Here is a 72,089-nt window from a genome sequence, read left to right as displayed (position 1 = left end):
TATCAGCCCTATGAACAGTTTCAATGGTCAACTGAAATTTGGTGAAGTATGGGCACTGCACAGATACAAAACAAATAATGCTGCTTCAGCAATCTTCAAACGCAAAGAATATACATGGAATACTTATTATTTCAAAAGACAGACAAGAAATATTACCTTGATTACTGTACGATTGGGCATCCATTGAAGAGAAACCAAAGAGTCAAAAACCTTGTTAGATAAATTTCTCAAGTCTGTTTAACAAATGATATACACAGATAATAACAAGATAAAGACATGGCAAACCTGTTTTGCATCTTGGGTATGCGTTCCAGGCTTCCTCTTGCATGATGAGTGCATCTGCTGGTGCAAAAGTTGTAAGCCAAGTAGGAGCTTTGCTGGAATAAAAGGTTTTTTGAGTAAGATAATGTAACCTTGAGATTCACAACAATTGACAGCATGAAGTGTATTAATCAATGAGCCACTCCAGTAAACAAATGACTAAGCAGTTGTTTCAAAATGTAAATCAATCATTAGTTCACTAACAATAAGGGTTTCTACAAGTTTATTTATTCATTAGCAACCTGTACTTCAATGTTTCACGTACACCTATCACATGATAATTCAGCAGCAACTTAAATCATAAAATCAACTACATTACTATCTGTTTTGGAATTACCTTTGTAGACGATAAACCTTAGAAGTGTATTGACCCTTTCCAAAGACATCATCTTCAAAGGATTTATTCTCTAAAATTTCCACCCCTTCCGTACTATTCGTGTTCTGTTGCTGCATCTTTGTGACCATGTATGCCTGAGCAACTTGATACTGCAATCCAAACACATCATTTAACAAGCACTCCATAAGTTTTTGATAAGTGAAGTTCAACATTGCAATAAAACTAAGGATTCTACAAAATTCAAATCATAAATTCGGAGCTGCATTTTACCTCTTCTAGAGACATGGGCATCACAATACGACTTCACACGCAAGTCCCCAATTGGAGAGTCAGGAGTTAAGGAAATACCTCAATAGAAAACAGAAAACTAATTTCATCTATAATAAGACTTGCACACACACATGGAATAAATGAGTATGCATACACACACACACACACATATGGTATCTATATAGTTCCACATATGAACATGATTAACTAAAACAATAAACACGAGTAATTTGCAAGAGAAAGTATCATGTATATCCGACATTTCACCTAAAGCCACCCTATACAAACTTGAAAGCAGCAATTAAAGTTTTTGCCGTCAGTTTCTTTCGGAATGTAGACGAAAGTAGAAAACTTTAACATCTAAATCTTTCAATGTTTGATCATAGTAGCATAAACAAAGAGGCAAGTAACAGCAAACGTGAAACTAGCATTAGAAGGGCAACAAAATAAAGTAGAACCCTGCCAAACAACCATTAAACACCAGAATAACCCCTAACTTGGTCAATTGGTCTGAACCCAATTCATGCCTCCACAGAACAAAGCCCACACCAAAGCAACAAAAATCAAAACTTTGAACTACTTCAATTTTCTCACCAACCAAAAAAACAGTCGGCGCAAAATTTCAAACCCAGCACCCAGAAACCATGATCAAATTGAAAAAAAAAAAAGCAAAAGCAAACCCAAAAAGGATACAACTCCTTCATCAGAACCATCTCTACCCCAAAGTCTCGACCGTTAGCTTCAAATGTGGCACAGAAAACGAAAAGAGACAGAACCCAGATAGCAAAACAAGGACGAAGAATATCAGACAACGTTGAGGATGTGTTTGCTTAAGCGGGTTGAGAGCTTGTGGGATGAAAAATCTTAAGTACGTGTCTCATTGGTTGGCCTTGTAATAAAGGAAGGGCACGTCACGACTCACGAGTCACAACCCGTAACTCACCAGCGCATTTTAGCCGACGGGGTCAATGATCGTGAAGAGTCACCAGTCCTTTTCTCACTGCCTCGTTTATTTTGACTTTCTGCGATTCTAGACCTAACCGCCGTCCAACGCGTTTTTGAAACCCGTTGCCACCGAGACGGCGTCGTTTCTGTTCAACTTTCCAGAGCAATTTCTAGGTCGGCAACGCTAAAGCTTTTGCCTTTTTTTTTAGTTTTCTATATTCCTTTCAGGTTGACCAGAAGAAAATTCTTTTTTTTTTTTTTGCTTTTATATTTAGAAAGCAACAAAATAGGTGCGGCAGCCAGAACAAGGTATGCTCAAGTTTGTTGTATCTGTTTAGACCACATAATCCGGCTGTCACATGCGATTAAGTGAATTTCCATTTATGAATCTTTTGCTTCTCCAGCTAAGTATAGGGTTCCTAATTATTATGTGTACCAACTAAATTATATTCCTTAATGATGCGTATAGCCGTTATATGTTTCTCTTACTATAATCATCTTTGCTGTTTAAAGAGGTATGATTTGGGTTTGCATTGCCCAAATTTAAGTTCCATGTGACAACATTTATGTGTTGTACTCATTAGAAAATTTTGATTATGATAAGCATTGCAAGTTTAAGACCCATTAGTTACAAAACTATTTATCAAACTTCAAGTTGACTAATGAAGAATGCTCATCTTACGACCGAGCAAACAAGGTTAATCGTGTGGTTGAGCAAATACTGGACATCATAGAAGTAAGCCTATTGAGTGTGCCCAATGCTCATCTTATAGCTAAATTGCTAAAATGTTAATCCTTTGGGTAAAAACTTGAAAACAAACATGAAATCCATTCATCTTGGTTATTAAAAGTCCATATTGCATATTTGCTCACCTAAGGGACAGTTTTAAGGGACCTCTCAACCACATGAATTAAATATAAAAGCAGAAATTATAACAACTTAAAACTGTGCATTTATTTTCAGCCATCAGATTCACTTGTTCCTCACAGTCCCTTAAAAATTGTCCCTTAAGTGAGCAGGTCTTGTCTATATTGGCTTCAATTATTACATTTATATGCACACAGAGACACGCAACACTATCCTGAACGGAAAAAAATCATTAAAGCCAATAGAGAATAGCTAACTTATGTTTGATTGAAAATATATAGGGAATTTTATAAAAAAAAAGTTGTTGGAATTATATGGAAATCTAGGATTGAGGTTCTTTTGACTTGGGTAATATGGGTTGATGAAAGATTGAAGATTTCTTGATTGAATTTGTTATCAAGCTTTATGGATGATTTGAAAGATTTGAGTGTAATTTGTTCCAACACCAAATATCGGTTACGGGAACAAGAATCGAAACCTTAACCAAACTCCATTGGTTCAGTTTTCCTCGATTTCAAATTTAGAAAACGCTCGACTTGAATAGAACCAAATTTGTCAGTTTTGATTCTGAAGAAAAAAAAAATTAAACCCTAACCAATTAGCCCCAGCCTAGGAATACCTTATCTCCCCAATGGGGCCCCATTTAATTTTATTTTCTTACACTCGAACTAGTTAATGCATCTCCTTATTTTGTAATGTTATATGCAAGATAATTAAGTTCAATGTAGAACCAGAAACAAAGTACTCCTCTCATAAGTAACAAAATATCTCCATCATTGTAACACTTGTAGTAAGCTCTTTAGTCAAATATGGATCTGAAGGTACATGAGGAAGAATGACAATAATGTTCTCACAATGAATCACAACAACCCGCAAATGTTAGGTTATAGGTTTATTTAAAAGAATATTATCTAAACCTAATTCCAATCTCATCAACGACTAGAGGCTTTATTAAGGGAGGGGTTAGATCTTAAGCTTCTAAAATGCTGATCTAGAATTTGTTCGCTGTTGCAGCATTCTGGTGCCACCCCACATACTCCAATGTGTGTTATCATGTAGATTTACGACTGATATCCACTCAATCCTTGATCCACTCAATTAATCAACTCTGATATCCTGGTTTTAAACACAAGAGAGATAATCAGAAACTATAATTGAAAATTTGCTAGATATAATACAGATTAGGACCCGTATAAAATATTTGAAGGCATCTAGAAAGCCTTGATTCAACTATAAAGATAATTATCCATGATTGTCATGAACTACAAATAAATAAACTTGCACAAAGATAACCAACTATGAGCTCTTGGGTTCCCTTTCTACAAATTGCATATAAATCAAGAAATTGTTCCACATAATCTAGATGAGAATTCTAAGTGGCTCGAAGTGATACCTCTGATGCAAATAAAGTATCACATTGAAAATAGGGAGCAACATCAGAGTCAATATGGAAATAGCACTGCATTGGAGAATTAGGCAGAAGATACTAAAAATGGCACAAAAAACACTATAGTAACCAGTCATTTGCAAAATCTACTGCACTAAGCATCTAGAGCTTTACATGTCCTCCTATAGAAAAGAGTTTCTACTTTCCCGAACAAGTATGAGAATAACAGAACTGGTGCACGAACTATTCTACAAATACATCAAAATGCAATTAGCATCATTGCATCAGTAAATCAAGCTATAACTATCTTGTGCAATATTAACAAAAGATTATATGGAGGGGGTGGCAAAAAACAACCAAGTAACATTAGAATAAAGATAGTAGAGCTTCTATTGATAACAAAGATTGGTGGGAAAATACCTATTACTTTTTTTTTAGCATCTTTCAAATTAACAAGGCAAGCATACCCTTTTTGCAAACTCAAATACTTCTATAAACAATTACGTTATTGGCAAATATAAGGTCATTACTCATAACAAACCATGCTTTTCCTTTTCAACTGAAAGATTACACATTATCCATAAACATTAAGCTGCACAGCAGAAGCATCTGGCAAAGTGCTTAAAGAAAAAAGGGAGAAGCAAACAGTTCGACAAATGAGAAAGACCTTGATAGAACCTCAACTCAAGCTAATCAAGTCTAGCAAGTAGACACTGCACTTGAAAAAGAAAAAAATGATTCAAACAAGCTAACGTAGTACAATAAAAGTTCTGAACACTTAAAACTGTCAAGCATTGAGATGAAATTTAAATGGGATATTCTCAAAAGCACCATTGCAATCACACAAGACCAAAAAGCTCCTTCGTTCGCTGGAAACCAATGCTTAATACACAAACTTTATGTATGATTCTGAATAATCAACATAAACTATAATTCCGAGTTAGATATGAAAAATTTATACTCAAAAGAGGCTTTACTTTATTACTCTGCAAATTCCTAACAAAAGGCCTCTCTATATCTTCAGAAAGCTGAAAAACCCAAAACCAATAGTCATCAAAATCATACCTATTTCAATTATCTTGCTCAGAGCAGAAACTTGATGAGCTTTCTCGACGATTCCATGGACGTAGTTCTCGCCGAACCAGCGGTGGTCGGCGTCATATACTTGATAGAGGACAACGGCCAGATTCGTCTTGCTCACTGCCACCACTCGGATCTCGTCGGCGCGACGACTGGATTTTTCGGCTTAGATGGACGGGGTAGAAAATTGAGTGGAGCGCGGTAGCTGCGACGCCGTCGACTGCGGCAGAGGCTGATAGTCTTCTCTAGATTGCCGTTCGTATTTTCATCTTCTCGATGAGAGAGATAGGAAAAAAAAAACAAAAAAAGGAAGACGTCGAAATCTCAGCTCTGGAGAGCAGATTTCTGATTGGGTTTGCTATTTATACCGAGGGTCCAAAAATCCTTTACAATCCATCACCTACTATAGAATCCTTCAAAATCGTTGGACCGTTGAATACCACTAGATTTATATTAACTTTTTAAAATCTGAATTGAATACCTCTAGACTTTCCAGAATCCAAAACAATCCAATAGACTCCTAATTGAATACACCCCCCTAAGTATAGGGTTCCTAATTATTATGTGTACCAACTAAATTATATTCCTTAATGATGCGTATAGCCGTTGTATGTTTCTCTTACTATAATCATCTTTGCTGTTTAAAGAGGTAAGATTTGGGTTTGCATTGCCCAAATTTAAGTTCCATGTGACAACATTTATGTGTTGTACTCATTAGAAAATTTTGATTATGATAAGCATTGCAAGTTTAAGACCCATTAGTTACAAAACTATTTATCAAAGAAAAGAAACACAATTTGAAAGAATGAAGCCTCTTGGGCAACCAAAGTTTACAACATCAAAAATTAAGGCTCTAGAAGCCTCACTTGGGACCCTATAACTGTTGTAAAAAATATGAGACGGAATTTCCGTAAAATAAAAAGACAAAATAATATGGTAATATCGTGGTAAATAAAAATAATGATATAGATGAGAAAATAAAATAAAGTAAGAAAATAATATAATATATAGGTTTTATATAGGAAAACTTATCGAGTCGCGGCGTGCAAGCGCACTGTCCTAAGAGAAGATTCGTCCCCTACTGCACAGGGTTGAATGACAAACTTCCCCCAAGATACAACAACTCTTTGAGCTCCGTCGTGCAGCTAAGAAGCCCCATTGAACCTTAATCACCCGTACACTCAAAACGGTGTATAAGTAAAGTATGTATATGTATAGTTTGTAAGAATATCTTTGGTAGAGGTATTTGGCTAGAGTGGTTGCATTATGGTGGATTATACCGTCATGTATACCCTCATTATCCGACAATCTAAACTCCCACACATGTGCATGTTTCATGTCTCACCATATGCCTTCCAACCATAGCCACGTACCCTTATATAAGGTACAGTTACCATACCATCAATAGCCTCATTAACCATATAACGGTCAAATAATAATCATATATTTATAACATAAAACCTTTAAATCATAAATAGAGTAATAAACACAAAATGAAAATAACCTCCAAAATAAATAAAGAAATGAATAAAATATATTTTAATTTTAAATCATAAAATTTCCAACAATCCCCCACTGATTTAAAATTAAAATAAAATCATTTAAAACAAAATAAGTGAGTGCTTTTACTGTGCAATCGGCATAGGTACCTTTCGGGTTTGAACCTAGCTTAGTGTGATAGTCTCCATTTGAGGAACCAAAGTGACACAGTCTTGAACTTTGATACCTTTGACCAAACTTCAACATATCACACACACAGTACAGGTAATTAGACAGGTTCGCGTGTTGGCGCATTTATGGCTGTGCGCGTATCTTGATTCTCATGAGAGTATTAGAGAACAAACCAATTCTCATTGTCGCGGCCTCACGAACAACTCTCACTGAGGTGAGTTCTCCAAGGGTACGTGTGCCCGGACCCCGCGGGAGTTTGCTCGCCTCGAAACTCATTCAGGGTATCATTGTTTTCCCTTCCTAACGTCACATTTAATATAGCACCTAATGCCTTAGGGATGCACAGGATAATATCTCTTTTGGATATATCCTTAAAATTTATGTGTGCTATATTTGAGTCACGCAGTATGGATTGTTTCTACCACATTGTACTTCCTTCATGGGATCTCCAATCACAGAAGTTGGGTTACCTCCCTAGGTGACTCCCTTATAGGCTTAAGCACATCCCCCTTCAGCAATTTTATATATATAGTCTCCTCCTCAAGACTATAAGAGCCTCATCCGGGAGGCATATATGACTTATGTCATATTTTATTTATTTTATTTTTCTTTTGGTCATGTCTTGCTTGTCCCTTTAGCTCGCAAAACCTGCATTTTAATTTATCTGCAAGCCTCAAATAAACCATCAGCCACAATTCTCATAGGAGTGTTTTCCCTCCGTATGAGAATAAGATAATTTATAATTCTACACAATTTATTTAATGATCACGTAAGATAAATCGTTACGAGTGTTACCCCCACATTACCATAGGAAATTTTAAAACACCATTGGAGTAAATATTAAATGGGGAACAAAAATATAAATCATAACCCCCACATTTTCAGATATTAAATGTTCTTAAGACATGTATAATAAATATTAGCAGGAGTTATAACTAGAGCTTACCCCCACATCTCTCCATGACGCTTTCATGAGAGAATGGTAAATGCTAAATATACTCATAAGAAGATCAGTTATGTAAAACCCGCAATAATAAGCATTAAAGAATACTAATGAAATAGTTAAAATTTCAAATAGTAACCCCCACTATTGAAATAAAAAATAACTCCTTAATGATTTATTGAAGCAAAATGAAAACCTTCTCGATCACAATTGAACTTACAAGAATTTTTTGAGCATGCATTTTTGTTTATGACCTGTTGCATTTTTGTACACACAAGCTAATATATAGTAGCATATGTAATTTCATAATGTATATATAAATTAATTTTTAGAGTAGAAGAAAACGTACCATCACTATTTTCTTTCTCTGCAATCACTCAGAAGCTCAATCAATGTTACAGCTAATAACTCAACTAAATTTTAATAATGAGACAAAATTAATAGTATCACCACAATTTGAAGCAACATTATTTTAGATATGAAAGAGAGATAAGTAATCATTAATTATGATATGCAACTTGAATGAAATATATGCTTCTCCTCGAAACAAAAGGCAAAGGTCATTTGTAACTGACCTGATAACATATAAAGCGCTGCAATAGACTTTAAGGTCAATCACATTTATAATATAATTGATATTTTCAATGGTACGCTGTATGCAAAACAATTACTAGTATGTATGTAAATACAATGGAATAACTCATAAAATCAGTAATCAAGTACGTACCTCAAGTAACAACGTTTTATATATTATAGGCAATATCAATTTCATATAACAGTCAACAAATCATAAGAATAGCCAACCTGATCTCATGGTAGATTAATCGTTAGTGAAAGCAAATTTATTTTGCAAATATGACTTGATGGAAAATAAGCTTATATATATAAACTTAACTGTAACATGCACATAGACGTACCTGCTTGTTGGCTACTAACATATATGTATTTTAATCACGATCTTTTAATTTGGTTATGTATGGAAAAGACCTCATATGCATTAAGTATGAATTTATAAGCCAAATAATATAATTGTAACAACAAAATGTTAAGTAATCAATGTGCTTGATTGAGAACGAATGAGACTAAGAATACGTGACTGAACGATCTCATGAATATAATAAAATATAAATATATATTTCTTATAGAATAAAATCTAGTTATTTCATAGAAGTGACTTAGAATTCCTCTGTTGTGTTGGAGGCAACTTAGGCAAGTGCATGCATATTACGTAACTAATTCCTCCATCAACTTTAGCATTTGAGAGATTTTTCCTATCAAGAGTTAGTTGATATTAAATTTTTAATTAGTACATGCAAAGCAAAAAGCAATTAGCATATTCAAGGCCAATATAAACTAATAATTGAAAGAAAAATATTAAGGTATTCATAAGTTGAGAAATAAAGAAGAAGCCAAATGTGTGATATTGATTATGACTCCTCGAACTTCATATTGTCCGTCTTTGTCAGAAATTCCACACAAGTCTTCTCTTAGATTGTTGTAAAAAATATGAGACGGAATTTCTGTAAAATAAAAAGACAAAATAATATGGTAATATCGTGGTAAATAAAAATAATGATATAGATGAGAAAATAAAATAAAGTAAGAAAATAATATAATATATAGGTTTTATATAGGAAAACTTATCGAGTCGCGGCGTGCAAGCGCACTGTCCTAAGAGAAGATTCGTCCCCTACTGCACAGGGTTGAATGAAAAACTTCCCCCAAGATACAACAACTCTTTGAGCTCCGTCGTGCAGCTAAGAAGCCCCATTGAACCTTAATCACCTGTACACTCAAAACGGTGTATAAGTAAAGTATGTATATGTATAGTTTGTAAGAATATCTTTGGTAGAGGTATTTGGCTAGAGTGGTTGCATTATGGTGGATTATACCGTCATGTATACCCTCATTATCCGACAATCTAAACTCCCACACATGTGCATGTTTCATGTCTCACCATATGCCTTCCAACCATAGCCACGTACCCTTATATAAGGTACAGTTACCATACCATCAATAGCCTCATTAACCATATAACGGTCAAATAATAATCATATATTTATAACATAAAACCGTTAAATCATAAATAGAGTAATAAACACAAAATGAAAATAACCCCCAAAATAAATAAAGAAATGAATAAAATATATTTTAATTTTAAATCATAAAATTTCCAACAATAACTCCAAGACATAGGAGAAGCAACATTATGTCCTAAATTTGCAATAGCATAAACTACAAAGTTTGCTTCCCTATAGATATGGTTAAAGGTAATTTGAGAAAAGGTAGTTGCAATGGTTCTAATGTCTTTAATCAATTTGAGTAGCCTCCACGGTGGAATCACTCTTCCTGTAACTGCATCAATAACCAGCTTTGAGTCTCCTTCAACTTCAACTCTTGTAAAACCTTTGTCTTTGGCCACAATTAAACTATCCCTGAGTGCAGTAGCTTCTGCAACAGGAGTAGAAGAGTTGCCAACACATTTGGTTGCAGCAATAACTGGTCTTCCATTATGGTCTCTGATAACGAAACCACTAGTAGCTGAATCTCTTTTAACTGAGCCGTCAAAATTGATTTTAACAAAAGAACTAGGAGGAGCAGACCACTTAATTGTGGTTGAAAGGTTTGAAGTTTTTGCTCCACTAGTACTAGTGTTAAGATCAGCAGAGCTTTTCATTATTGCTTCAACTGACATAACAATTGACATAGGATTGATAGAAGCTGTTCTGAAAATAACATCATTTCTAGTCTTCCAAACCTGCCAACATAAAGTAATTTATCAAACTTCAAGTTGACTAATGAAGAATGCTCATCTTACGATCGAGCAAACGAGGTTAATCGTGTGGTCGAGCAAATATTGGACATCATAGAAATATACCTATTGAGTGTGCCCAATGCTCATCTTATAGCTAAATTGCTAAAATGTTAATCCTTTGGGTGAAAACTTGAAAACAAACATGAAATCCATTCATCTTGGTTATTAAAAGTCTATATTGCATATTTGCTCACCTAAGGGACAGTTTTAAGGGACCTCTCAACCACATGTATTAAATATAAAAGCAGAAATTATAACAACTTAAAACTGTGCATTTATTTTCAGCCATCAGATTCACTTGTTCCTCACAGTTCCTTAAAAACTGTCCCTTAAGTGAGCAGGTCTTGTCTATATTGGCTTCAATTATTACATTTATATGCACACAGAGACACGCAACACTATCCTGAACGGAAAAAAATCATTAAAGCCAATAGAGAATAGCTAACTTATGTTTGATTGAAAATATGTAGGGAATTTTATAAAAAAAAGTTGTTGGAATTATATGGAAATCTAGGATTGAGGTTCTTTTGACTTGGGTAATATGGGTTGATGAGAGATTGAAGATTTCTTGATTGAATTTGTTATCAAGCTTTACGGATGATTTGAAAGATTTGAGTGTAATTTGTTCCAACACCAAATATCGGTTACGGGAACAAGAATTGAAACCTTAACCAAACTCCATTGGTTCGGTTTTCCTCGATTTCAAATTTAGAAAACGCTCAACTTGAATAGAACCAAATTTGTCAGTTCTGATTCTAAAGGAAAAAAATATTAAACCCTAACCAATTAGCCCCAGCCTAGGAATACCTTATCTCCCCAATGGGGCCTCATTTAATTTTATTTTCTTACTAATTTATCTTTTAATATTCGTTCTCATATTCTCTTGGTGTAAGTCAGCGTGCACACACTTTTTTTTTTTTGGGTTTTTGTCCATTTACCCTATTTCTAGATATTTTTTTTTCCACTTAGTCCATTAAGTTTTTTTAATTCCCCCTTACTCAAAACACTCTAAGGAAATCTTCCCTAATACCCCATTAAGTTTTTTTTAAGACTATTTTACCCTCACCTCTTTGCTACTGAGAGAGAGAGAGAGAGAAACCATAGGAGATTTTGCTGGATTCTGGTCACCGGCCGCCGCCCACCGGACTTTTTTGAAAACCTCGCCGGAGGTCCCCAAAGATGTCTATTGCCCCCGATAGACATCTATTGCCCCTCATTGCCCCCCAATAGACGTCTATTGCCCCATAAAAGAACTTTCGGTAGCCAGAATGGGAACTAATATTTCTAAAATTAGACAAATAAAACTTTGATTAAAGAAAAAAACGAAGAGATTATATCAATTTAAAACGTCTATTGCCCTCCAATAGACATTCAAAAAATTATTCCTTTCCTTATGCCCCATTACTTAAGACTAAGTTCATGTCATATTGGTTGTCCTAGAATCTCTACAATCTACATTAAAACCATTGAAGCCAATCATAGTTTATATCATACAATCTACACAAAACTGGTTGTAGCTGCAACAGTTGACAGCAATCTAATATCAAAATAAACTCTAAGTCATGTTTATGTACCTACAGCATATCTCCAGATATTATGAAGAATCCAACACTTGAATCACACAACATACAGCAAGACTAGACTAATCTTCAAAGCTGATTCAGAATCCATGGAAACCAATCTTCTTCTCAGAGTATTTGAAGTTTAGATTGAGATTTGGTGGCCCGAGAAGGTTCGAATCGGCGGTATGTCTCATTGAGGCCGAGCTCGCATTCGAGACTGCAATCGAAATTCTCGAGCAAAATTCGGCGATATCGGACTCGGTCATCGGCGCTCCTGCTTTCTCGAAGGCATCAAAGATTTTCCGGTTGCGGTTTAGGACGAGTAGTGATCCAACAGGAGCTTCGTGAGTCCGGTCGCCGTCACTGACGAAGAGGAGGCTTTGATTGGTGCGCTGAATCTTCAGGCCATCGAACCCAGCCAACGACGGAGAACTGGTCGCAGATGAAGGCTGGGAGGAGAGAGAGACGATTTCTTTGACCTCGTCGCCGGAGCTCTTCGCCGGCACCTTAGATATACACCCAGAGAAAATAGAGAGAGAGAGAGAGAGAGAGAGAGAGAGAGAGATATTGTTAGTGGCATAGACGTAATTTCATAATTAAATTAAACCTAAAAGTGTCTTTTTCTTTCACATTGTGTTAATGGGAACAAAACTTTATTGGTGGGGTAAGTGAGATAATTTTAGTCTATTTTGGTGCTTTGGGTCAAAGACCCCCCTTTTTTTTTTCTTCTGTAGGTGTCAATTGATTTTTTTTCCAAATTAGAGCCATGAATTTTATAACTCTTAGATGACGTCAATGAAACCTTTCTTTCAAACCAAAAGCGACATCAAGTTATGCATCTCATCATAAAGCCATTCCTAATTGATTGAACCAAAATGTATTCTCACCGACCAGCTTTGCTATTGAACTCAACGATAAGGGGAATTGAAACTATTTAGGAAATGTGAAAAGAGTCGATGTCAAGTGTATCAACCTTGAGAACTTTGTAAGATAGCGATGAACCTTTATATTCAACCTTGAGGTGATTTCCATTTGGATGATGCTTTTTCAAGAAAAAGGTTGAGATTAATGGAGTGAGTTATGAGCAATTTTTTATTTTATGTTTTTTTATGCGACTAAGGGCGAGGATTAGGCATGTGCAAACATCGGCTCAAACCGACTAAACTAATTGAAACTGATTGGTAATTCTGGATATATAGGTTCAGTTCTTTATGTCAAAAATTTTAAAATATGGTTTATTAAATATGTCAAAATGCTTGTATCGAATTCAAATTTGAAGGCTAATGTGACAGTGTTATTTATGCTAAACTTCTTCTCCAATGAATGGATCAAATAATAAGAATTTAAAAAAAAAAATTATTTTGTTTACTTGTTTAAGAAAAAAAATTAATTTGTTTTATTTACAAACACCTAACCCTTTATCTCTCCTCAACATCTCCTTCTTATCAACTTCTTTTCTAGTTTTTTTTTAATATCTTTTTTACAAGAACAAACATCAGATGCCCAGGCTTGTAATCAAGATGCCTAGGTTCCAAGATTCAAGCTACCCATGAAAACAATTCTAAAAAAAAAAAAAAAACCAACCCATGATAAATAAAGCAAGAACAGATCCAAACAACATTGCCTATCAAGCCTTCTATTTCATTCTCTTTCTCCAAATCAAGCTTCACCGCCGATCTCGACCATCATCTCAACATCGCAATTGACCACCATGACACTGCTATAGTCTAAGTGGTCGGGGCTTGATCTTATCGGATCTGCTTCAATCTAATTCGTCAGTTTTTCTTTCTAACTCCAACTCTCCAATTCTCTTTATCTCTTTTCGAATCAAAACTGAATCTAAAGATTTGCCATGAATGGTTTTGGTCTGGGTAGGAAGAAAGAGAGAGAAGATAAGGAAAGAGGGAGAATAAGAGAATGATTCATGATAATAAAAAGTGAAAAGAAACAAATTGACAGCTTTCAGAGATCTGTCAAATTTGATAGAGAGAATTGAAATGTAATATCCATGCAAGATTTGACAAATATGCAGGAGCGTTTTCATCTTTCATTTGCTATCGTTGAAGCTCCACGGTGAATTTTGACACCACTGTTGGATCGAGATGCTCTTATCCAATCAAACCAATTTAAGAATTGTAAACTTTGGTTCACGAGTTGCTCAAACTCATTCTAACCAAATCAACCGCTAATTGTACATTGGAAAAAAAAATTATTAGAGAAATTTGCAACTACTCAAGGACCTGGATCAATCCCCAAAACAATCTATAAATATTGTAATATCAAATAATATTTGGTACGTAGGAAAAAAAAACAATTATTAATACAATCCATATTTGAAGAGAAGGCACCTGATAGCATATTGTGTCACGCCCCTAATTTTTAACACAAATAAAAATCGATATATAACCTCATAATTATACATGCGTGATCGTTCAGCCATCAATATAAAATACCTGGAAACCTTTTCTCTTTAACCCAAGTATATACTGATGCCCTCAACCCTCAAAGTTAATATACACTTGCTCCACAGAGTTACATATTACACAAGCTTACGAATTAAATTGTCACAACAACAAAATAATAAGTAAATGCTCCTCAGAACCTACTACAAGCGGAAGTCTTAATAACGGTAAAGTCACAAAATTGGCTTCCTACCGTAAAGCTGCTAGCACACCACCTCAGCTTCAACCACGATTATCCTGATCTGCAGGATTAACCCCTACACCGTTTGAATGGTGCACCGGGTTGCCACACAACAAACCCGGTAAGCTTTTGCAAGTCCGTATGAGTAACTCAAACCACACATGCACAACTCATCCAACGAGGAACCCATCAACTTGTAAAAAGGAACGCACACCCTGTTTTCCTAAAACAACACATTCTTTTCCCAAAAGAAACAAATACAATCACCCCGTGACCAAAAACATATTAATTGAAACTCTGACAATTAAATATGATACACAAGTCCTCCCCGGATATTTAAAAGAAAGAATCCCTGAAACTCTCTTTTTAAACACATTCTCAAATCAACACAAGTCACCCCATGACAAAATCATAATAATTGAAACTCTAACAATTAAATATGATACACAAGTCCTCCCCGGACATTTAAAAGAAAGAATCCCCGAAACTCCCTTTTAAAACACATTCTCAAATCAACACAAGTCACCCGTGACAAAATCATAATAATTGAAACTCTGACAATTAAATATGATACACAAGTCCTCCGAGGACATTTAAAAGAAAGAATTCTCAAAACTCCGTTTTAAAACACGTACTCATGAGCATCAGATATCTCCCCGCTACCCCCAATGATGTACAATGGCAACAGACTAGAGCTCTAACTGATCGTATCCAATCACCCGGCCAAAGGCGTGGAGTCCCTATATATATGCCTGAGGTCACTCCCAGCAACCCTGAATCCTCGGACCTCCCCGGTCGTCAGATCAAAACCTTTCAAAACGGTCACTCAGGACCAAAAGTTACTCAACTCACAAAAGGAGATGTCACCCTATGACCTCCGATCATCAAACCTCCCCGGTCGTCAAATCAAAACATTAAGCAAGTGTGACCCAAAATGTTAAATCAAATCAAAAGGAGAAATCACCACTTGTGACTCTCAGATCTTCCGACCCCGGTCGTTAGATCAAAACATTAAGCAACTCACACCAAATCTTGACACTTTTCAACAATAGAAATTCCTAATTCCTAAAACAATGTTTCCGAAAAGTCAAGCCCCAAAACAATAGAATGAAACCCATCAATACCTATTGCTTAATTCACCCATCACTCCATAAGAATTTACACATTTCACGTAAATATATATATATATATATATATATATACGTGGTCATTCACTCAGGAATGCCACTAATACCAATTATAGTTTGCAATTAACTAAATAACTCTCAAAACAATAATGTTAACTTCGTTCGTAAATGAACATTGTGAGATTACTCACCTCGAAACTCCTGATGCGTCTTCAATACAGAACAAAGAAGCCAAACCACAAAACAACCGTCCAAGAATACTTCACCAAGTACCTAATTACATACGATTTCAACTTAGTAACAATTCACAAACGATTTAAGTCCGAAACCCCTGCTTTGAACTAAAATCCCCAAAGTGGTGCCAATCGAGACAAAACCACATTCGAGACCTCCCAAAGTCTCCTGAATACTTCCACGATCGATTTGTCCAAACCACAAGTCGATCGGACGCTCGGATCCTCACAGATCGAATAAATCAATCGGTATGAAACCGTAAAAATTATAACAAATTCATACAAACTCCAAAATTTGTGTATTATATATCGAAATGATCATATCGACGAGTAGAAGACGTGTAATACCAGAAACGGTCCTTTACATGGCCGGAAAGCCTCTAGAACGCCGCCACAGGCGGTGGCGCACCATCGCAAGCCAAAACTCACTATTTCACAAAACTCCCAACATCAAAGATGTTCATCTCAGCATGCTTAACCACTTTCATAACTAGCCTCAAGTCAGAATCAAATTTAAAAAGGTCGAAAACTACCTCACAAACCGTGAATCACTATTCAATCCTAGTTGAACCAACTTTCACGTAAATCGATCCAAACAACCACCATAGATCGATCAAGGAGGCTCCTGCGAGCTCCCCAAGCCTGGTTTGAAGCTTTGCCGACGTCGGAGATCGGAGAACTGATCGGGTTCGATTTTCTCAAACTTTGTCGCCTTCTAGCGCCGCCACCACCGAGAATCACCACTAGAGGATGCCAGAGGGACGACCAAAGCAAGGAGGCGAGCTGATCTGGAAGATTTCGCCGGGGAAAAGCCGGGTCCGATCGGCCGGGTCTGGGTCGGGTCAGTCAGGTTTCTTTGATTCTGAATGTGCAGTCAAGAGAGAAGAGAGAGAGGAAACTTTCCGGAAATAGAAAATGAAATTACTAAATAATTTCCAGAAATCCTCTATTTATACTAAAACGGAAACTTTTTCCAAAAGCCATAACTTCCCCATATAAACTCCGATTTACGTATTCCGTATGTCCACGAACTCGTATCGATGCGCTCTACAACTTTCGTGAAGGAAGTTTTTAGAGATACCCAACGAATAAAAAGTCAACCCTCACGCCCCCCTAAAATGACGCTTCTTGAATAATTATTTGCCCGAAACACATCCGCTCCATCCACGAGCCACGAAATCGTCCAATAACCACTAATTTAATTCCGGAAAATCCTCAGAAAATAAATACGAATTTTTGGGGCATCACATTCTACCCAACTTAAAGAAATTTAGTCCCGAAATTTAAACGTACCACGCCAACAAGTACGGATAAATCATCCCCACATCCAATTCTCATTCCTCAACCACCTGTTCTTGTCTCACTGTGCAACATACCTAGATCAACAATAGATATAGGTACTCTACCTAGTATCACAGCACTAGGAATCTTTACCACACCACTTGGTGGTAACCCAATCATTTCATGGATCTCATCCACGTACACTACCCAACAAACACTCTGTGACCGCAGCACTACACACAGATCACACAAGAGTCCAGAATCCTGTCATCACAATAGTATCTGCATCATTTCCTCGATAATGCAACCCTTGCATTACAAGAATTGAAAGTGAAACCTTCACTTCAACTCAAATCAACAAAAGCCCAAGCATCACAACCCAATAAGTGTCTATCCAACTTGAGACACAAATTAAGCAAAGGTCTGGCCCTGCCTGACCCACACATAAATCATCACCTATCATTGTAATCACAATCAAAGTAGTATAGACCCTCTACTACAACAACAATAAGGATGCATCACACCACATGCCACACTCAAAAATCTAACTATAGACAACAGGGAAACTCAACACAACACAACACACGGAAAAAAGTACGCAACTATCACACATCATTCTAGCACACAAGCAGAATTAGATAAGTTACCTTCTTCCCTAGCACCCTGCTGACCAACAACAAACACCCTCACATTTCCCTGAGGTAGTTGCCTCTGTTGATTTTCTTGTCCTCCACCCAGTACCTAGACACAATCCCTGGAGTAATGCCCTGCCTAGCCACACATAAAGCATATTACATTCTTCTGCCTCGTGCAACCCCTGGCAGTATGGCCCATCTCACTACAATTGAAACACCTCACGGTTGCCACCTGCCTCACAGGTGCAGCCCTGATAGGTGCAGCTGCTTCCCTAGCTAGAGCCTGTTTATGAGTCCTGCGCCTGTTCCAGGACCCACCCTGATTATCTGTTCCTTCACTACTCTCAGCAGTTGCCTCTCCCATCTTTCAGGAGTCCCTCTCAGCTTATTCCTGTTCCTGGAAAGTCAGGTTCTCCTGCTCAATGGTCATAGCCTTAACGAAAATGAGCTCCACTGTCTTCAGTTCCAGAACAATGACATCGCACAGGATCGAAGCATTCAGTCCCTACTGAAACTTCATAGCTAAGCTCTCAACATCCATTTGTCTCACAAACCTATACAACCTTGAGAACTCAGCCTCATACTCCCTCACACTCTTAGTCTCTTAGACTAAAGAGATGAATTCCCTTTCCAACTGCTCCCTCACTGAAGGCGGAAAATACTTCTTCTTGAACAGTTCCACAAAACCACCCCAGGTCATGGTGGACACATCCATAACTCTCTGTGTGACGTTCCACCACACCCGAGCATCGCCTTGGAGCATAAATGCCGCAATCTTTCTCTTCTGAATATCTTCACAGACGACTATCTCGAAGTAGGTCTTCATGTTCTCGATCCATTGATCTGCCAACATGTGATTCGTACCTCTCTGGAATGGGACTCCTTACAGCCTCGAAATCTCCTTTGCCAACTTCGACAAATGAGTGGCATCAACAACATTGACAACCTCCACAACAGGTGGAACGGGTAGCTCAACGTTTGATGCCTCGACTTCGTTCTCGAATGTCTCCTCAACAGGAGGAGGAATCCTGCCCCTACCTCAGGCTCTACCCCTTACTCTGTCTCTTTGTGAGTCCATCACCTAAGGAGCAAAACACACTTGATTAATACTTGCAAAATCTCGAAACGCAAGTATTAGTCAAACAACATGACTTCAAAAATCAAATAACTACTCTCGTATGAAAGAATACAGCTTTCCATGAAAACAATCCTTATCACTTCACCAAAGTTTCAATCCAGAGGTTCCCATTCCTCAAAAGACTATAACTCAAAGAACCTATACTTAAGTTCACAATTTCACTAACAGAGCAAACCAATGCTCTGATAATTCTACACTCTAACTCACAACTAGCACTCCCACATACCCAATGATTTTATCAATACTGAAGAGCATCAGATGGGGATCCATCGCAGACGGGACATCACTCGAGTAGTACTGATTATCACCAAGTATGTACCTTATTTGGTATAGACACGAATTGTCTGTGGAAATGACGAGTATGGTAGTGTTATGAGGAGAGTAATGAAATTGTTAATTACTCAGTCTGGTTGTCTTGTGGGTACATAAGGAAAAAAAAAATTAAATGGAGCGAAGTGTATCTTGTGCGTGATAAATGAGGAACACTTAGTAAAGAGAAATGTTAGCTCCGGTGTTGATATGTATGATTAGAAATAGTCGAGTTATACCACAAGAAATCAGAAATTGGAAAGGTTATGGGTACTGGAGTCCGACATGAAAAGTAAGTATTATTGACCTTTTGACCAATCATGAAATTTCGAGGACGAAATTTATTTAAGGGGGGTGGAACTGTGAGCCCCGGAAAAATGCATCGAGCTTAATGGAGATCGTATGTGAAATTATTCAATGATCTCGATAAATGTCAAGATACTCGAGGAAATTTTCAGAAATTTTCATAAAGTGAAATCCTCGATTTAAGAGTTGGATAATAAAGTACACAACACGACGAGTTCATGGAAATTTTCGGAAGATTTTTCGGACACCCGAAGTGTTTATAATGAATTTCCAAAGTTTGGAAATTATGGAAATTCATTTAAATAAAAAGAAATTTCTGCGGTGCAATCTTGGCCATTCATCCATCCACCGCTTGATCGTGGCCGTTCAATGTTAATTGGACAAATCTATATATATATATTGGTGTTTGATCAGATGGAAGATCCAGAATGATCGAGAGAGAGAGGGAGCTCTCTGATCCGACACCTCAACCCGGTCGACTCTATACCGTCAGGCCACCTTCGGTCTGCAAATGGACACCATCTTCTTCGTCTCATCGTCGCCAACAGCCTCCTATCCTTGGATTGTCCATGCAACGATCGTGAACGGAGAATCGAAGGCGAGAAGCAGCGTTTGCTCCACCGGTTCTGTGGTGGTTTCCGGCCACCGTCTGGGCCGCCTTCGGTATAGAACTTCCTCCTCTCGCCTTTCTCTACACGCTAGATTAATTATTCTTTGAAATTGATGGGGTTTTGAAGATTTCGTTTCTGGTTTTGGTTTCAGGCTGCCGTGTTCTTCGACACCGGTGACCTTCCCGGCCATTCTGGGCTTGGTTTTCACCTTGGCTGCACTTGTGGACCAGAAATCAAGAGGCTTACTGGGTTATTGGCGTCAAAATCCTCAACTCATCAACATTCCAGTTCCAGCAAGGGGTTCTATAAACCCGAGCTTGATCAACGTAGGTTTTTGAAGGTATATTTCAAACCTCGAATCAAGTTTTGATCTTGGTTGGTTCTTGGAAGATAGGGAACTGAGCTTGGTTTGGTATGGTGAGATGAAATCTCTATCTGATATCGATTGTGTTAAGTTAGTTTACTAATGGCTTTTGGAGTTTATGCTTGAATTAGGAATTAAGTTTGGAGGAGTTGATTGTTTGTATGTGTTATGAACAGTGTTGTGGTTGAATTCGGATTTCCCTGATTGTGTGTTTTTATTAAGTTGTTGAGAGTTGATAATCGGGTATTGTGATCTGGAAGTGGATAATTGGTAAACTTGATGTTTTGTTATGGTTTATAAGGTAAATTATCAAGGAAATGGTTGTGAAGAATGAACTGGGGTCACGTGTGATTTTGGGTTTCCTTAGTGGTTTGGACACACCTTGCGAGGGTAATAAGTAAAGAAATGATAATAGCATATTGGGTGGCCTTAGTAAATTTCAGGTACGCCTAATATGTTTGAAATTAAATGGTTGCTTGATTTACTTCGACATAGTCGTAATTGGTCGATATTGTAATTTCAAGTAAAAGTTCGGTAATTTGGGTTAATTATCGAACCAGTATCGATTGGTCAAATGTGGTCAAAGAACCAGTATCGATTGGTCAAATGTGGTCAAACTAAAAAGTGCCGGTCAACGTGGTCAAATTGGTCAACTCCTGGTCAAACCAGGAAAAGTTGGTTGGACGATTTATTAATCGTCGAGATTTCATATAATTGTTCAATGTGATATTAACGGTCGAAATGTCAGAATCTAGGACTCCAGTTACCCGAGGAACGGAAGGTTCGCGACTCTCAGAATACGTGAGAGAAAGCATCGGAATCTAAGTAGGGAATTCGGGACTTTCCTCGGTTAGTAGTTTTCTTATCTATTGTTATTGAAATGAATGCATGTTAAGTGGTACGGTTTGGTTAAGTTAAAATGCAATGCATACTAACCAATCCGTGAGAAAATGTGTGATGGCTTGAGAGCGAAGGGTGGCTCTGACTTCCTTGGGTTCGATCCCCAAAACCTCCGGAGGGTTAGCTACACCGGTCGGACGGTGCGCGATCGCAATGACGACCCGATCCGTGTGTGTAGCTAGGTAGCGGACGCTCTCGCTACGCTTACCTGATGATAAATTAATTTGAGGTAAGGCCATGTAGTGGGTCTATGGGACCGGCCATCAGGTAATACTTGGATTTGGCGCCGTATTTATTTAAGCATCATGCATAAGTTTTCAAATTGAGAAATATTATGAAGTTTGTCGTTCCTTAAAAATATTTGGTTTAAGCTTATTTTCATACTGGGATCCCAAATATATATTTACTGGTTTCAAACCTAGTCGTGGTAGAGTTCCTGTAGAGCAACGAGGACGAAAGCTCACCCCTACAACAGTTTAGATGCAGGTACTGTGCACTGGTAACGGGACAATAGCGGATGGAGCTGGGTGTGCAGAACAAATTCGTTAAATTAACTTTTTATTTCTTGAACTTCGTATTCCGAGACCAGTAAATAGTCAACTGAGTGTCAAATCCAGTCACGCTTGTTCTTTGAAGTGCGTACCCTCTGTGTGAACACTAATTCCAAACTTTAGCCGATTGAAATGAATTTTTCACCTCAAAAATATTTGTAGCTTCCACTGTGTTTCTAAGAAAAGTTTTTCAAACAAAATGCCTAGCGGTTCTCTAGAATGTAAATCGAGCGTTCGATTTATGTTTTAGAGACTCGTGGCACTGTGACGTGCTTAAGCTGGTGAGGTGCAGCTTGGGGCGTTACATTTGGTGCCGATCCTAATAAGAAGATAGAAAGGTATGCTCAAGCAGCGGCCTTGGATGCAGGTATATATGCTACTTTTGATATTCAAGTTTATATAAGCAACAAGTGATTGTAGGAGTGTATTACCACACTAGCTATTATGGAGGTAGCAGCTACTGTAAAACCCCTACTGGGCATCGTTTATGCTCATTCCCTTTTTCCTCAAACTTTTTTATGTGGTGGTTAGTAGATTAAAGTGGAGCTTTGGGTGAAGTAAGACTTCTGAATTCTTTGGCAGCTTATCTCTTGGTTGAGCTAAGCTATTATTTTGAGCAAATTCGGTTGAAGGACTAGATTGTGGTAAATTGCAGTTTTTGTTGATAGTGTATGTGTACAAAGGGACACTTTGAAATCTACTTGCCTGGGTATATATGAACAACCATATGGGGTTCTATGTTACCCCTTTTCATTTGTGTTGTATATTATGTTATGTTTTCGTGGAGCAAGTCTAATGGCAATTGCAACTTTTGTGCTTGTGTAATGAACTTAACTTTCTTGAGGGTCTGTTACTAAATTCATGATTTTAGTTTGATTGAGTTTGAAAAATACCATGTGAAATACCATGTGCAGGAGTTTGAGAAAAGCTTTGCAATAAAGTTTCCGGCTTGTACTATTGCTGACTGCAAAGAGGCACATATAAACAGCTTTTTTATTAAACTTTCTTATAGTTTCTCTTTCCATCTTTACTTTACTAATCGCTCTGGCATTTTCATATGCAGCTATAAATTTGAATTCCCAACTCTAGGCGACAGAGCTGGTGCTCCTATAATAAGTTTCAGGTTTGTAAAAGCATATAGGCCTAGTTGTGCACACAAACCATCCCCGGGGGACTCTTGTTTTAGGAGTGCTTTAATTGTAGCTTTCATTTCTTTTCTGCAAGTAAATCCTTTGCGTACTTCAAGTTTTTTTTTGTTTTTTTTTTTTCAAGTTTATTCTGCCTTTCATTATTCCACTTCTACCTTCAGTCCATGGACCGAGTACTTATGTTGTTGATTATATGTATTTGCAATGATGCATAATTTGGTTATCCTGGTGGACCCCCTTTGTTTAAAAATTTAAATTTTAGAATTGACCTAGACAGCAACATTGCAAGTAAGGATGCTTCTCCATTTGAATTTTTAGTTTTTCTATTTGAAAAGATCATTATTTCATTTGAAGTTATGGACGATGTTATTGTAATTGCAAGTTCCCATGCAATATAGCAATATTGATAGTGTGTCTTCCCAATGATGTGTCTCTTCTAGTAGTTCCATTTCGGCGCCTCACGAGCTTGGTGGAGGTGGCAGCAATTGGTCTCTTCTTCTTCCAATTCCAGTCAATTAGATATTTGTTCGTATAGGTATTTATTTGACATTAGCCTTAGTTTACTGAATAAGTATGATCACATTCATCATTGTGAAAGAGAAAAGTGTAAGATAGAAGCAAAATTTGATGGAAATATGTTACTATCCTGCAAATTTTAGTATATTAATTGTTAATCATTGTTAAATGAAATTTATCTTTCACTTCACACTTTGAACTGCTTCTTCTCATTACAAGTTTATCAGTTCAGAGCTATATGCTCATCTAAATCATTGTAAAGCCTGTCAACACTATAAGAACGTGCAAATTCCTTTAGGCGGTTTGTAATATTGAAACATAAGCTGACAAATACCTTTTATGTGACCCATGTTAGCAAAATCACATTGCATCATTCAAGTTAATTTTGAAAAGATAACATTATATGGTTCCTGGATATGAGAACCCTGTTGAATTTGGTCTTTTGACTTTATAACATTATATGCTGGAATTGTTCATATTCTATTATTGTGTTGGAGCAGACCATATGGGCAAGGTGATGTGTATTAGCTACTCTACTTTAGTGGCCTTCTCAATGAAATGTATGAGTTATAGGCTACCCAATGCAAGATTTGTCATTGATTTCATGCATTAGCTACTCTAATTTGTTCTATAATGAGCATTAATTTGGTTGTTTGGACATGAAAAGTTGTTGGGTTTGCCTGAAGGCCTATGCACAAACACGTTAGCCCTGTACATGGATTAATCTATGCCTTTAGCAATTACTCTATTTTCCATGTTATTTCACTCTTTTGTTTGTTTTATGATTGTTGTAGGAGAATACAATTAATGTGATTGTTCAGTTGCAATTTCTTAGGACTGAGGAGGATAACAGCCAACTAGGTGGGATCTGATATCATCACTTGTGCTCATGTAATATTTTTGTTTATATTGGTCTTACAGAACTATGCTTCCATAATGCCTTTTAGTTGTGTATAATAAGCTATTATGTTTGGCATGCAGGGAGGAGCTCATATTGAGTGCAGTTCTAAGATGAAATAGCTCAATAAGATTTTTCTTTTTTGTTACTTTTAGTTTTGCTCATTATTAGCTTGTCTAACTTTATGATATTTCTGTATTGTTCAGGTCCTATCAGCCAGAAATAGCATATTTAGATGTCAAATCAGAAGAACGAGATTCAACATCTGAGAAAGATGATCTTGGTGGTCGCAAGCGACCATTTTGGAGCTCAAATAAATCTAAAAAAGTGATATGTTGTGCCAACTGCAATGTTTGTTGCACCAAGCCTATTCACGGGTACACAGATGATTCCCATACGACCCCTACTCACATGCAGGAGGGACAAAATGGTCCAGTTCCAAGGGAAAGTTTCTCAGTGTCGGTGCTGCAGTAATTTCTTGTAGAAATGAAAAAGCACCTGATGGTTACATGAAAGAAATTGTGGAGGACAAGAACTTGGATTTTAGTATTAAGGTAAAATTGATCAACTGCTTACCTATGGACTTTATTGTTTAATGATATAGTGCATGCTTTGTGCATATAACTTTCATATTTAATTTGCTGCATTTCCTTATTGCAGTGGGGAACGAGGTCAAATTTGGTTTACACAGACAAGGATATTGATGAGATCCGAGCGGAATGGGCTAAGCATGTTTTGAAGTTCCCAGAAAATTAAGTATCAACCTATATTTCTGCTTTTGTTTCTGGTAGCTTGATAACTTGCAGTAGTAGTGTCTAGGAACTGCTTTTGTGCATTTTGATAGAACTGATGGAAAGTGTTGAACAATATAATGCATGCAGTTGCTGTAACTACTATATGGATGCTACTAGGTTTTTGTCTTAGTTAGATTAGGATCCATGCAACAATGGCAGGGGTTAATGTAAAGGCTAGCATGCTAGCTAGTTTAATTAGTATTATGCTACTGATGGGAATGTATTTTGGTGGGTTAATTGATGCAATGAGGAATTTGCTGATTTCAGATCTTATAATATGCCTTTTTGATGACTAGTGTACAGAATGAGGTTTGCTATATGGTTCAAATCCAACAAATGCAGGTTTATGATATGTTGTATCACAAATACAGTAACAACAATAATAATATGTTATAATAATAATAATAATAATAATAATAATAATAATAATAATAATAATAATAATAATAATAATAATAATAATAATAATAATAATAATAAAAAATAAATAAAATTTAAAAAGTTAATGCCTATTGCCTTAGCCAACTCGAGGGCACACTCAAACAAAGTTAACGCCTTGGCCATTTTTCCTATCTAAGAGAGAAACCTCGAGCTTTTCTTCATTTCGAGAAAAATCTAGAGCTTTTCTTCACCATCTTCTCAAAATACTAAGCCATCACAAATCACCATCTTTCAAAGTCTGGATTTAGGTTATGTTCGATTTGGGTAATTGGGTTATACTCGATTAAGGTTCGAGTTCGGTTCGATTTGGGGGTTTTCATTATGCTGAAATGGGGGATTTGGGTTCTGACCAATCGAGTTGGGTTCTACTCGATTAGGCTATTTCTTCAGCCCCAGAGAGAAGATAAATCTCATTCTTTGCAAGCTCCAGACTGGGTATTTCTTCTCTTCTTCTCTTCTTCTCTTCTTTCCCAGAAGCCTCGACTCCTCTTCAAGGTATCAATATCATGCCTTGGCTCTGGCACCTTCTTCCACCAAATCCAATCACAGCCACCAAACTCTAATCAAAACCCCATAATCTCGTCGTCTTCTCTAATTCTTGAAAGTCTACCCGTCTCTGGCCAAACCCTAACTCAACCCTAAAAAGAATCTCCATCGGAGTACCCGGTCGAAGTCTTCGCTTGAATTTGAGACAATCCATGAGCCAAAGACCAGCAACACCTGCAAAATCAGAGCTTTTGGTTCTAGGCCGATTTCAGGCACTGAGTTTTCACCCTAGATGGGGTCTCGAAGTCTGATGACAACGATCTTGGTGAGGAGTTAACTCTAACCCTAAAGGAACGATTGCAATTCTATTTGGGTGTGCTTTGTTTTTGCTCAATATCATGTTTTGGGTCCTAATTTATAATTGTAGCTCCGAACCAGTTAAGTCTATCTGGGTGTGCTTTGTTTTTGCTCAATTTCTTGTTTTAGCACTGGGAATTGGTGGTTTTGGGTTTATATTGAAGATATGCGGTTGATTTTCTAGGATTTTGAGCTTGTTTATTTGCTGGGTTTCAGACGAAGAAGATGCAAGAGGAGATGGAGAGGAGAATCTTGGCCAACACTTATGGAAAATGCTTTCAATGATGAAACTCCAATAAGTAAGTGACTTTTCTTTTATGGTTTGCTCTTCTTTGTTTCCATAACAAACCCACAAAACAAATATGCATTTGAATTTTCAAGTGTGAAGTCTCTTCTGTGTTTCCAGATCAAGCATGACGCCCATGAATTGAATTGGTTGTGTGCAGATTAGATTATAAAGGCTGTGATATATAATGGAGGATGTCCGGGAGCAGCAAAGTCAATCACTTGGAGTTTCATCCTATCTCATTCAAGGCGTTTTAAGCCTTCCAAGGCTCGCAATCAGTTTTTATATGAAAGATGATATGCATTTAGACCGTATTGAGGTATGCGCTATGCTCATCTTTGTATTCATATTTATCACTTGTAGTTGATGACAAAGGAATTCCAAGACATATAATAATGTGGTTGATTTTATGATTTAAGTTGCTGCTGAATTGTCATGTACGTGATAAGTGTACATGAAACATTGAACTAAAGGTTGCTAATGAACAATAGACTTGTAGAAACCCTTTTTGTTAGTGAACTAATGATTGCTTTACATATTGAAACAACTGCTTGCTCTTTTTGTTTACTGGAGTGGATCATTGATCAATACACTTCATGCTGTCAATTGTTGTGAATCTCCGGATTACATTATCTTACTTGTAAAACCTTTTATTTCAGCAAGAGGAAGCCTAGAACGCATACCCAATATGCAAAATAGGTTTGGCGTGTCTTTAGCTAGTTATTTTCTATGTATATCAATTGTTAAACAATCTTAAATAATTTATCTAACAAAGTTTTTTACTCGGGTTTCTCTGCAATGGATGCCCAATCATACAGTAATTAAGGTTTACATTTCTTGTCTCTCTTGAAAGAATAAGTATTCCATGTATATAGTTCGCACTTGAAGACTGCTGAAGAAGCATTATTTGTTTTGTAAGTGTGCAGTGCCCATATTCACCAAATTACAGTTGACCATTAAACTTGTTCATAGGGCTGACAATGGCCATTTCATATTTGAGTAACAAGTTTGGTATATCTATCAATTTTGTATTTTTCTCTCAAGTTTACTTTATGTATTTTACTTTGTACATTTTGATATTTTACTATGGTTTTTATGTCTGAGTACAAAATGAAGGAAAATTCTACAATGTGTTAACGTATGACATGCATACAATTGCCTTAAAAGTGGTAAAATGAGTCCTCAAAATAATAATATTAGTCCTCAAAGTGGTAACATGAGTCATTAAAGTGGTAAATTTTCTTAGTTACCACATGAGTCCTCAAAATATTAATATTAGTCCTCAAAGTGGTAACATGAGTCCTTAAAGTGGTAAATTTTCTTAGTTTACCCATATGAGTCCTCAAAATAGTAATATTAGTCCTCAAAGTGATAACATGAGTCCTTATAGGGGTAAAAATAGTTGATATATGAGAAATGTTAACATACCATAGCTTTACCCCAAAATGAAACTTATAAAACTTACAATAGTTTTTGCTTAATTTATTGAATCTGGGTTGGTTGATTGATGAAAACCTCTATGGGGCTGTGTTGAATTCGGATGCACAACTTAAACTTGTTGGGGTCATATCATTAATTCCTAGTTTCAGGGAAAAGAAAAAAAAACTGAGTCTGATTTTTTGCTTTAGGATGATCTGTTTGTCAAGTATTTCCATCTTATGAAAGCAAGTCATTTTGTTAAGGACTAAATACTCGTTACTCCTCATACTTTTGCATGAAAAACAGTTTAGTCCAAAATTTTAAAATTAAACAGTTTAGTCATTATTCTTTCTAATTCTCACACAACAGGTCCTAAAATAACTATTATACCCCTCACTTTTTATTCTTTTTATTTTTTATTTTTTCTACCTCTCTCTCTCTCTCTCTCTCTCTCTCTCTCTCTCTCTCTCTATATATATATATATATATATATATATATATATAGACACACACACACTATATATGTATGTATGTATGTATGTATGTATGTATGTAGAGAGAGAGAGAGAGAGAGAAAAAGTGAGGGGTATAATAGTCATTTTAGGACCTGTTGTGTGAGAATTAGAAACAATAAGGACTAAATTGTTTAATTTAAAAAATTTGGACTAAACTGTTTTTCATGCAAAAGTATGAGGAGTAACGAGTATTTAATCATTTTGTTAACTTTGATTCACTGTCGTTTCAGGTTTTAGTTGAGAAGATGGGGCTTCCTGAAGCATCTTGAAGAGTGGGATCAAGTAATATGGATTTACTGGGTAAGCCAAACTCTAGACTTGAAATGGTTCATTTTATTTATGTGTTACAACTTTGAACATTAGCATGGACAGTCGTATGTTCTTGCACTTCATTTTTCTTTCAATTTCCTCAGAATGTTTAAGATTTCTCCATTGGGTTCAGTAGCTTGATGGAACTGTTGTACCACTATGATCTTCTCCATTGGAGGTAACTTTGAGTAATTCTCCCTTTTGTGTGTTTTTTTATGAAATTATCAGCTTTGGGAAACTTTCAAGGCAAAGAATCTCATTTTTGATGCATACTTGGTGTAGGTTTTTCAGGTGATTTCTCATGACTCCATAATTTTTCTAAACAAGCAATACAAAACTTTGAGGAGTATATATGTCTTCTTTTAAGTGTGCTATGCAAGAATGAACATTACTATAGAGCATTGTTATGTAGTAAGGCATAATCCCTTTTGTTTTCATTGCATTTGTAAATTGTGTCAGGAACTATATGGTGGACTGTTGCATAAAGAGTCATTGGAAGATCAAGCATGGAGTACCCGACATTGCAGCAAGCTATATTTTCTTTCATCATGTAAAACTTAGCTAGAAAACTTAAAAGCTTCTTAGTCTATGAGATGTATGAATGCTTTAACAATGTTCCTTAAATTCAATACTTGATGAATTGATGTATCACAATGCTTTTGGTACAAATATTGATCATTTGATGGTTTGCATTCAATTTGTATTCCAATTGTTCACTATTAATTTATATCTATTCAAAATTCACACAACGCAGTTCTAGATATCACACAATGGATTTCAATAAGTAACATCTAGTTTTAATAAGCTCATACAACAGAAAATATTAGAACATAGTTGTCTTACTCTAAATCACACAATAGAAAATACTAGAACACAGTTGTCTTACTCTAAATCACACAACAGACAAACTACAAAACCGCTGTATGAAAATCTTAACCCACAACGGCATAAAAGCAAATTATGTTGTCTGAACTGCTGCGTACAAGTGTTGCGCATGGATATGTCCGGCATCTGTCGAGTTCTGGGACAACGGTGTTAAGGAATATACGTTGACTGACTTTATATCATACAACGGTAAATTCACCGTCGTCTGATTTTTCATCAGACAACATCGAGATAGACGACGGTGAGTCTCCAAATCACACAACGTTTTTGTGCCGTCGTGTGATGCAGTTTTTGGTGTAGTGCTACTTACATATATGTTTTAACACCAAATTTTGCCCATTCTGTTCTGACTGCATTAATATGGTTCCAGTGTTTGCTCCAATGGTTGTCAACAAGGAACATTTCCTTCCCCAAAAAACAATTATGGACAGATGGCTCCTTGTGCATGTCAGCAGAAACTTCCATAATCTCTTCTTCTCAGCATTCTCTTTCAGGCAACCCGTCCACGTCCAGAACTGGAAACAGAAAGAAAGTATGAATGAGACTCGTTCCTCGACACACAGATGATAGATATAGACCGCTTGTTATGATTACGGGTGCGTTAGAACAATAAAGGTTAGGAACTGAGATAATACAACAGAAGCAGCACACAAAAACTTATACACCTGATAGTCTCGACTGTCCACAGTTGCAAGCTACAATTGAGTAATAAGCCAAGGACTAACATAATTCCTATTCAAAGTTACTGCTTCAATTCCATGAAGAATTCAACCTAATATGTAACAAGCCAAGCATAAAAAGAATTTCCAAGTAATAGAATGTTATCATTCAGATCACAAAAGAAGCTGACCCCTGAACTTTCAAATATTGCATCTGAATGCAAGCTTGGCAAAAGATATCCAGATGCTATCATGTTCAAAAGGATGGAAAAAAAAAAGTCAGTTTAGAAGACTAAAACACAAAGAACAAAAGAGAAGTAAAAAAATTTAGCACACCACCAAAACGTATTAATACCATGATATATAAGAAATGCTTAGTTTGCTAAAAAGAAAAAAATGGACTAGAAGAACAATAACCTTGAAGGGAGAAATCCTTGAGGCTTAAATGACATAGGCTATACACATCTTTGGTAATATTTGATTTTCTTAACTTCATTCCCAGTGATGCAGCACAATCCAAAGCTTGCAAGTTGCTTATGAAACTCTGCTTTTGCAAGTGGGAAACATAGTTGTCCATTGCCATACAGCAAGCTGTTTGGTTGCTTATCTCATCCCTTTAGCCAAGTGCAACATGTTTCATATTGGGGAAGACCAGAGGACAAACTGAAATGCACAGCAAACTCTGATTTCGTGTTCTGTTGTCAGGATCAAATGAATCATTTGAAAAGATAAGAAATAATGATTCTAACCGTAATAGATTTGATCCAGGTTGAAGAAAGTACTGAAGTAGAATTAAGCCTTCGGTGCAAAGTTGGTGCCAGGTTAATTATTCAACAACATATAATTGCAGCCCATCTAAAAGTTGGTACACAAATGATATTAGATGATCTAAGAATATCTTTTAGATTGCATTTGAAAAGTTGGTAGTGCTATAGTGATCCTCACATTAGGTACGTAGGCCCTGCTCACATGAGGGCAGTTCAAGATCTATCTCCATAGAACAATTACCTTGAACTTGAAATATCTTGTATTTATAGCCTATTCAACAATAGAAGTGCAAAATTGTCACACCCCAAACCCAGGGTATGACTCAAGGGGTTCTCAAGTACGAGAAAATGTGAATGAAGACCAAGATCGATACAATCTTAGCCTAAAAGTATGAAGTACTTCAGGAGGGACTTTGATTTGAAGAAAGAAATGTAAGTAACCTTAAACCAAATGAACTATATGTTAATCAAGCAACAAAATACATTATTTGAACTAGAAAACTGTAGATGAAGAACTGAAAGCTGACTTAATAGAGTTACAACGAAAGGGAGACATAAGTGGACTGGAAAGTTAAGGCATGAACAACTTAACTTTAGAGATTTACTAAACCTTCAATTTTCCAGCAATGAACCTGAACTTTCCAGACTAAAAGTAACCATGTTAAAGAAAAACATACTAAATTTTCAAACAAAACGGAGTTCGAGAAGTAAGGGTGAAGATGGATGCAGATAGATTGAACTGTCAGGTTTTAGGAAAAAAATATATTGCAGCAGCAAAGTCAACGTAGAAAATTCGCTAAAAATTCATTGTAAGTCCAACTGTCAAGAAATCAGTTTTGAAACGAGCATTGGGATGTATAGTTCATTACATACAAAAACCAGAGGTTAAATAATTCAAGTGGAAGTTCAAATCTCAACAGAAAATCAGAGGAGACATTTAGATTGCTGGAACTTTTCCAAATGCAGACAAAATTTGAAAAAATCACCAAAAATTCACTACACATCAAAATAAGACTAAATTTTCCAGATCCTTTGTAACTAATGGGAAAGAAACATGTCAAATTTTCAGAATATTTGGGGCCCAATAAGTTGGGAAAAAGAAATACCAAAGAAGGCTATGCTGCAGGGCAGCTTCTGCAAAATTCCAGCTAACTAACTTTTCTTTGGGAAGGAGCTAGGTGTTCGAACTTATTTTGTTTTGGACGAAACTTGTTTGGAGAAAGTCTTGGAATGTCCAATTTTAAAGAAAACAAAGCTGAGCTGAAATCAATATTGAAGGATGAATAAAAATTAATGACCAAAAATTATGCTGCGATATAACTAGAGATTTGAAAAGCCAATATGGTGTCTCTATGCAACACTTTCACATTCTGAACAGATGATAGACAATGATATAAATTAACTCAATCAAACTGAAATCATGAATCTAGTAACCACAAAAATCAACACAACTAGAAGGGATTTCGGCATACCTATCATTACAATTATGCAACTGTATTATAGAACTAAAGCTAATAAATTCAAGATAAAATCTGGAAAGTTTGTATGTGATCAAACAATGAGCTCAATTATCCCATCACGATCTTCAATTTTCAATTCCAGGGTCCCAATTTATGCATCAAGCCACACAAATTTACAATCTTTCTAACCACCCACATCTCAGAATTCACTCAAAACAGAGACTGAAATGCTTAAAATCGAATAAACAAACCCATAATTTGATTATAACAGCACCAAGTATCATACCTGCCCACAGTAATTTCTGAAATTTACATCAGCTCCATTATCCAGAAGCAACGAAACAATCTGAATCAAACCCAGAAAAGAACCCAAATCAGAAAAACCAAACGATCATCAATTTCAAATGGGAAGCAAACCCAGAGAAAAAAAAGGACCTTGTTGCCCTTTAGCAGCGGAAAAATGGAGAGGAGAGTTGAGCCCACCAAAGAATCACGGAAAGCACCTCTTTGCATATTTCAACACACCCTTATATCATAGTGATAGCCTCCAAAAAATCCTTTCATTGAATCAGCACTCAGGTAAAGCATCAGCCATGGGTACTTCTTCCAAATCCTTTCAAATCTAAGCACATCTCACTATGCCCAGATCTTGAATCTCACCATCAGAAAACAAGAGTATCAGAACACCAAATCAACACACCCAATTATATCAATAAACCCAATCAAAACCCAAAGAAAAAACAGAGAACTCAACTGAATCTGAAAGAGAAGAAGAGCTTACAAGGAGAGAGAGAGAGAGAGAGAGTCGCGACCCAAGGAGACTGACGGAGAGAGAACTTGTGGTGGACAGACAGACGGCACGTGCAACGGAGAGAGACGCAGTCGTTGACAGTGCATCGAGTGAGTGTGAGTGCGAGGTTGAGAGGGTCGACGAGTGGTGAGAGAGATGGTGAGTGCGACCGCAAGCGATTTGGGAGGGAGAGTGACCTAATTTTTTTAGCTAAAGGAGGGAGCACGAGTTTTGAGTTTTTCAGATAGGTTTGGAGTGTTTTGAGTGGAAAAAATAAATGTAAATTATTTTTTTGTTTGTTTTTTCGGTTTGATCAGACAACAGATGTCTTTGTTAGTGTTGTCTGAAATTTCTTAAATTTACCAAATGACGATGTGTTGGCTGAGTTGAGGTGAGACGACAGGTTTAAAAAAACTGTCGTCTAACTAACTCAGACGATAGCAAAAACTCATGTGTCGTCTGATGATTGTCGTGTGATTAAGTTATTCTAGTAGTGTATAAATAACTCTCAAAACAATAATGGTAACTCCGTTCGTAAATGAACATTGTGAGATTACTCACCTCGAAACTCCCACTGCATCTTCAATATAGAACAAAGCAGCCAAACCACAAAACAACTGTCCAAGAATATTTCATCAAGTACCTAATCATATACGGTTTCAACTTAGTAACAATTCACAAACGATTTAAGTCTGAAACCCCTGTTTTGAACTAAAATCCCCAAAGTGGCGCCAATCGAGGAAAAACCACATCTGAAACCTCCTAAAGTGTCCGGAATACTTCCACGATCAATATGTCCAAACCACAAGTCGATCGGACGCTCGGATCCTCAAGGATTAAATAAATCAACCGGTATGAAGCAGTAAAAATCATAATAAATTCATACAAACTCCAAAATTTGTGTATTATATATTGAAACACTCGTATCGACGAGTAGAAGACATATAATACCAGAAACAGTCATTTACATGGCCGGAATGCTGCCACAGGCGGTGGCGCACTACCGCTGGCCAAAACTCACTATTTCACAAAACTCACAACATCAAAGATGTTCATCTCATTGTGCTTAACCACTTTCATATAGACCTGTAAATGGACCGGATTTTGATCCGAACCCGCTCCAGATCCGTAGCTATTAAACGGGTTTGGATCAAACATTTTGATCCGTTGATCCGTTAATGATCCGAATCTGTTAACCCGTTTAATAAATGGATCGGATTTGGATTTAGGTCGATCCGATCCGTTAATGATCCGACCCGTTTTAGTAATAAAATTATTTTTTATTAATATATTATTATTTTTAAAAAATATAAAATATAAAATATAAAATATTAAAGATTTCTAATATTACTTTTTTGCAGAAATCTAAGAGGCAGTCTTCGTAATTTTATTTTTGATAATGTAATTTTATTTTTGGTGATACTCTTCATGTAGATCATGTTATTTTAATATTTTATTAATATCTTATGAGATATTATGATATAAATTTAATATTACTATTTAAAATTTAAAAATATTTGAAATTATAAACGGATCGGATTAGCGGATGGGGTATCCGTTAATCCGACGGATACGGATTTGGATCGAGGTATCAATGATCCGCCGGGTTAACGGAGCGGGTTTGGATCAAATTTTTTTTTAGTAAACGGATTTGGATTTAGGTTGATCCGATCCGAACCCGGTCCATTTACAGGCCTACTTTCATAACTAGCCTCAAGCTAGAATCAAAGTAAAAAGGGTCGAAAACTACCTCACAAATCGTGAATCACTGTTCAATCCAAGTTGAACCAACTTCCACGTAAATCGATCCAAACAACCACCACAGATCGATCAAGAAGGCTCTTGCGAGCTCCCCAGCTCCCCAAGCCTAATTTGAAGCTTCGCCGACATCAGAGATCGGAGAACTGATCGGGTCCTACTTCCTCAAACTTCGCCGCCTTCTAACGCCGCCACCACCTAGAATTCACCGCTAGAGGATGCCAGAGGGACGACCAAAGCAAGGAGGCGAGCTGATCTGGAAGATTTCGCCGCCGGAGACCGCCGAAGCTCGCCGTAAAAGCCAGGTCTAGGTCGGGTCAATTAGATTTCTTTGATTCTGAAGGTGCAGTCGAGAGAGAAGAGAGAGAGAGAGGAAACTTTCTGGAAATAGAAAATGAAATTATGAAATAATTTCCGGAAATCCTCTATTTATACTAAAACGGAAACTTTTTCCGAAAGCCATAACTTCCCCCATACAAACTCCGATTTTCGCGTTCCACATGTTCACGAACTCGTATCATCGTGCTCTACAACTTTCGTGAAGGAAGTTTTCAGAGATACCCAATGAATAAAAAGTCAACCCTCGCGCCCCCCCCCCTAAAATGACGCTTCCTGAATAATTATTCGCCTGAAACACTTTCGCTCCATCCAAGAGCCACGAAATCGTCCAATAACTATAAATTATATTCCGGAAAATTCTCAAAAAATAAATACGAATTTATGGGGCATCACATATTGATAGCATTGAAGCCACCCTCAAGTATAAAGGTCAAGTTATAGTGTAGTGTTGTGGGTTTAAAGTAAGGAATATCGTATCCAAGGGATTGGTAAATCACACTCTAGCTAGAGAAGATCACCTAAAGGAAAACTAGAAAGAATATGCAAATGTACAGTCACAAACGTACTAAGGCTCACAAGTGAACCCAAGTTCTGAGTATGTGCAAGATAGTGTATAGTGATTTGATTTGATGTTGAGAATAGTTTTGATTCGAATTGAAACAACTAGAGCAAGTAAAGTAAACTAAGCTATGCTAAAGAATTTGTTATGAAATGGATGAGAGTTAGAGCATAGGTTGTCCACCATAGCCTCCCTTGCATGTATTAATGTTCAAACCATAAGTGATGCAATCTGAATTACCCAATTACCCTCGTAGCATCCAGGTAAGACTATTAAGGTCTAAGCTCCTTTTATTTTATCAATTTCAACCGGATACGTCTATAATTAACTACCTAAGAAGAAATCTTAACACCAGGTAAGTCTTAATTCATTGTTCCTAGATCCATAAAAATTAAAGTTTAGATAACCAAGCAAGCAAACCAATCTTAGGTCTAGGTGATTTTAACTCACTACCTTCACATACACACACTGTGTGCTTTCATTCACTTAATATCTAGAGGTGACTAATCTCAAAACACTAATCATTTGATGAGAATACATTATACTTAAACTAGTCAAATTCAAATATAAGCATTCACTTTTTGATTTAGCATATGAATGTGGTAATGGAAAATTGCATCAAACATAGTATTCACATCAATATCATACAAGATTGGCTAAGGCTTTCAACCCTAGCCCTAACAAATTCATTACTCACTCATAACTAGATATACAAACTTCAACATTCTAGATACATCAAGAATAAAGAGTTAGGGAGTAAAGAGTGACTATTGGTGATGCCAAAAGTGGTGGTGGAGATGGGTCTCCAAGCTTATGACGTGGTGGATGTCTCCTTCTCCTTGTTCCAAGCTCTTGATGATGTGGAATGGTGAAAGTAAGAGTAGGTAGTAATGATTTGTGGTGATGGAGGGTTATGAAATTGGTGGGAAAATGAGTTTGGTGGTGGAAATGGTGGTTATGGAGGTGGAGATCGTGGTGTGGTGTTGTAGAGAGAGAAAAAAGGATGACATGGTGAGATGATGATGATGATGAATGGAATCAAGGATGGTTCAAGATAAGGTCCTAGCCTTGACCTCTTTTAATTAGCTATTTTCCTTTGGTCCCAAGATGTGCAAGAGATGCCTTTACACCCTTATCTCCCAAATGATCACAAAATTGCAAGGTGACAAAAGGACAAGGTGTAGGGAGATTTTTGAATTTCAAGTGGTGGGAGATTCCCACAACCATGGTCCTCCTTAGCTGGATAAAGGGTTCTCCATGAGTGGTCGCTCGCTGGAAAAGTTCGCTAGAAAATCCGATTTGTATTTTTCACCCAAATTCTATGTCTTTTCCTCCTAGTTTCACTTCTTCACATTCCAAGCGTCATTTAGTCATTTTCTTCTCAATGCATGGTTTTCTAGAAAGGAAAAAAAATGGATTAAAAATAATAAAATAATGAGGAGGACAAGGCCATTTCCATAGTTGTGGCATAATTAGAGCATCTTTAGCAATGCTAGCCATTTTTGAGTCAAACTTTAGCAAAAATAACTAAAAAGTCATTTTAGCTAGCCACTTTAGAAATACGTCTGCATCAGTGCTCTATAGTCTAGCTAGTTTTGAATTTATATTATTTTTTAAATGAAGATTAAATAGTTTAAATGTATTTATAAATTACATAAAATACAAAAGGAATGTTTTAAGTTATAGAGAACCTCATCTCTCTCTCTATATTTAAGAGCGAGATAGCTAAAAGTTATAATAGAGAGCCACTTAGGAGTTGTTAGCCAAATTGTCACCCTCAAGTATAAGGGTCAAGTTATAGTGTAGGGATTATGAATAGGGGATATCGTACCCAAGGGATTGCAAAACCCACTCTAGCTAGGGAAATCCTAAAGGGTGCTAAATAAATATTCAAATATACAAATCACAAACAAGGGCTCACAAGTGAACCAAAGTTCATGGTGAATATATGTAAGATGATGTAGTGGTTTGATTTTGGTTTTGGAGATGGTTTAAACTCAAATTAACATACAATAAAAACTTGAAATGTAAACTAGGCTATGCTAAACCAGATGTGATAGATTGGATGGAAGTTAGAGGTTTAGGTTGTTCACCATAGCCTCCCCTGCATGCATTGATGTTCAAACTATAAGTAAAACAATCCCAAGCAATGAATTAAAAGAGGCATGCCTCAAGGCTTAGAAAGCGCGAGGCGCAGAGGAAAATCCCTTCGTTTTGCAGCTGAGGCGCAGAGGCGCTGCTGAAGGCTGCAAAAGTGTGGAAAGCGTGTTACAAGGCGTTCTGGGCAAACGCCTGGGAATTTTTTTTTTTTTTTTAACACCAATGGTGTTAAAAAAACAAATTCATTTAGGTCGTGTCTGTAAACGAGCCAAGCAGAAATTACTCAAACCATCCTTCTCCCCGACTCCTTCATTCTCAACGCCGCCAATCTTAATACCTTGCTCAAAAATTTGATCAAATCATGAAGAGCCCGTAAGTTTTCTCAATAATTTGGTTTTAAAGGAGGCTATTTGCAGAATTGGAGAAAGAAAGAAATTCGATTTGAAGAGAGTTGGATAGTTTTATTTTGATTTGAAGACAAGGAGTGTAAGGTATGAATTTTCTCTCAACTTTCGATGTTTTCTTTGGATGGTTTCATTTCAATGTTTGATTCGTATTTCGTAATGTGTTTTTTCATTTTCAATGTTTGAGAAGTTATTTGGGGGTAACTGGGTAAGCGAATTGGATTGTTAATTTATATGAGTTGTAGCTATATGCATCTTGATTCGTAAATTTCCAGTACTATAAGACCAAATCTACCATCTAGCTTGAGTCAATTGGATATTTTATCACCTGCAAATCGACCATCTATTGGATTCAAACAGTTTGGTCTTTTACATGAAAAATAGAAAGACGTAAGTAAGAGAGCTTTGGTCTTTGAGTAAAGAAGGTCTAGGACTCTATTTTAGCTGTGAGCTTTGTTAACTTCCAATAATGAACTATGAAATTGGGAGGCGATTAAATTGGTTTCTTGGTAGATATGTAGCATGCTGGATCAATTTTCTTTCGTCTGTATCTTTATCACATCATGGATTGACTATTGTTATCAACTAGATTATATGTAATGCATGATATTACTCCAACATTATTAGTTTTCTTTTTTGTCTATACTCTGTTTTTTTTTTTTTTACATTTCTTTGATGACATGTAGTTCTATTTATGATTTGCATCGTGAATTTAGTTGTCCTCCTCCAACTTTAAATTGATATAAGTTTTAAATTGTGTAGTGTAGGCACAATAAGTTCTAGTACTTGCTTATTATGAATGGATGACAATTTATAATGTTCTTTTGGTTACAATACATGTTCTATATATAAGACTAATGATTACATAAATACAACTCATTTATATGTAAGGCTTACACCTTACGCCTCAAGGCGAACGCCTCGCTGAGGCTCTCCTGGCAATGCCTCGGCTACGCCTTAGCCTTTTAAAACATTGATTCCAAGTATCTAATTACGCTCTTAGCATCCGGATAAGACTACTAAGGCCTAAATTCATTTGATTTTATCAATTCCCACTGGATAAGTGTGAAACTAACTACCCAAGAACAATTACCGGATAAGTATCAATTCCTTGCTCCTAGATGCATACAGGTTTGAGTTTAGATAATCAAGCAAACAAACCAATCCTAGGTCTATGTGATTTTAACTCACTACCCTCACATACACACCTAGTGTGCTATCATGCTATTAATGTTCAAAGCTAGCTAATCTCTAAACATTGTTCATGTAATGACAAATGCAAAGTATTCAAATTAGCTAGATTCAAATACAATCATTCACTTCTTGAATTAGCATGTAAAGATGATCATGGAAATTGAATCAAATAAGATTCAAACATCAATTCATTACAAGTTTGGCTAGGGCTTTCAACCCTAGCCCCAACAATAGACTACCCACACATATCTACATAAACTAGCATCAACATAATGGAAAACATTAAGCTATCAAAGAATAGATTTTAGAAATAACTAGGGATGATCACAAGTGAAGGATGATGAAGTGGTTGATCATGGAAACTTTGTCATGAAGATGATGTTTGGTATATGTAAGATGTTATGAGTAGGGATGTAGTTGGGAAATGAAGTGGTGGAGATGGAGGTTTTGTGGAGGAGATGGTAGTGGATTGTGTAGAGAATAGAGAGAGAAAAGGATGTAATGGCTAAGTGTGGGTGATGCCTTCTTCCTTGAGAGAATAGGTGCTTAAATAGATGGATAGAGAGGTGTGAAATGGTGTTGAGAAGCAAAAGGGAGCAGCTCAAGCCTTGTAAGAAGCATGGAGGTGGAGCATATGAGTGATAATAGATTCCAAAATCAAGGGAAAATTGCATGGGAGTGATGGTGTAGGTTGGAGTAGGAAATGATGAGTGAGGGATGGTGATTAAGTCTAAAACATGATAGATATTGAAGTGTTGATGATGATGGACTTTTGGGTAATAGGGAGTATTTGGTTGAATTGGAACCAAAAGGTTTTGGAATTTGGTTAAGATAGAATGATGGTGAATTGATGTAATGGAATAGATACTATGGTACATACTCATCCTCCTTGCTCCTCCATGAATGTGGCCGGAAAATACATGGCACCACCATGAGTGGTGGTGTGCCGCCTCTTGTGCCGCCAAAAGTGGTGGTGCACAAAAAATTTGCCGGAATTTCACTTTTTTCTCATCTTGTCAAAATTTTCTACAAAACATGGAATTGAATTAGTCAACATTAAATTGGACTTTAGAACAAGTAATTTCCAAGTTTTAGGGCGCAAATATGTATATGAATTATGATCCAACAAGAGTCTTGTGCAGCTGCTAAAATAGATTAAAAAACTAAACATGCTCTCCAGAACAGCTAAGGAGCCGAAATCAAGAGTTTGCTAAAGATGCTCTTAGATTGTGACTCAACACAAATTTTTATTTCTTCACATCAACACCTCTTACTTATGAAAGAGAGACTTATGCAACTAGCTCAAATGACACTCGGCGCTGAAATGACATATTATGTGTAGATGTAGTTGAGAGCTACACAATAAATATCTATAATTTTGCAATTCGGAAGAAAAGCAAAAGTGAGGAATTTTTTGATGCACTAGATGATGATACACTTTTTTTCTTTTATATAGTTTGTGTTTCAAAATTGCTTGAAGTATTGATCCATTTCAATAGTCAAATCAAAAGAACTAGATTTAAAAAAATAATAATAAAAAATATCATGTAGGTCGAAACTTACAATCACCTGAATCAACACCACTAATGACACGTTTACTTACTTGGAATGGAAAATAATCATGAATCGGAGACAAGTGGAAAGGGAGAAGAAAGGAATCAGTACTGATTCCGGAGGATTGATTCTTAAACCCATCTCTCCCCTTCGTAATCAAATTCCTGAGTATTTAGGAATCGATTCATGATAAAGAGGTGGGACCTACATCCATTCTGATTAAACGCAGAAATTCTTTTACCCGGAATCATTCCGATTCTTTTATGTGTTAGTAAACGCATGAATGTTTTTACCCCGTAATCATTATCTCCCATTCCAAGTAAGTAAACGTGCCATAAATGAGATCGTTTTGTATTTTCCTAGGTGGTTGGTTAGTCTAAAGGCTCAAACTGAAACATTTTGTGTAAAGATATAGTTTTAAGTTCTAAATGGACCCAAACCAAATCATATGAAACTCTAGCAGTAGGGATATGGGACTTGCCCCATCTAGTTTAGAGTATACTTCAGAGTTAGGCAATTTAAACTGTAAAAATAAAGAATTGGACAACTTTGCATGATGGATAGCTTGATATAAAGAAGACAAAGGGAAGAACCCCTTAGAGGAAGGGCTAGGCAAATGGGACAATAGATAGGAGAAATGGAAGTTTGGGCTCTGGAGGGATTTGGTGTTGCTCATATTTTACAAGAGATGCTCAAGAACAATTTGCAGTTTTAATAGTGGGGGTTGTTACGGATTGATTTGAAATGCCTAAAAACGCAGTTTAAATTTAGCAAAGACGCTATCGACGAGGAATTAAGTATTGCAACCACATTTAAGTGCTTTAAAAACTCATCCAAGACACATTCCATTTAAAAAAAATATATATATATATTTTAATTTGTTATTAAATATTTTTGTTAATTGAAAAGTGTTTTTAGGTCTTTGTAAACTGTAAAGTAATTAAGACTTGATGCGTGAAGACATAGAGGTATAGTCGAGCCTTCTTAAAGTTGGGCCAGTCCATATATGAGATCCAACTAAAGAGGCGAGTACAAGCGTAAGCCCAACAAGCACTATCCACTCTGTTTGGCGACGAGGAATTAAGTATTGCAACCACTTTTAAGTGCTTTAAAAACTCATCCAAGACACATTCCATCTTTTTTTATTTTTTATTTTTGAATCTTTTAATTTTTTATTAAATATTTTTGTTAATTGAAAAGTGTTTTTAGGTCTTTGTAAACTATAAAGTAATCAAGTCTTGATGCGTGAAGACATAGAGGTATAGTCGAGCCTTCTTAAAGTTGGACCAGTCCATATATGACATCCAACTAAAGACGCGAGTATAGGCGTAAGCCCAACAAGCACTATCCACTCTGTTTGGGTTCCTGATACAGTGAGGAAAGCTGGATATAAAAATTGAAAAAGAGAAAGCCACTCAAAACAGGTTTTTGTATCATTAATGTTTTTTGGAACAGGTTTAGGGTTTTTAGCTAGGGTTTGGGATTGTAATGCAAAATCATGCCAATTTTTCTCCCATTTTGCTTAAACTTACAATGCAAGTGCTGGTTAGCTATCTGTAGGATCTCTTAGGCGTTGGGTTGTGTAACATAGCATTTGTTCAGTGGTGGTAGAATTAGCATTCCTCACTACTTTGTTGCTGTATGCTCTTGTGCAGAGAGTACTCTCATTATTGGAACCGCTACTTGACCAAGCCCTTGATGTCGGAAGCTTAATCACAATAGAGCAAGGGCTCATCAAGTGTCAAAAGTCTTATAAAATAAGGTAGAATCCACTAGTGAAAAACGGGCACAGTCTTAAGATAACAAAGATATTCTTCTCTAATTTTTGGGTTTTTTCTTATTGATAACTTGAACTAAAATTACAATCTAAGAGGTGTCTTATAGAGGCATTGAAATAAACCTATTCAGACTAGTTGTCTAATGATGGCTTTTGAAATATCATTTTGTATATATCATTTGATACGGTGTCAAAACATCCTGCGGATAAGTTTGAAAAACATCTTGCTAGCAGCAAGAAGAAAACAAGGCTGAATAGATTAGAACCTTATCTGCAAGCTGTTCTATATCAGCCCACCAGTCATGTTTATCAGCACTTCAAATTCTTAGTCCTAGACATCATATCAATGTTCTTGCCGGAGCTCGAACCCGAGACTGGGTCCAAGATAGATGTGTTTACCCTCAGCCTACTCTCATCGATCTTATTTTGATTTAACATAAATACACTTTGCCCATGACATATATGGCATTCAGACGTGCTTCAGTTCACACGTGTCTGACCTGAAATTGGTGGTTTCGCCAATTTTTTATCTAGTAAAACTTGGTTTTGCTGTAAGTACTGCAGATCATCACTTAGGGTTTTGGGTTTAGGAGATGTGTTTACCCTTAAGCCTAATTGGAGTTGTCGATCTGTTCTAAAAGTTGAATAAAAGGACACCCAAACATGTTGTTATCTTTCATTTTGGTCATATAAACAGGTTTCCCATCTAAACAGGAGAGCCTTTTACTATTAGTCTAAAGGCAATTATTTATGTTGGACTTCCTGGACTTGAGTTATTCATCTTTAACGACCTAAATACTTCCCCTCAGTGACGGCAATTACGTAGTCTACTAGTATAGAATGTTAATTAGTTACGTTTGCACTTAGAAATACATTGAATTTTCCACTCTCTTTTTCCTTTTCTGGTCTTTTTCATGACCCTTCTTTCTTGGGGCTCATGATTGCTGATGAAACGGTTCAGACACTTCAGAAGTTCAGAATACATCTAATCCTTCTCCTCAAACTTCTAGAACCAGCAATGGAGGCATTTATTTATCCCGGTCACAACGTTGGAGACGAGCTTAATTGACTGGTATTCTAACAAAGACATGCATGTTATTGTTGTTCTTCTCCAGTAAACTTCGGGCTGGTTAACCATGGTCGTGTGGAATTTTCCAAGAGAGACTACAGCTTTCCATGTAATTTCTAAATAAACAGTTTGAAGGCGTCTGATCGATCGATGTCAACTTTGAACGAGTCTGGAGTCTGGACTTATTTTAGGTGCAGGACTAGCTAGCTTGGGTTTTTAAGTCGCTGTTTCCCATTAGCTAGCTACCATTTCGAGTATTTCAACACCATATGATGGATTTCACTTCTGTTATTTTGGATGCATTATCTGTACTTAATTAGTAGATGAGCCATCGATAAGGGGGGGATTAAGATTCTACGGTTTCTACCTGTGCAATCAAGTTACCGTGTCCGCTAATTAGGCTTGCTGAAAGAGACCGGAGAAAAAATAATTTATGCATGGGTTGTTCTCGGAGGTCAATTAGTCTTTAGCGGTCTCGGTGGAAGCCTGGGTGTAACCAAGACTAATTAACTGATGAGCTTAAACCGTGTGGGGCTTTGAGTTGTTTAAAACCAAATACTTCTGAATGGAATATGGAATTTACAAGCCTAACTAAAGACCTGCAAAGCTCATCCTATTGACAAGTAACTAGCACCTATTCAAACAATTTTTTCTTAGAAAAAGATTATGGTTGTGTACTCATTCCTTCTTTTTTTTTTTAAAGAAATTAGTCAATAATGTCTGACACAAATACTTTTATTATTTCTGAACCTAATTTCAGTTCAACGTAGATTTAGAATTAGTAATTAGTTCGGTTATTGATCACGAGATTAGTTGATTATTTATGCCACACATTCATAAATATGATTTTTTTTTTTATAAATTAAATAGAGGATTATGCGATATTAGTTCCTCTGCGACAGCCGATTTGGGGTGACTAACACCCACTCACAATCTCGAAAGAAAGGGGTCATTGCAACGACGAACCCACCACCCGTCCCTCTATTTTATTTTATTAATAAAAGAAAATAAAGCACAAGAAGAAAGAGGAGGACAAGAACCAAAACCTCTCTGAAAACAAAATGAAGTAAAATACTCAAAGTGTGCACTACGCTAAAATAGTTACAAACTAATGAATAGAAGAAGTGCATGCAGCAACCATGCATATATATGTGACCACGTAGTAACCACTTATATGGAACACACATATAGTGCAGTGCCTCAGCAACCATGCAGCAGAGACCACCATAACCCAAGCCCACCTTTGCATGAAATCTATCAAGCACATCAGAATTAGCTAATACGAAAATTAGGTAAACATTGCAGATTGTGAATAAAGGCAGCCGAAGCACAAGGAGGGCAAGACTCCCACCAATAATGCCCCTCATGATCCATCCCATAGTTAACTAAGCAGTCAGCCACTTGATTCCCTTCTTGATAAATATGTGAAAATCGAATCTGCATAGAGGAGAGAATGATACAACAATTGACCCAATCAACACTTAGACGCCAAGGAACTGAGCAATTTTATTAGCAAGAATTCAGAAATATGATTTTTTTTGTTTCAAAAAATCAATTTCAATCAGCGATATATCTATGTAGCTCTAACTTCACGATTGGCACGAGACTCGTTAATTTTGACCCAAGACTGGGGGAAATTGTTCACTAAACAATAGAGAGAGAGAGAGAGAGGACCGATTGGTCTCTCACACGTGGTTTTTGGGCACATTTATTTGGTTTACAACTCTGGTTCGGGTCTCATCTCAAAATTGGAAAGTCTTGGTCAACGGTCTCAAGAATGTTCTGGTCTCGGTCTTCATACACGTAGCCATTATTGCCGTAAACATATATATATAATAATAGATAGGTGCCCTATCTTCACGAGCACGGCACCCTAACCGTAGGATTTCGACGATGAACCCAATCTTCGTCATCTGATGATGTCAATACTCCAAACTTATGTTGCCATGTTGGGATTGTATTTATTAAGCTTGCAACCTAATTATGCCCTATTAAATGTATTAAGATTGAAGCTCAAACGTTTAAGTACCAATGCCGTATAGCACAGGGACTAAAGAGCTAGTTAGACTGGTCTGTTAGACTACGATTATTCAACACGACTTATACATTTATACTTGGTAACGACACAATGCCTTCTTCAGTCTAAGTAGGCCATTTAAGAAAAAAATGATAACAGCTAATTGGTGAGTATACTCAATTCTTTGAAACTTTTGTTCCCTCAATCACAATCAACACCTTCATAGAACTCCAGTACAGTGTATTTAATCGCAAGTGCAGATACACTAAATTTGCAATTGTTCCGAGCATACGTAATATATACCAGCATTCATATGCTCGGTGCAATTCTACGTCTCTATACAGGTCTATCTGATCCACTAGAGAAAATTCCTCATTATGTAGGTTTTGATGTTTTTGTATGTATATATATTGTGTACAACTACTTTTGTGTGTGCCACCAAAATGTGAATCAATTTTCTAAGTTGTTCAAGGATCATCACCGGAAAACAAATTAGTTGAATAAGAAATCCTTTCATTATATGTGTAAACGAATACCAAGTATTTTAGATAAAATGTTAAAACAGCTTTTCTGATGATTATCCAGCTAAAGAATTTGCAAATTGGATTGTTTCGTAGTGACTCACATGCATATATTATTTAGTGGGATTTGTGTTGGTTCCTCATAGTCCTTATCAAGGATAGTTAGGAGCTAATCAATCTTCTAATTCAGCGTTGAACTCTCTGGAAAACAACAAATTAATATTGATAGGGAAGTAATACCTCAAAAGCTATACTGCTGGTAAAGTATGGTACTACATCGCATAATGAAGTCAAATAAATCTTTATGAGACTGGGAAAGTTAAATTCCAGATGTCCTATAACTGAGCCACGTACCGCAATAAAAACACACAGCTTTCATATTTCTTGTTCGAAGAATTAATTAATGAGAAATGAGGTACTTTTCTTTATATTTAGGCAGGGTTTTAGAAATTTTGATTTTGAACTTGTTTTCATGCTTTAATTAAGCTATTGTCCTACCACTATTTCTTGCTAGTTATAGTTCATACAAGAAGCTAACGTAGGAAGTCAATCTTCTGAATCAGCATTGAACGACTTAATTGATTGGTTTCTAGAGTCGTTCAATATTAATTGAATTAATATTGAATTAATTGAATTAGTCGTTCAATATTTCCCTATCAATATTAATTGAATTAATATTGATAGGGAAATATTGTTGGTAAAGTTTTTTGTAACCACATCGCTTAATTAGCTAGTGAAGTCATATAAATCATTAATATGAGCATTAGGAGAGTCACTTTCTATTATCTTATATAATTAAGCCCCGCAGCAAAAACACAGAGCATTCATATTGCTTCTTCGAAGAATGATAAATGAAGTAAGTAGAAATATTTAGGGTTTTAGAAATATTAATTTTGAACTCGGTCTTCATGCTTTAAAGCTTTTGTCCTACCACTCTCTGTTGCTGGTTACAGTAATACGTGTTTCACAGTTGGAGTTCGAAATTGCATAGAATACGTGTTTCACTCTCTGGTGAAATGCAATATAGTAATACGTGTTTCATGCACTCTGGTGAAATGCATAGAAATTGCAACACAATGAGTCGACTCATTATCACGAGTATCACATAATATCAACATTGTTCACATCTTAATTTAATGTTGGGTATTTATTAAATACTCGGTGCTAAATCTCCTCTTCTCCTCCACCTTGGATGAGGGAATCTCAGCCAAACCATGAATTCTTATTCAAATGAGTTTGCAACAAATATATATATATATATATAGATCCTATCTAGAGCGAGGCATCGCTTTGAAATTTCAGAGCGAGGTTAGGGTTTAGGTCACTTTTCGGTCACATATCCACATCTCAACCGTTCAGTTTTTAGGTACTAATGTATAGATCATCTCTGCAAAATTTCAACGAAATTGATGGTCTTTAAGGTATCTAACTCGCTTAAACCAATGGACGAACTGAATCTGTCCAACCCGAACCGTACTAGCTTTAAGGCAGTTATCAATGCCTTAATGACCATCAATTTGGCTAAAATTTTGCAGAGATGATCTATACATTAGTACCTAGAAACTGAACGGTTGAGATGTGGATATGCGACCGAAAAGTGACCGTAAACCCTAACCTCGCTCTGAAATTTCAAAGCGATGCCTCGCTCTGGATAGGATCTGTATATATATATATATATATATATATATATTTATATATAGAGGATTGTATGCACCGACAGTGCAAGTGCACTGTCAGTTATTTTAATCTCTAAAAAAATAACAGTCACTCATATAATCCACTTCTTTATATATTTTAATGTCAAAAAAATTATATCAATTTATATTGCAAGTACTCATGCACTGACGGTGCATTATCGGTGTACATATTATGAGTAAACTTTCCACTAATACATACACCATAAATAGATCAATAATCGATTTTTCAACATCGTTGGACTTGCCACTCCAACAAGACAGATCGTGAATTTCGAGCAAAACAAACCCCCTTTCCAAGAATTGTATATATAACTGCTAGTTATTTTTACATGCATGGTGTGCTATCAATCTGAACCCAAAGCTTCTTAGATAGACTTTGTGAAAGTGGAGGATATACCCATAAAAGTAGAATTTGGCATGTCTTCTTTTATTAAGGTCCACGCGTATAAGACCTTTAAGAGAAAAATAGATCATGCATGGTTAGTGGGTGTAGAGATGGGTTTAAAAAAACAGAGTCCAACTGCTTCCACTGCAAAGTAGAATTTGCAGAAAGTGGAGAAGAACTCAGTCCACAGTCGATCAGATGTACACAGAGAAACCTAATTCAAATAGCTACTAGGGTTTAGAAAAGGAACTTATATTTTTTTTTGAGAACTTATGAATACATAATAGAATTTTTTATAGATCCATTGAGAGGTCGCAATCGTCAATGGTAGTTTAAGACTTTAGATAAGCAGAGCTTTCTCACTTCTTCTTCATGCGCTCAACGAGCTAACCGGCTCTCCACCAACCATACCCCACCCTGCTTTTCTCTTTTGATCCCAACTGTGTATTATATAACGCTGTAAAAAACTATATGTACAACATTTACTGATTGTATTGTTAATCACTTTTTTGACGTATGTGATATATTGATGTTCGCGTGAGTGTAAATGTTTCTGACATTTACATTTGAATTCCTTTTTCTTTCTTTTTTGATGCAAGATTTCAGCTTTGCATTAATAAATCTTACCATTGTGAGATGTGGTCTGAGAGTCAATACATACTAATATACTTAATTATGTAGTAATTGAAGTATTATTAGTAGATACATCACATGTCTGATATCTAACAACACACAGCACTATATGACATCTTACCTTGAAAGATACTGGAGCTAGCACTTGGCAAGTTATCTACATCGAGATACTTAGGTCGTTCTCAATGAGGTGAGTAGGTCATTAGGCGGTGGTTAGGGGGGGTAGAAAGCTAGCACTGTCTCAGTAGATTGAGCAGGGCCAATCACTCACCAAAAGAACTCCTACTTTTAACTTACACCTCTCAATCTTTGCCACATGCATCCTGGCTAAAGGCTGGACAATTATTAGCTTTCTTCTCATATAACATTGATAATAATTAGTCCCAGTGTGGACCATTTCCTGAAATTTGGTTAACTATACTTTTTACTCTCACGAACTAAGATCTCATTTGGTTCGCTGAATTAAAGAATCAAGAAAGAAAATTTAATTTTTGTGTGTGTTTGGAATGTAAAAAGAAATGAAATACCTTTGTTAAGAAATGAAAAATAAAAATAAAGTGGTTACTTCCATACCTCTAAGGATTCATTTTTCTCACTTTTTTTTAAGTTTTTCTTTACATTTATTACTCACATCTCATTAATTTATTGTATTAATTATGAGTTTTTGAACAACTTTCCTAATAACTTTTTTTATGTTATCAAATATCGGAATTGAAAGTTCATAGTAAATTTAATTTCTCATTCTATGAGAAAAATAAAAGAATTACTTTGCTTTCTGTAACCAAATAAGGTGTAAAGGAAAAAAAAAACTCCAAATGATGAGATACTCTCTACTTTCAACTTCGATCAAGTAGATTTATTTCTTATAATGAAAGAATTTGAGAAAAGAAATAACAAAATCAGTAACGTCAATTTTTTTATAGGAAATAATTATAAATATCATTGTTGTTTGTACATAACATTGACAGCGGAAGTATGATGAACAAACTCTCGTAATGAATTTTATTTCTCTCATCGCATTTTTGACACACAAATATATCTAACCAAAGATAACCGTTTTGTGGCTTTTGCACATTATGAGCTCAAATATTGTTTGTACTGAAGAACTCTTTCTTACATCCTATGGAAAATAGAAGAAACTCATCTGTATCAAAAACAAAAATATAGAAGAAACTCATCTGAAGTTAATGCTAGTGATGGATGGTGGCTAGTATTTATCATGTCAAATCAAAAACCATTCTCATCAAAATCTCTCTTGACTCCTACAAGTATATGACTTTTCTGTTAATTTTTTTCCACCGTTTGAAATGATAGTCCAATAGACTGAAGTCCGAAAAATTGGGAGAATGAAGACAGGGAGAGGCGCCAAGTTTTCCCATTAGAAACTTTAACTTGGAAAGTTAGGCAATAAGCATAGAATTTGCATGCAACAAAACAAAGATTTCTAGGTGACTATTCTAGGAAAACCAATTTCTTCTTGTTTCTTGTTTCTTGAGTAGTTAGGCTTTTATGTCATCTTCTCGTTGATTACTCGACTTCTATTTTCTGTTTAATAATGTTTCATTATTAATTAAAATAAATTCCTAGGAAAACCCTCACTACCTACTTTTCAATAAATCAACTATATATATTTAGGATTCATTCCAATACATCTCAATTAAACTAAAAAAGATTTTGGACTTGAACAAAAACATGGGATGGAATCAGTGCAGGTCAACTGGTGTTGTTGCTGAAACATACCACTCTTTGGCATCGAGATTGAAACAGACATGGTGGTTGATCAACAATGCAAAGAAGAAGGGAATAAGAGCAGAGAATGCCCAAAAGCTTACATCTCGACGGTTAGAAGGCATGTCATTGGAAAGCATACAAAACAAAGTGATAACTAAAGTCACAGAAGCAGATTGTTTCGTAGTATAACTATCGGTCTTAAGTTAAGTGAACAACCTAACATCAATCGCATCGATCAATTTAATTCGAAACTTAGTTATGCAGCTAAAAAAATGCCATGCCTACGTAAGAATATTTCTCAAATCTAAGATCTTAAGTTTGTTTTAGCATCATTGTGATGATAGTATCTACCGACAATCTCTTTCAAATTATATTGTTTGTAGAAAAAAGAAAATGAAAGATAAAAGTTATCTAGAAATAATGCTCTCTTTATTTTCTTTCTACTTTAGTTTTTTTTCACTTCCTTGTCCTTAGGGGATCTAGAAACACAACTTGAGAGCAAAAGTTGCATGTGAAAACAGAGGCCGCCAGCACGAGTGAGAGGTACAAGTCTTACCTTTCTAAGAGACATTGCCTTACAAACAGAAAGCGTCTCGTATTTTTCCCATCTTTGTTGACCTGGTTCTCATTTGATTCTGAACTAGCTAGTTCATAATATTCTAGGATACAACCATTTGATTAAACCCAACCACCCAATTAGAGAAGCAAGCAAAATTGGATTCTCTTAACCAAACACTCCCACTTCTAAGAAGATTACTGGGTACAGTTAAAATATACAAAAGAAAAAAGTAATTCAAACCCCAAATGGGTTTTCAGTTTTTCACAGAAGACATTTCAAACTCTCTGAACAATTTTCCTGCAGATAATCCAGAGGTGAAAAAGGTCCCGTCACATAAACCTAACGGTTTGATGGAAAATGAAGCTGATAATATTAATGGATGGACTTGGAAGCAGCCCAATTATATATTATTCAAAGAGTGACGTAGTTTGACCTCACACCCCAAGCTCAGCTTCCCTATTTATACTCTCACTCTGTTCTGCAACCAAACCCCACCTCACCTCATCTCTCTCTTTTCTCTCAGACATTTTCACAAACAAAGCTCAAAGCTTCAAAGCTAGCTGAGATGGAGTGCAGTACTGACACTAGCATTAACACAACAAACACTACCTATGCACCATCAACCCCTTTCTCTCATCAATCTCCTTCTTCTTCCCAATCATCTTCTCCTCCAATTACTCCAACTCAAGCTCAAACTCAAATTCCACCACCCCAGAATGTTGTGGTCAGTCCTTGTGCTGCTTGCAAGATCTTGAGAAGAAGATGTGCAGAGAAATGTGTGTTGGCTCCTTACTTTCCTCCCTCTGAGCCAGCCAAGTTCACCATAGCACATCGAGTCTTTGGTGCTAGCAACATCATCAAGTTCTTGCAGGTATACCCATTATAAGCCTTTACCTTACTTCAGTTCAATTTCTTCATATATTAAACTAGTAGATTGGTCAAAATCACAAATTGGGTCTAGGAGTTTGTGTTTGATCTGAAATTTAGATGCGGGTGAGGCTTTTCTCATTGGTATTTTGTTGGGTATTGGGTTCAGGTTTGAAAAGTCAGCCATAGGCTACTAAATATTCCAGCAGTGCTGTTCACACAGTAGAGACACATATAAGACGTATCAAAAGTGTAATGGATTTCCTTTTTAAGCCTTGGGGTCTTATTAGTTTATCAGGGGAAATCAGCTACTCTGACTTAATGTGCAAGAAGGAAAAACTGAAAAAAGTGAGAGATTCTCACAATTAACAGCTCATACATGTAGCTTAGGATTGAATATTGATCAATCTGATCAACTTAGCTTTTTTCTTCCATTTTCTCAGTTTGCAATCATGTTTCTTGATCTTCACATGAGAGTTCATAGCTATATATGAAGTTTGACAAAAAACAACTGTATATGAGAGGTTCATTTGCTGCTATGAATCGGACTCTTTTCTCACATACACATGTCATCATAAAAGTAGGCCATACTTGGTCGCAAAACATCATGAGTACACGATTTCACATTATAATATCATTTTGTTCGGATATTTTTCTAATATTTCTCTAATATAGACGTACAAAGATTAGTAGAGCATTCCATTTTATCATGTGTACATAAGCAAAAGTGGTGAAAATTCAGGGTTGGGTTCTAAATCATTTTCGTCTGTCAAGACCAATTTTGCCGTGCAAATAGTTAATCAAATCATTCATTTTTTTTTTCAGGACCTTCCAGAATCTCAAAGGGCTGATGCAGTGAGCAGCATGGTTTATGAGGCCAGTGCAAGAATCAGAGACCCAGTTTATGGTTGTGCAGGGGCAATCTGCCATCTCCAAAAACAAGTGAGTGACCTTCAAGCACAATTGGCCAAGGCACAAGCTGAGGTTGTCAACATGCAGTGCCAGCAAGCAAACCTTGTAGCACTGCTCATGGAAATGGCAAAACCCGATCACCACGAACAGGGATCCCCGGATCAACAATCACTCGATCATCACAACTTCATCACCAGCCCTCTTCCTCATAGCAATATACTCAATCAGAGCAACTTGAGCTTCCTTGATGATCATAACTCTGCTCTAGGCTCATTCTGGGAATTACCGCTTTGGACATGATCAGAATCATGGAAATGAAAGAGGGTACCAATCAATTCTCCTAAGGAGTAATTGAAGGATATCATATTAATAAGTTTTAGGTAGTTGATTAGTGCCTAGTAGGAACTAGGAACTAGGAAGTCGGATCATGTCCTACTGTATTTGAAGGAAAGGGAGGGAACTAATTTCACTTTGTTTCAGCATGAAGCAAAGTAGGTGGGTGGATCTTTTGGGTCCATGTAATCTTTTCCATATTGGAGAGAACCAAGAGATATGATATTAGATATATGTATGTCTGTTCTTTGTGTCCATTTGTGTTCTGATCTTACTGAATCTAATTATGTAACCAACTTTTTGGTCACCAACTATAATTACTTAGAAATTGATGTCTAATATGATATGCATGAATTCATTCATTGTCAAACTAGCTTGCTTTTGACCATCTTTAATCCCCTGTTCCCTAACTACAAAGCTTTAAGCTCACAAGCCTTGTCTTGCAAATGTGTCATTAAGAAGGCAGCACATTTTGGTTGTTAGAAGAAAAACAATAAAATCATAAAATAATTACACAATACGGTTCTTTGTTTCTTTCATAAATTAATTTAGTAGTTTGATGCATATGCTCATTTTCATTAGTCAAAGATATCCTCAACCTTGCCGCCAATTTTGACGACATCCGATTTAGCCACATTCCTTGAGAGGCCAACTTTGTTGCCAATGCAATTGCTAATCAAGGTCATAATTTGAATAGTCCAGTTACATGGAGGGAAAAGCTGCCTTTATCTGCTCTTTCAGTGTTTAATTTTGATAATCTTAGTCTTAATTGTAGAAGGGGTTTCAAATTGTAATTTTCCTTTTTATCCTTACAAAAAAAAATGCTAATTTTCATCATACTCTTGGTTAAATTTTGCCAAGTATATGACGTAAAGTATTTTTAAACCGTATATTTTTTCATGCCAAATAAAAAATGTTACACTCAAAACCGTCTATTCCGATCCTCCTAAAAAAATCGAGCCTTTTATCTTGATGTAGATGCAGTTACCTTGGGTCCTTGACATGAGAAACAGACCATTAGTTGTACGAGGCTTCAGTTGCGTAGTACATCGTAGCACGATTATCATCTTGTAGTTTTCATGGCAACTTGACTATTGAAATCGAACAGAATCCATCAGCATCACGGTCTCTGTTTCTTACCCTGCTTGGCAATCTGGACCAATCATGGTGTTCACTGCTCGTTCAATCGAGAACGAAGGTTGATGTAGATTGACAGTAGTGTTACTGTGTTAGAATAGCGGGGGAAAATGCTTGCTGGCTGTGTGGAAGTATATGCATAAATCAAAGAGGTAGCTTCGAATTGTTACACATGCTTTGACTGCGCTTCTGCAATATTTCAGCGTACGTAGGTTGTCAAGTAAAGGAAGCAACAAAGACACTTCATTGGTGACATGATCTTTTCTTCTTTTTAGAATAGATCAAGGATAGAGTCTTCATAGAATGAAATTACAAAAACACCGGGCCTAAACAGCCTAAACTTCGAGAGAACTAGTGATTGCATAAACATCAACTCGAATCTTCCTCATGAGCCAAGAAGACTGAACATTTAACCAAGTAAATGCTCATATTCTCGGTGATAAGTCAGCAACAACGTGAGCAGTTACATTCTTGTTATGGGAAATATGAGAGACAACAATACACCGTTCATCGGATTGATAACAAATATGTTTAGTCCGCCACTAAACAACTTCTTTCGATTACTAATACCAACACTATAGGAAAGCTGTGGGATTAGTAGTTATGTTTCGTTGTAATCAAGTTATCAGTCCGTTATGTCACCACTATGTTAAAGTAAATGGAGTACCCAATAGAGCACTTTTTGCTAATTGGTGTATGTTAGAATACATATATTTTGTAGAGAGACTCCTGATATCATTTCAGGACGTTCTTTAGATGCTTATTGTAATTATGGGTTTTAGCTCATTGTCTTTTCCTTGTATTCGGCAGTTTCATTAATCAAGACTTGAGAGCAGCCGCACCAACCCTTTATTAAAAAAAAAAATTCTCATATTAATTAATTTTGTTTTCTATTTTGATCAAAACAAAAAATTTGTTTTCTATATTTTTTTCAAGTTCGGTGTCATATAGTATTTTATTAATTTCAACAAAATATTATTGACAGTGCTATTAATTTCAGAATTTTGAATTTCTAAGCATGTTTTCTTTTGACATGTAGTTCATATATTTTATATTTTTATGCATGTAACATGAGTCAAAGAAAAACACATTAGCTAAAACAGTCACTGTAGTAAAAAAATTCCGTACTGCATTATACTGATAGTGAGTGTGTGGGAAAAAAGAATATCTGATATATCATCTATGTACGTTAAACTTCTGCAAAATTCACCATGCTAGGTTATTACCCTTTCTTACGTACTATCACACCATAAAGGGGTTGCCAATGAGATCGACCAGTAGTTCGTGCATCATAGCGAATGATTAATAGTACGTGTTCAATCAATCAATTACACATTTGCTTTTACTGTACCTAACTGTGACATTGAGCCAACCCTAGCCCAAGTCACTAGATAGACTGCCTAGACATTGTCATTTGGTCGAGCTTAGACAAACGAGAGGAGCATGAACAAACAAACGTATTTCAAGCAGTTTAAACTTTATATACGATTGGAACTAATGGAAGTAATTACAGTTTAGAGCTTGCTTGAGTTTGAGATTGGAAACACATTACACTAGGCCTCGTTTGGTTTACGAAAAAGAAAACAATTCATTTGTCTTTTCCATGAGAAGGGAAATTTCATTTCCCAACAACTTTCTATTCTGATGTTTGGTAACGTAAGAAAAATAATTAGGAAAGTTGTTAAAAATATTATTTAATAAAATAATATGTTGTGAGTAATAAATGCAAGGAAAGAAGAATGGAGAGTGATTCATTTAAGGTTTGGAATGAACCACTTTTCCCCCTTATTTTCCCTTCCTTCAGGAAATGATTTCATTTCCTTTTGCATCCCAAACGCAGGAAATGAAACTTTTTCCTTTCCTGATACTTACTTTCCCCGAACCAAATGTGGCTTAGAGGTAGATTTATCTACTGCACTTGATTATATTCGCTCTCATTTGGTTGTGCCTTGGAAACTTCATGTATATTGGTTAAATTGCTTATACAAAATTTCACAAATGAACTTCAAATCTGCACACATATTTAGAGAAGGGAATAAGATAGTAGAGGGTCTAGCTAATCATGAAACATCTTTGCCTGAGCAAATATGTTGGGATATGTCTTCTTCTTTTATCTTGTTGTATTATGAAAGAGATATTTTGGGTTATCTACAGTTGAGATTTTGTTAACTTTTCATTTTTGCTTATTTCTTTCGGATGTTTTGGTTAGCTCCCCCTCCATTATCGTTCACCTTTTTTTTGAATTAATAAATTGGTTATTCCTTTGCTATCACTCATTTTATTAAAATAAAAAATAAAAAAGGTTTTATACGAGCAGATTATAACAATGTTTAAACTTGACTTGTGCTATTCATAATCCGAGTTTGAACAAGTTAAAAATAAGTCAAAGTAAATACAAATGAGGGGAGTTTCAACAAGCATGCAGATTTCTAGCAGTTTTATACGAGCTGAGCATAACAATGCTTAAACTTAACTTGTTTTATTTATGATCCAAGCTCAAACAAGCGAAAAACAAGTCAAAATAAATAGGACTAAATGCTGTTTAGTACCCTGCGGTTTGTGTCCAACATCAATTCAGTCCCTCGACTTTCAATTTCATCAAAAACACTCCTGCACTAAAATTTCTCATCCAATAGCTCATTCCGTCATTCCTCCATGAAATCCATGTTAAACTGCTGATGTGGCATACAACTCAGCTCCTATGGGGCCCACTTGATAGGGAAAATTCCCAAATTAACCCTGGCTCTCTTCTAACCCAAACCCCGACCCACCTGAAAATCAGTCACCTCAGTCATCCTCCTCCTCACTTCCATATCCACCGACACATCATCTGGTTCAAATGCCACGATGATTTTATCCACTGCACCTAATCCTATACTAAACTCACCGTAATCTTCATCCTAATCTTCAACCTTTGGCTTACCGAAACCTCTTCTAATAACCCCACTGACATGATCGAACAGAAATCTAGAGGAGCTTAAGAAATCTCCGACTAGAGAGAGTTGAGAGGCGGATGAGGAGGGAAAAGATCAAGACGCAGATGTAGACGATGTAATGGGGACGGCGGGGCTGTTGCGACCGGATGATTCTCAGCATTTAGGGTTGGGTTTTGGGTTGCAGGAATCAGATTTCATCAGTTGTGGTGGTAGTGTTGTTTGTCATCATATCTTCTTTTGGTTTTCCTCTCATGTTGGGTTTATTGCCATTTGCTCAGACGAACACAATCTGGGCTCACTTTGGGCTCACTCTCTAGTACCTGTAAATGCAATTCAACAGCTACCGAATTAACAAAATCGAAATTGGTTAGAGAGAGTTCAGAATTGATATTGGATTGAACGTTGGGTGGGTCAGCTAGACCATTTTGAAATTTCAACACCATTTCTGCTGCTACCAATAAACAACTGAATTTGGTGAATTCAAACCTCATTTTCATCAAAATAGCGAGAGCTCTGCTTCCATGGCAGTTGAGGCGCTTCTGCTCCCCTAACCAAATCCCATTGGAAACAGAAGCTGATTTTAGAAACCCAAGTTGAAAATCGAACAAAGAAGAAGATCTCATCCAGCAACTAATCGAGTATTGAAAACAAAATACAGATTAAACTTACGAAAAACATATGGAAATTTGATCCCAAGAATCAAGCAATCTAGATTTAGGTGAGTGGGAGAGATTCAGGTGAGTGGGGAATAAAGCAATTCTAGATTTATTGGAACGGGAAGTGAATCACTACCTAGATGCAATTACAGTCATTTACAGTGATATAATGAAGAAGACAAAGCGAAAATTCTGATTTTGAAGTCGGGTGAAGGTTTATTTAGATCAAAAGAGAGCCAGGGTTAAATTGGAAATTTTCCCTATCAAGTGGGCCCCACAGGAGCTGAGTTGCATGCCACATCAGCAGTTTAACGTCTCCATTTTACGGAGGAATGACGGAAGAAGCTATTGGATGAGAAATTATAGTGCAGGAGTGTTTTTGATAAAATTGAAAGTCGAGAGACTGAATTAATGTTAGACACAAACCACAGGCTAGCCCAAATAAATACAACCTTAAGTTAACTTACAGTGCCTAATTATTCCTCAACAATGGTAAAACATTAATAATTGGCCCTACAGACCCCATTTGGGATCGACCATTAGTCCATCATAGCTAATGATTAACAGTAACCATTACCTATTTGCTTTCACTATTCCTAACTGCATGTGACACTTAAACAACCTTAAGTCACTAGCTAAACATTGTCATCTTAGCCATTACTTTCCCCATCTTTGTTAAAAGCCAACCTATTGTCTCGATCATCATGTAGAAGAATTTTCTCAACAGAAAATTGGGTCCCCAAGTGTCTTATCTTCCTTTTGCTTTGAGTTTTCTTTGGATGGTAATTGTAAATTTCAGTAATCATTTGGCTTTGTTAATAGAACGCGTTTTTGGGCATAATTTCAAATCATGTGCAACCCTCGTGAGTTGAGCTCATTAGCAAAGAATAAAGAAGTGGTTAAGCCAACAAAAGATTGTCACCTGTCGGCAACCAATTGTCTAAACGATCTCTGTTCTCTTTTCTTAAGAGACAAACCATCTATGTCTCTCACCCAACATGCCATGATTTTCTATACTTGAATGGGAACAAGTCTTTTTTTTTGACCTAAAATTGTATATCTTTATATGCCTATTGAATTAAGCCTATGAGCTGCTCCAAACATGTGCTCCCCCAAGTCAATGGTAATCCTTCTGGTTACAAGGGTTTTTCATTATGATGAGAAAAGTACTATGTACTATATATAGGCTACTAGCCACCGCTCACTGATCATTTTGTGGGGGGTCATAAAGTTAGCGCCTGGGCCATCCCGATTCCATGGGCCTTAATATTTTAAGCTTCCTTCGTATACCTATCTTAAAAAAATAAAATAATATAGAGTAATTTTCAAAACTGAAAATTCCTATCAAGAGAAACAGTTTTCATTAAATTGGACATATTCAACAATTCAAACATTTTAGTAGACTCTTAATTTTGACTTGTTAACTATTTTGAAGAAAATGTTTCTTTTTGATTGCTTCTAAAGCAAAATTTTTACTACACCCACCAATTAATTTAGAGCTAATCGGTGGGTGTACTAAAAAATTTAATAGATACATTTAATTAATTGGAGGGTGTAGAAAAAATTTTGCTAGATACATTTAGAAGCAATAAAAAATAAACATGTTCTCCAAAATAGCTAATGAGCCAAGATTGAGAGTATACTAGAATGCACTAATTGTTGAATATGTCCAATTTAATGAAGACTGATTCTCTTGGTAGGAATTTTCAATTTTGAAAACAACTCTATTTTATTTTAGTGGAACACAGAGTTGGATTCCGTATCAGAAGGTGGTGCGCGTCAAGCTTGCCATAGCGCACCACATCTCCCCCCTCCAGTAAGCTTGACCAAGCGTTTGGACACACTGAAGAAATAATAATGTGGAAAGTATTTTTTTTAAAATAGGTATACAAAGAAGCTGAAAATATTAGGGCCCATGAGATTTGGGGGGCCCCAGGCGCTAGCTTTATGACCCCCACAAAATGACTAGTGAGTGGTGACTAGTAACCTATATAGTACATAGTACTTTTCTCATCATGGTGAAAAATCCTTGTAACCAGAAGAATTAACATTGACTTGGGGGAACACATGTTTTAGTATAATAAAGTGAGAGAATGGCCCAATTTGTAAAAGCTAAACAAATTGGGTCATGTTGTACAAAAGCTTCTGTATCGTCGTTATCACAGAGCCGACTCATTTAAATTGGCCTCATCCCATCATCGCACACTCCCGCCGTCGCCATCAGATAAGAACACGGTGCAACCGCGGCCAGTCCTTCACTGACGACACTACCCAGCCACTCCCAGCCTTTGGCAAACCAACCCAACATAGAGCATCCAATATCCAAAGAATAGTAGCAGGCACCACTCCACTCAAACCCATCGAGCGTAGACCAAAAAGCTCTTAGCTCTAAAAACCAAGATACTGGAAAACCATTATCACTAATCTCTGATCTCGCTTCAATCTCCCCAAGATAACTCATAATTTTAGTGAGCCAACCTTGATCCAAACCCGGATTGGCCACTGAAGCACCAATATTTCCATCATTGTCAGTAACAACAGCAAAGAAAAATAGGCAGCAACCTATGAGCTGAGAGCAACGTTGAGCAAACTCGCCATCACCACCAAGAAGCAAATGAGAAAGAGGTGAAAGGGCACCTTTTTCTGTCAAAGGTACAAGACCACTACCAGTCGGAGCAATCACCATCAAGAAACCTCTTGAGAGAGAGTTAGAGGAGATAACATTTGATAATAACTTTCTATATCTTTAATATCTATACAATGCTAATTGATTTGCATTGATATTTGTAAATTACATAGAATAACTTCAAAAGAATATTTTATATTAACAAAAATGATTAATTTCAGTTTACCCCCCTGAGGTTTAAGGATGTCATCATTTCACCCCCTTTACTTTCAATTTTGAATTTTTACCCCCTAAACTTTCCAATTTCAATCAGCCGTGTCCAATTTCTACTATTCCGTCCAAATTGGACGTTAAGTTTGACCCTTGAGGGCTAAAATGGTCATTTCAACATAATTTTTTTTCTTTCTGTTTTTTAGTTTTTATTTTTTTTTCCTTCTGTTTCTTCGTTTTATATTTTGTCTTCAACCTATACACCACAAGTTATAATAGGTTTATAAAAACAAAAAAAATACTCTAGTTGGTTGAAAGCTACTCACTGGTCTACGATATTTGTGACATATCTCCGATAAAGTAAATAATTTAGGATATATCCCCAATAAAGTGAAGAAATATCTGTAAAAAATAATTTTACACTTTATCTGTAAATAAATAAAGTCATGGAGTTCTTATTAGAAGCTTTCCCTAAAAACATAAAGTGGCTTAATTAATAATATAAGTTTAAAAAAGACACTTGTAGATAATTTGTTATTTTAAAAATAACTAGCCAAAATAGCATTTTAATTGCTTTGGTTAGAATTTAACTTAAAATAACTATAATTCCTAGAAAACCTAGTATCTCCAACAATAGAAGTTAATTTTTAATTAAATTAACTAAAATTGTGAAATATAGCTATTAATTTAACAATGTTGCTCTAACAATAGTTACGGGCTTAGGCTCGATGTGGTTGTGCTCTGGCAACGATGGTGGTGTTCTTGGTGGCGGGCCTTCTGGTCCCTATATGGGTGATTACGAGCGTGTAGCCCATCTAGCGGGATTGGGGTCGGATTTGGGATCCCAATTCGTGAGGCAGGTTAGGGAGCGTCGCTACAGGTGACTGATGTTGGTGATGGCAGCCTTTCTTATGGTGGCCTGGATTTGGTCTGGGACGGATCCAATGATTCTGTCAGAGGTTTTAATGAGGACGGCGGCACCACAGATGGTGGCGGAGGCGGCGTAGTGATGGGAAAAACTATTGCTCTTGGTTTCTTAGCATATATGGATAGGTCTGGCCCCTTCGTGGGCTTAAGCTTCAAACTTTTCTAGGGCTTGGCTTGCTTTTTTCATATTTGTTTTTTTTTTTTATTATGATGGATGAGGAATTTGCGTCCTTATCTACTAGAAATATTTAAATTTCATTCGGGTCACAATACCTAGTTGCTCAGTTGTTATATTTACTGAAACTGCTTCTGAGTTTTCTAGGTTTTGTTAGAATAAAGGTGCATGAATTTCCTTAAAAGGTAAGTGTACCCGGGAGTACGAGGTTCTGTTTTGTTAGAATAAGTCATTTGTATATCCTAAAGGACGACTCTTTCTGTCGGCCCTTCAAGAGTGTGTTGTTTCTGGTACTGCTTGCTGAATTTTAAAATTGGTTGACCTCCTTCGATTAAAAAAAAAAAATGTTGCTCTGACAATAGTAGTTATTTATAAGTGATATATTATGTTTTATTGAATCATAAATTGACATGCGGACAAAAAAAATGAAATAGATATAACTTTTGCTTTACGTATGCATGGAGTCACTAACTAAAATAACTAAATTAAATTTAACTTAGCTAACTATAACTAATATGTTGGAGTTAAATTTTTCTTTAAAAATAACTACATACAGCAAATAATCAAATTTAGCTATTCAAGATAATTAATAGTCCCACCCCAAGGTTAACGAGTTCATTCACCTCTTTTACAATTAATGCATTTCCTGCTAATAATTGAATGGTTGAAATCCCATTTCTAGCTTTTATTCTGCCAGAGTCACTGAAATCTAAAGGTGAGGCCAACCTCTTTCATAATATATATATGACACGTAGCTCTTAATTATTTCTAGCCCATCCAATCAAGATGTTATGGGCTAAGAGAATCTTTAATTACCTCTATAGTGGGTTAAGATCAGTCTCCATCATTTCACAGTGGTATTAGGTAACATACTTCAAGAGCTCACAGAAATGTCATGAGATAAGACCAGAGAGGGAGAAAGCTAGTATTATTCTTCCTTAGAAAATACAGGAACAATGATCTATCCAACACATGCATTATCAATAAGAGTCGCACTTGGTTACTATTACTACGTACATAAGTTAAGAAAAGGCACGCAAGACAGACTCAAAACCAAGACTCAAAAACTAAAAAGAGTCAAACTTCGCAGCAAACCCTTATCCATGTGGTTTGAAAAATATATAATGCAGATACCAGAATTTTCGAGAAACCTAGTTAACAACTGCTACAGAAATGGGAATTGGGAAGTAACCCATTGCGTTTCCTTTTGAATAATTCTCATTCTCCAGCGTTTGAGTTTTGTTCTAGACCTACCTTTTCTGCTTCCTGGTTTGATGTACATGCATTATGCAGATCGAGCCACTAGGTTGCATGCTCTTGATCAGTCAATTTTCTGTCATTTGAGTTTCTCTTTTCTCACTTGAGTTGTAAGTAAAGTGATAAAGAAGAGCCAACACCGTACATTTCGTGCGTGACTCATTCTATCAGAAATAATTGATCGATTCTGAAAAGTTGTAGGGTGCAAAGTCATATAGCTTGCATTTGATTTACACCTAGCTAGCTAGATAGCTTCTTTGTTGTATCCAATCCTAACTTTTTGTCCTTTAATTTGCATAGTACAATAAATTCAGTATATATTTGATACGATTTAACGGTTTCTCCATGATTGGATATAATAATTAATAAGTACGTATGAAGGTATCTTCTTTTAGGCCTCGTTTGATTCACGGAAAGAAAAGTAATTCTTTTGTTTTTCCCATGGGAAGGGAAATGAAATTTCCCAACAACTTTCCATTCCGATGTTTGGTAACGTAAGGAAAGTTATCAGGAAAGTTGATAAAAAGTTTGAAAATAATGTAATAAAATAATATGTTGTGAGTAATATATAAATGCAAGGAAAGAATGGGGGAAAGTGATTCCTTTGAGATTTGGAAGGAACCACTTTCCCCCTTATTTTCCCTTCCTTCAGGAAACGATTTCCTTTCCATTTGCATCCCAAACGCAGGAAAGGAACAAGTTTCCTTTTCTGATGGTTCCTTTCAGCGAACCAAACGTGGCCTTATGTCGGTGATGTGAGGAAGCAAGATTTAAATTCGAGACTTCATGCGCAATTGTAAAAGGTGAATTCCACCAACCATACATGATACATGTCTACAATCCCCGCAAAACCTATTGAAATCTTATTAATTTCCTTGATAACCCACAGAGCATATATGAAGCTTGAATGGTCCAATGACAAAGCTCTCTTGACCTTGATCGTCTCTGCCACATATCTTGCAAGCTTTAAGCCGGCTCTTTTACAAGTCGAGGGAGGCAATATTGCAGTACCTTCGAAGCTTCTTAACATAAAGCTAGCTGTGGCAGCTCATTTGCAACCATATTTTGATAAGCGCTATTAAGGACGACGTAGAATGCAGTCATCTCTCTCACACTAATCTGCAAACGTACACAAGAATGCTCCAATTACTTCCATGTGGCTATAACCATTTTCATTAATTTTTTTACCTTTTATGGCTATAATTAATCTCTTTTCATGGCCTCTGCTAGTCAATACGCTTGCTAGTATTGCTTGGAGATTGGCTTTAGCCTCCAGTTCCATCATTTTTTTGTATGTAGCTCCATCAGTATTTGCTTTCCTTGCCTGTGTTGCAAGCAATTAAATTCTTGTTTTACTCAATTGATTTTAGATCCTATTGTTGATCAAGAATTGTAACCATGTGCTTCTTATATCATTTCAAGAGTATTTATAATTTACATTCTCTTTTCCATTTTAATTTATATTGTGTTTTTTTTTTAGTCGCACAACAGTTCTTCTTACTATCTAACTGAACATTGATGTTCTCCATTAGGCACTCCCACAAGTTCACATGTTGTTACTTTCACACAAGGTTCTAAAAAACGCTAAGCGCTAGTCGGGCGGTGATCCAAGGACTAGCGCTTAGGGGCCTAGGCGGTTTTTAATTTTTTAATTTTTAATTATTTTTATGACATATAAATATATAAATAAATATATTTAAAGTCTAACAATTAATTAAAAATAGTCCTACTTTGTAAAAAATAACTCATCCATCTAATTAAACCGGACCTCTCCTCCATAATTAGGCATTACCTCCCTTGGCCCACCAAATAATCAGAACTTCCCATCTTCCCATCTCCCCGAAAAAGCAAAAGTCAACACATCTCTCTCTCTCTCTCTCTCATGTTCTTCCTGGAAAGCTCAAACCTTTGCAGTGCCATCTTTCAATTTCCAATCCCCAACGCCATCCCAGTAGCCTACCCAAACCCTTATCACAATTAAAACAAAACCCAATCCATATTCTCTTTCCCTCATTATAAAGTTTCAATCTTTGCAGTGCTCTATTTGAAATTTCAAAAACCCAGAAACCAAAATCAAATCCCAATTTGTATTTCTTCTTTTCTGTGTTGCACAATTCAGCAAAGTTTTGATTTTGTTATCTCAGTGTTTCTAGAAGATTGAAGACTGACCACGGTCAGTCCGGCTCGGTGTCATCGTCGAAGAGAGAAAAGGCATCCATGCGGCCATGCCAGAGAGAGAGAGAAAGAGGAGAGAGGGAGATAGGCGAGGTTTAATCACTGACCACCCAACGCCCAGTCAGACCCGCCCAGGAACCGCTTAGACCATCTAGGTGGCCGACTTTCAACCCCCACCTAGCTCGATCGACTAGGCCATAATCGGAACGGCATGGAGCCGCCTAGCGCCTAGGCAGTCGCCTAGGCCGTTTTTTAGAATCTTGCTTTCACAACATCGCGGTAGTTTGCACATTCACATATTTCATAACTAGGAAAAAAAAAACATTTGTAAAGGGCTTCTTTCAAGCAGCTCTTAGTGTGTCACGTTCTGACTCAAATGTTGATGAATTTTAGGGCTGTAAATAGCTCGATACAGCTCATGTTCGACTCGTATTCGACTCGATTTTAGCTCGTTCGGCTCGTGTTTGTAAGATAAATGAGCTGAGCTTGAGCTCAATAATAAGCTCGACAAAATAACGAGCCGAGCTTGAACAATAATATATTCGGCTCGTCTAACTCGTGAATAGCTCGAGTTTGTTAAAACTCAACGTGTATTAAAACTCAACTCATGAAAATTTATAACATAAATAAAAATATAATTTTCTAATCTTCAATCTTTAATTTCTTTTTATTATTTTCCTTTTCAATTAGAAAAGAATCTTAGCATTTAAGTATAACATATTACAATAAAGTCAAAAGGAATTTGTGTGATGGTTAGTCATCAAATTTGGATTATTATTTTAAATTTACTTTCTTCCTTTTTAATTTTTTTTTTTAATCTAGAGTCAAATGAGTCAAGACAAGCCTGTTCAAACTCGAGCTCGTCCAATATATTGAGCCGAGCCGAGCCTAGCTCGAGTTTAAGAAAAATATTCAAGGCAAGCTGAGCTTGAGCATGGAAAAAAATTTTCAAGCTTTAGCCCGGCTCTAGCTCGATAAAAAAACATAGGCCTCGTCAACGGGCCGGGCTGGGCTGTAGTACCCCGAAAATTTGTCATTTATTTTCCGAGGATTTTCCGGAATTTAAATTGTGCTTATAGGACGGTTTCGTGGCTCGTGGACCGAGCGGAAGTGTTTCGGACGAATTAATTATTTGAGAAGTATGGTTTTAGGGGGGTTGCAAGGGTTGACTTTTTGTTCGTTGGGATTCTCCAAAAACTTCCTACATGAAAGTTGTAGAGTGCATCGATACGAGTTCATGGACATGTGGAACGCCAGAATCGGAATTCGTATGAAGAAGTTATGGGCTTCGGAAAAACTTTCCATTTTGGTATAAAATGACGAAAATTTCCGGAAATTGCAAATAAGGCCAGATTTCCAAAAACAGAAACCCAGCTTTGTTTTCTCTCTCCCCGAGCCCGAGTCGCCTCTCCCCTTCTCCGGCTTTGTTCTGCCTCCTCCGGCCACCATAGGACGCGATTCAAAGTGGGTTCTCTTCACCTCAATCCCCTCTTGAGGTCTGTGGAAGAATTGGAGCATGAAACGAACTGTGGAGGGCGGTGCAAGGTAGAGAAGTAGGCGGCGGAGCTGCGTCGGACCTAGATGTGAACTTCCGATTCCGGCCACCATCGCCGGTGTTTCTTGAGGGCTTTTGAAGCCCATAGGATGTTGATGCTTCTCCCAAAGCGGCTTGGGACGATTTCACTTGTGGAGGATGAATCGAAACTTTGAAATTCTAGGGTTCATCGAATTTCAGATGTTGCGAGGTAAATTCCGGCCAAACGGCTGTGATTTAGACTTTGTGTTAGTTATGAAAGTTTAAATTGGAATTGAGATGAAGAACTTTGGTGTTGGGAGTTTTGTCAAATTCCGACTTTGGTCCGGCGGAGGTGCCGCCACTGTGGTGGTGTTTTTCGGCGGTTTCCGGCCACCTCAGGGATAGTTTTTGTTCCTGAGTTCGATCTACTCATCGATACGAGCATTTCGATATATTGTTTGTAATTTTTGGAGATCGTATGAGCATGTTAGGGTTTTTACGGTTTCGGACCGTTCGATGTTTATATCATTGAGGATCCGACTATCCGATCGACTTGTGGTTATGGCATATCGATAGTAGATGTATTCTGGAGACATTGGGTGGTCTCGGATGTGGTTTCGCCTCGATTGGCGTCACTTTGGGGATTTTAGTTCAAAACAGGGGTTTCAGACTTAAATCGTTTGTGAATTGTTACTAAGTGGAAACAGATTGTGATTAGGTACTTGACGAAATATTCTTGGATGGTCGTTTTGTGGGTTGGCTACTTTGTTCTATATTGAAGACGCAGCAGGAGTTTCGAGGTGAGTAATCTCACAAGGTTCATTAATGAACGGATTACCTATATCGTTTGGTGAGTAAATCTCACGATATTTGTTATGAGCATGATCGATATTTGTTATGAGTATGATAGATATTTGTTATGAGTAGGATCGATATTTGTTATGAGCAGGATCGATATTTGTTATGAGTAGGATCAATATTTGTTATGAACATGATCGATATTTGTTATGAGCGAGATTATCCTATTATCTTGGAGTTATTAGGTTAACTACGACTATAGTTGGTATAAGTGGCATTTCTGAGTGGATGACTATGTGTGTTTATATATATATATATTGGGATATATATATATATATATACATATATATTCATGTATTAGTGGCTTCGTGGTGAATCTTTGTGATGATTGTCATGTAAACCTTGTGTAGGAATATTTGTGTAATGAATCGGTGACATCAGTATGGTGAATCTTTGTGATGATTGTCATGTAAAGCTTGTGTAGAAATATCTGTGTAGCTTGTGTAGGAATACTAGTAGGATGGTTGATATCTGTGTGATGACTAGCCATGAATCTATGTGATGATCGCTATCTGTGTGATGATTGGCGATATCTGCTTGAATCTATGTGATGACCAGCGATATCTCTGTGATGATTAGTAGGATGATTAGTAGGATGATTAGTAGGATGATTGCTATCTGCGTGATGACCGGCAAAATCTATGTGATGATCAGCTGGACAATTGCTATCTATGTGATGATCCTTGAAATCTAAGTGATGATCAGTAGGATGATGAATATCTGCGTGATGATTGGTGAAATCTGTACGATGATCAGTGTGATGACTGCTGGGTAATGGAGCTGAATTGTTATTAAGTTAACAAAGATCGAGAGGACTACTGTGATGGTTGGGGCTACCTACAGACGTCAGAGTGTGGGATTACGATGACTACCTTGACTTGAATTGCTTGACTTAATGTGACCTCCTGAACTAAATTATATGCAGGGGTTACTATGAATTGTTTTGCTTGTTTTGAAATGTGATTGTTTTATTTCTTCTTGATTGTATTGATTGATGGTTTAATTTATCTTAAGAGCCATAGTGGTGACGAATTGTACTTTGTGGTGAGGATAGGAAGGTGATTTATTGTTTTCCACCTTCGATGTCATGTTGATGACAAAAGCTTCTAGTGGGAAGGGGAATGAGTGTGATTTGGAATTCGCCGTAGTGCATTAGGATGACATCAAATATTGCTTGTGGAAGTCTTGTTTGACTGAAATTTGTGTAATTGGTTGCTAGGATTAAGGATATGAGCATGAGGCTTTAGTCACTAGTTGACTTACGTAAGCACGATATGGAAGGATATGGAATTGATGGCCGTAGGTGTGGGATATGTGCATATCGTTGTTTAGGTTGAGGGGAATTAAGAAATGTGTTTTGCTTTGTGGTTTTGAGTTACTCATATGAGCTTCATAAGCTTACCAGGTTTGTTGTGTGGCAACCCGGTGCACTATTCAATGGAATGGTGTAGGGGTTAATCCTGCAGGTCAGGGAAATCGTGGCTGAAGCTGAGGTGGCGCCTTTGCAGCTTTATGGTAGGAAGCTATTTTTGTGACTTTACCGTTGATAAGGACTTCCGTTGTATAGTTAACTCTGAGTAGCATTTACGTTTTATTTTGTTGTTGACAATTTAATTCGTAAGCTTATGTAATATATGACTCTATGGAGTAGGTCAATATTGATATAGTGGGTTCAGGACATCAATATGTTCTTGGGTTCAAAGGGGAAAAAGTTTCTACGTATTTTGTATTGATGGCTAAACGTTCACGCATATGTAATTATGAGATTATATATCGATTTTCATGTGTGTAAAATCAGGGGCGTGACACGGGCTGGGCCAGGCCCATTCATAGCTGGCTTGGGCAGGGCAGGGCCGAGCCGGGCCGGGCTTTATTGTAAATCGAATGATCCAAGCCCGTCCATATAAAGCGGGCCTTGCGGGCTTTTTCGGGCCTGGCCGGGATAGGTCTTGCGGGTTTTTTTGGGACGGGCCTTGTGGGCTTTATTTATAATAAATATTTAAAGACACAAATTTTTTTATAAATCTATATTTATATATCATACATTCTAAAGCAACCTCTATCAATTCAAAGAAAATGAGAAAACCGACCGTTGGATGTGATTATTACAATAAATTATGCATGTGGTTAAAAATTTAGTCAATTTCACCATAGTTTCGAAACCGATCGGATTGGTCAACCGTAGTCATTTGTATGTTTTCTTAGCTGACCGATGACATAACGACCGCGAAACGTGCTTATTTTTTCACATCATGTTTGTAAATATTTCATCAATGGATGTGCGTGGACATAAGATAAAAATTTCAATTTTAATTACAAATACATTGGTCTATACCAATTTACCTCGTAAAGTTGTATAACTTATACATTGCATTTAAATTGTTGAGGTTCATTCTAAAGCAAACATGAAGTGGAAAATGAATTTGGAGAAACCAACCGGTCGATGGAGAGATTGTAATGTTTTATGGTGGTTGTAAAAATTTCAGCCAATTTGGTTCTCGTTTCGAATTCGATCAACTAGGTCAAACTTAGTTACTCCTATAAACTTATATTTATATATCATACACTCTAAAAAGCAACCTCTATCAATTCAAAGAAAATGGAAAAACCAACCGTTGGATATGATTATTACAATAAATTACGAGTGTGGTAAAAAATTTAGCCAATTTCACCATATTTTTGAATCCGATCGAATTGGTCAACCGTCGTCACTTGTGTGTTTTCTTAGTTGACCGATGACACAACAACCGGGAAATGTGCTTATTTTTTCACATCACGTCTATAAATATTCCATAGATGGATGTGCGTGAACATAAGATAAAAACTTCAATTTTAATTTCAAAGACGTTGGCTTATACCAATTTGCCTCCTAAAGTTGTATAACTTATACATTGCATTTAAATTGTTGAGGTTCATTCTAAAGCAAACATGAAGTAAAAAATGAATTTGGAGTAACCAACAGTTCGATGAAGAGATTGTAATGTTTTATGGTGGTTGTAAAAATTTCAGCCAATTTAGTTCTCGTTTCGAATTTGATCAACTAGGTCAAACTTAGTTACTCTTATAAACCTATATTCATATATCATATACTCCAAAGGGCAACCTCTATCAATTCAAATAAAATGGAAAAACTGACCGTTGGATGAGATTATTATAATAAATTATAGGGCTAAATACAAA

The 72,089-nt window shown here is 36.5% G+C and overlaps 2 protein-coding genes and 3 long non-coding RNA genes across 6 annotated transcripts in view; 2 read left to right on the top strand and 3 right to left on the bottom strand.

The window, feature by feature from the left end:
• LOC112165708 (phosphatidylinositol transfer protein 1) overlaps positions 1 to 2,038 on the bottom strand; it is a 4,642-nt gene extending 2,604 nt beyond the window's left edge. The window contains exons 1-6 of one of the 2 annotated variants that reach the window (XM_024302321.2): positions 1,622 to 2,038; positions 929 to 959; positions 659 to 807; positions 286 to 377; positions 157 to 164; positions 1 to 55 (exon numbers count right to left, since the gene is read on the bottom strand). The exon at positions 1 to 55 is cut by the window's left edge and continues 17 nt beyond it. In XM_024302321.2, the coding sequence (XP_024158089.1) occupies positions 1 to 55; positions 157 to 164; positions 286 to 377; positions 659 to 807; positions 929 to 959; positions 1,622 to 1,641 (355 nt within the window). In that variant the 5' untranslated portion in view covers positions 1,642 to 2,038. The remainder of the gene's footprint in view (positions 56 to 156; positions 165 to 285; positions 378 to 658; positions 808 to 928; positions 960 to 1,621) is intronic. The other variant, XM_024302320.2, reaches the window with a different exon arrangement.
• A 1,456-nt stretch (positions 2,039 to 3,494) lies between these two features.
• On the bottom strand, positions 3,495 to 5,571 carry LOC112166612. The gene is made up of 2 exons (XR_002923340.2): positions 5,194 to 5,571; positions 3,495 to 3,857 (listed from the first exon to the last, which is right to left on the bottom strand). It is a non-coding gene; the product is annotated as an uncharacterized LOC112166612 (long non-coding RNA).
• A 19,794-nt stretch (positions 5,572 to 25,365) lies between these two features.
• Positions 25,366 to 25,914, top strand: LOC112201360. Its single transcript, XR_002936727.2, has 2 exons — positions 25,366 to 25,413; positions 25,520 to 25,914. It is a non-coding gene; the product is annotated as an uncharacterized LOC112201360 (long non-coding RNA).
• Positions 25,915 to 30,309: 4,395 nt separating this feature from the next.
• Positions 30,310 to 34,158, bottom strand: LOC121049566. The gene is made up of 4 exons (XR_005800751.1): positions 34,019 to 34,158; positions 33,673 to 33,892; positions 33,524 to 33,583; positions 30,310 to 31,705 (listed from the first exon to the last, which is right to left on the bottom strand). It is a non-coding gene; the product is annotated as an uncharacterized LOC121049566 (long non-coding RNA).
• An 18,639-nt stretch (positions 34,159 to 52,797) lies between these two features.
• Positions 52,798 to 54,743, top strand: LOC112167944 (LOB domain-containing protein 1). The gene is made up of 2 exons (XM_024305051.2): positions 52,798 to 53,195; positions 54,017 to 54,743. Exons 1-2 carry the CDS (start codon positions 52,890 to 52,892, stop codon positions 54,401 to 54,403), a joined length of 693 nt encoding a protein of 230 aa, XP_024160819.1. The 5' UTR covers positions 52,798 to 52,889; the 3' UTR covers positions 54,404 to 54,743.
• Positions 54,744 to 72,089: the final 17,346 nt, after the last annotated feature.

The sequence above is a fragment of the Rosa chinensis genome, chromosome 5 (genome assembly GCF_002994745.2).
Source record: "Rosa chinensis cultivar Old Blush chromosome 5, RchiOBHm-V2, whole genome shotgun sequence".
NCBI lineage: Eukaryota > Viridiplantae > Streptophyta > Magnoliopsida > Rosales > Rosaceae > Rosa > Rosa chinensis.
This window is presented reverse-complemented; position numbering and strand designations above follow the sequence as displayed.

Excerpts from the sequence above, each read along its gene's own strand:
- LOC112167944 (XM_024305051.2), top strand. The coding sequence starts at position 52,890 with ATGGAGTGCAGTACTGACACTAGCATTAACACAACAAACACTACCTAT. Across the intron at positions 53,196-54,016 it reads ACATCATCAAGTTCTTGCAG|GACCTTCCAGAATCTCAAAG; the intron begins GTATACCCATTA and ends TTTTTTTTTCAG.